The 72,089-nt window shown below is 39.0% G+C and overlaps 3 protein-coding genes across 11 annotated transcripts in view; 2 read left to right on the top strand and 1 right to left on the bottom strand.

The window, feature by feature from the left end:
- ppp2r5ca (protein phosphatase 2, regulatory subunit B', gamma a) overlaps positions 1-1,893 on the top strand; it is a 17,311-nt gene extending 15,418 nt beyond the window's left edge. For both annotated transcript variants that reach the window (XM_077559009.1, XM_077559019.1), the window contains one exon: positions 349-1,893. In XM_077559009.1, coding sequence (XP_077415135.1) covers positions 349-483 — 135 coding nt within the window. In that variant the 3' untranslated portion in view covers positions 484-1,893. The remainder of the gene's footprint in view (positions 1-348) is intronic.
- Positions 1,894-4,962: 3,069 nt separating this feature from the next.
- Positions 4,963-51,090, top strand: dio3a (iodothyronine deiodinase 3a). Of its 7 annotated transcripts, none has more exons than XR_013291300.1 (6): positions 4,963-5,110; positions 5,318-5,464; positions 37,061-37,178; positions 49,698-49,795; positions 50,185-50,319; positions 50,528-51,090. XR_013291300.1 is itself a non-coding variant. In XM_077559060.1 (3 exons), the coding sequence occupies exon 3, from the start codon at positions 35,005-35,007 to the stop codon at positions 35,791-35,793; it is 789 nt and encodes a 262-aa protein (XP_077415186.1). In that variant the 5' UTR covers positions 4,963-5,110; positions 5,318-5,464; positions 34,678-35,004; the 3' UTR covers positions 35,794-36,223. The 7 variants fall into 7 exon arrangements, 2 of the variants coding, with proteins under 2 accessions (XP_077415186.1, XP_077415193.1); XR_013291301.1 differs by lacking the exon at positions 37,061-37,178 and adding an exon at positions 45,604-45,731; XR_013291302.1 differs by lacking the exon at positions 37,061-37,178.
- dlk1 (delta like non-canonical Notch ligand 1) lies at positions 44,701-55,269 on the bottom strand. 2 transcript variants are annotated; one of them, XM_077559046.1, is made up of 7 exons: positions 51,199-55,269; positions 50,973-51,086; positions 50,639-50,716; positions 50,483-50,540; positions 50,172-50,302; positions 49,662-49,803; positions 44,701-46,277 (listed from the first exon to the last, which is right to left on the bottom strand). In XM_077559046.1, the coding sequence occupies exons 3-7, from the start codon at positions 50,712-50,714 to the stop codon at positions 45,512-45,514; spliced, it is 1,173 nt and encodes a 390-aa protein (XP_077415172.1). In that variant the 5' UTR covers positions 50,715-50,716; positions 50,973-51,086; positions 51,199-55,269; the 3' UTR covers positions 44,701-45,511. The 2 variants fall into 2 exon arrangements, with proteins under 2 accessions (XP_077415172.1, XP_077415164.1); XM_077559038.1 differs by lacking the exons at positions 50,973-51,086; positions 51,199-55,269 and having other exon boundaries at positions 50,639-50,892.
- Between the last annotated feature and the right edge of the window lie 16,820 nt (positions 55,270-72,089).

The raw sequence follows: 72,089 nt of genomic DNA on the forward strand, positions 1-72,089 counted from the left end.
GAATTATTTGCTAAAAACAAAGTGTATAAGTTTGAACATTAAATATCTTGTCTCTGTAGTGTATTTAATTAAATATAGGTTTAACATAATATTATTTACTGTAAGACTTTGGAGCTCCATCAGAGTAGGTTAGTGACAGACTACAGCACAAATATTGGACGAGCAGGTTGTGTAGCAAGGGTCCAAAGTCTGTGTTGTTGTTTTTTCAGGGCTCTAGAAGATTTTCCTCACTGTTAAATGAATGAAAGCTTTTCCAAGACTACACCTGCTTTAGTGTTCTAGTTTGACTGATTGCTCAGCAGGAAGACAAGAGGAGACTCTCAAATCAAACGTGTTTCTTTGTGACAGCTGCAGCACGGCCAGTGGAAGGATCGACCCATGGTGCGGCGCAAATCTGAGTTGCCTCAGGACATCTACACCACAAAAGCCTTGGAGACCCACCGCAGAGCTGAAGACATGTTGACCACCCGCGACGGACTCTAGATCCCGCCGCCCTACTGCCCCTCCACGGCCATGGACACCCCCCCCCCCACCACCCTCCGTTATTTTTAACCCCGTGTTCTTAGTTCTCGTCCATTCCGGCTGCCGTTTGAGTGCAGCACACCGGACCTGTGACCAGTACAGAAGTCCCGTATTCACGTTCCTCAGATTTCTGCTTTCTCAGGTTCTTTTGGTTTTGTTTGGAGAAGGACGTCCATGTATGTCTTTTATCCCACGGCGTTGTCCCCGTGTCATCTACCCTGTTCCTCCCCACACATCATCGACACACTCTAAAGCAGAAAAAACAATGACGACACGGCACCGGTTCCCATATTCTTTCTGGGGATGTGGAGGTGCAGGAACGGAGAGTTAAATGTTTTTTTTTGTTCTCCACCGCACCGAAGGCAAGAGAGATCAAAGGAAAGACGATGCTTTCCTGTCGTCAATTTTTCTTTTTCTGTCTTTTAACGGACATCTTGTCAGTGCCAAGACTGTTGTGTGTTTTTGTTTATCTCCGATTCAAACAGGGGCACTTGCCTTTGGTTTTGGTCATTAGTGTTTTTTTGTTTCTTTTTAGTGTAGCACACTTAACGACCAAACTCAGGCCTGTCAGTCGCCTTGCAATGTCCAGGTAGGCAGCAAGTAAAGATGACGTTGTCCTGTGGACACCCGTCACTTTCCTTTTTTTTCTTTTTTTCCCCATGTGCCATTTGCCGCTGTTATGTATGCTTGCTTCCTTATGTTCACAGGCAAAGTTTGGAAACCAGACGGCCGTTGTGCCCAGTTCAAACAATGGTACTGCTGAATGTGACTTCAGATCCCTATAAGCTTGGACAAAAGAGTTTCTCTATAATTGACTGACAAAGCTTCTAATTTATTATTAAAATCAAGCTCTAGTAACCTAGGTAGGTATAGATGCACTTAATACTAAAATGGAAATACCAAAAATCCCCTTCGTCAAGCTCGCATGTTTGCTTTGCCATCATTGGTCCATCAGAGAATCAGTACTGTTGTTTCGACTAACGCGTCAAGCGTGTTCTGATTTCTTTATATTTGATGTGCTAGTTGTCTCGTCCCTGGAGGTGAAGTAGTTTGGCCGTCCCGGCCCAAAAACCGGCCGATGTCACACAGATGCGGAAAAGTGAACTGACATTGTGACTTGGCTCGTTTAACTGTATTAATACTGTATTTGCTTGAATGCAAAAAGTTGTAAATTCAAAAGTACCATGTTAAACATGTACCCTTTTACTCCGGAGGAATGCCATTCAACCAAACTTTAGTTCTTGTTTTTAAAAAAAGAAAAAAAATACCATGCTTGCTGGGAAAGATGATCTTTTATGGGTTTTATGAGTTATTTTTAGTGCATACAAAAAGGTATTTTCAAGAAAAAGACAAATAAAAATTTATTTGGTGGCTTGTCTTTTTGCAGATCTTTTCATTTTAACATTTTATTTCCAAAACATAACTTAAGTGTCCTTTTGTATGTGACCTGTACTATATGATTCATTTAATATTGTATATATGATTTACCTTGTTTCATGTAGTGTTATATATCTAGATGACTTTTGTACAAATTGTCCTTCTGTACAGAATAAAACCTCCATAGCAAGTGAAAATGTCAATCTGGCACATACATTTTATCCCCACACCACCCTCATCTGCTCAGCAATGCGATGGTTTTGAGAAGTGCGCATATTTTTACTGTTAAATCCATGTTAATGTGTTCCAATCACTGTCTAGTGGTGTACAACAATATAGAATGAATAAAGAGCTTATTTGATTATATAATATTTTCAACCATGCATCTGTTGGCTTTACTTGACTGGATCATACTGTATGCTAATGAATACAGTACTGAAATTGACTTATTTAAACGGTTCTCTTGTAATGACTAGTTCCGAACACTAGGGGGAGCCATAGGTCTTTGAACGAAATTGGTCTAAAATGCGGTCAGTAAATTGTTTTACATGGGTTAAAAAAACAACTCTAAACCACTGAAGTAGTATTTAAAATGAATAAAATGCAAGTGGTAATGCCCACACGGGTGGGTGAGCGTGGCTGTCAACTGCATGCTTGTAAACTAGCAGACACCCGAGTTTATGTTGGCTACTTTCTGTTTGTAATTTCATAATTATGTTTGGTTCCTCCTAGTACTTTGACTTCCAGCTACCAGGGTTTACTTCACTTCTTGCACTTCTTTCTGGGATAGGCTCAGTCTCTCCCATGGTGACCCTAATGAGGACGATAGTAAAATGAATGGTAGGTTCAGGTTGTAATAGGATATTCAAATGTGATTCAAATGATTCAGAATGGTATTGGAGGACAAACAGAACCTGAATAATGTTCAAATTTTGAGTGAGTTTATTTTTGTGGAGGAAAAAAAGGGTTGTTTTCTTGTTGAGCAGTTTTGAGCCATGTTTTATGCAAGAGAGCCCTTTGCACTAAAAAAAAACAATACAGGCTGTGGTTATGTTGTTTGCTTCAAGCTGTTGAGTTAGGATAGTGGATCTTTTATACTTGAATTGAAAAATATGTTGTCAAAAACGAAATATAGTAAGAGGACATATTTTTGCACGTATGCATTTTGTCCATATTTAAAATAGCATTTTTGTCATACATCTGGTTAGGAAGTGTATGGACTCCTATGTGATTAATATTGTGTTGGCGAAAGAAGAATGAACCAGAATAAGACACCTGTTTTGAGCCATCAAAGGAGGCTGACATTTTATGCAGCACTGCCCCCTGCTGTCAACTGAAATCGACGTCAAAGTGCCCACGGGCTCTCATTGCGAAAATCACGGCTCACCTGTGTTCTGGGTTTGGTCACGTGATGTTCCCACTGTAACACAAATGAGGGTAAGCGCTCTTGAAAATAAATGAATTAATATCTTAAGCATTGCTATCTTTTACCATTGTCCAATTTTGAGGCTTATTGTTCTTGCAAATGTCCAATTACAAATTTTGACAACAGTTGAGGCCTTTGAATTTCTAGTCACAATTCTAAGTACTTGGAGAGAGAGTTCATGACAGCAAATTGAAATCACATTGACGTTCAGTGATATTGCCTGCTGGAAGTAAACAATGATTTAATTCGGAATTTCATTCTCGCACATTTGCATGCTAACGTAACTCTTTTAATTTAATAGACTCCACTTCATGCATGTTTTTATTTGATTTCATTTTTGCTTCAGTGTTGTTGAAGCACTTGTGTAACAGTTGGCTGCACTAGCTTATCTCCCACTGCTGTGCCAGTATTAAAATCTTCACAGGGGGAACGTCGAAGCCGATTGCGGATCGGATGGCGGGGGCGTGATTGAAGAGAAAACGGACATTTGGTGTTTCCCCAAAGAAGTTTTTGTCCTGAGCTGACACGGATGTGACAGACGGAAGACGAGACGTAGCTTTAAAGTGACGCGTTTCACCTAAAAAAAACTCGGCTTTGTAAGAGGGAACATATCCTCAGATCACCTTTAGTGATCTGATTGGTGGACCAGCTAGGAAACCGGTTATCAATGATAACGTTACAGTGTGAAGTTTTGTACAATGCTTGTGAAATAAATCAATGGCAATATTTGTTCATTTTTTTAATGCAAAATATTGTTTTGCTTGGATTCCGAGGTGTGCAAAGTCTGGCTTGGGGGCTATTTGGGGCCCGTAGCTCATTCTTTTAAGGCCTGCATAATTTTTTGAACCTCAAAAGGATGGATCGATGCCCTTTAAAGAATTACCACATGCAGTGTACCATGACGGTCTCACGTCTTTCCTCAAGATTAGAAATACACGGTTGATTTTAAAAAGCAGGTTCTTGGAAGACGTCTGCTTTAATGAGATTGCAAAGCATCTCCTTGGCTCGCGTACCAAGTGATGTGTCAGTGCCAAGCCAGTCTCACCTGGCAGCGCAGACGTTGGCACGGATCCAAGAGCGACAGACCGCCTGTTGGTGCAGCTTGCCTCCTTTGGTTACGTTCCTGGCTGGAGACCAAACTGTAATGTCATGTAAATGCATTCCTCCTCCCACCGTTTTAAACACTCCCATCTGAGGACAAAATGGGCCTCTAGTTTACTTGGGTGCATTCAAGAACTCCATAGATCGATTGACCAGAAATGTCTGCATCTATACTGAGTCAAAAATGTAATCAAATGGCTTGGTTAAATCAGGTTTTGTTATTGTAATATTATTGTATTTGTATTGTATTTACTAAAGACTACTTAGATAAGTTGATATCCATATTTACGGATGGTGTTATGTTAGTTTATCTGCAAGTAATGAGTAGTGGCGGCCATTTTAAGTAATCTTTATTCAATCAATACAAGGCTCATTAAAAATAAAACAAAGAGCGATTCTCCCAAGTTCCAAATACAAACACCGTCAATTAGAGCATTTATGTGTAGAAAATGAAAAATGGTTGTTTGTTTTTGGTCTACTACCTTTTCCTCATTGCTGTGGTGAGGCGTGTGCCTCACCTCAGATGCCCTCGGTTGAGGCAGACGGCCAATGCAGTCCCGCCACCACTCGACAGGGGGTAGTGTCACTCCGCTTGGAGACGTACAGAGGGCACCTGAGGTGAGGAGGAGAGAAGCAGTGTTGGTAGCAGTGACAAGCCCAAAATCTCCCCGCAGCCGCAGCAGGGTAATCTAATCAGCACTTTTCATGAGCTCTCGCCTCTGTTCCTACTAGCTTTATTTCAATTCAATTTGTTTAGGGATCTTTTCACATCTGTCTGTCTGTCTCTATAATCGGTAGCCAACCTCTATCTCAAATATATGCTACCAAATCGTGTAAATTAGCTTGTAATTTAATAAAATGAAAGGGAATAATTTGTCTTTTTTTTTTAAGGCACAGGTAAAGGTGGACATTGCTGTCCAGTGTCCACAATACAGAAGAATGTCAGCAGAGAACTAAGCACTGACACAGCTGTCCTCGCTTTACGCGACAGAGCTAATTTCCTACGGCAATGAGTCATGACGTAACCGGAATGTGAACGTAAGTACGTGCCTTTAACTACCACAGTAGCTCATAGTGAAGTCATACTTTCAGTAAAGTTTTGTTGTCAAATACAGGTTATTATACATATGACTCACCCAATATTTAAGAGGATAGGGAGTAAATCTGATGGGAAATTTGAGCAAATAATTGATGCCAGGTGCACATATGATATTTGGGAAATGGGACCCACATATTATACCTATTGTAGAATTCTTGTTTGAAATAATGGCTAAACAATAATTATTGTCAAAAATAATGCCTACCATTCAACATTAGTTGTACTTCATGAAACCGTTATTTGTCTGGAATGTCTATCACCCACCAAAACTTATTTTAACATTTGTGTATGAACTCAAGTATAAAACACATTCACCTAAAATAATTATATAAAATGTAAATAACATTAGTAGTAGCAATGGGATTAGGGATGTTCAATACCACTTTTTTTTTTCAGACTGATACCAGTAGTAGTACTGATATCTAGTGATATCGATACGAAGTACCAATTCCACTAGTACCTTTGATTCATAGAATGGCATTTTTCTATTCTTCTAATATCTAGTTTCTAGTTCCTGATTGTAAAACAGCCACCAGCTGCTGAGTACCAATACCTTGAAATAAGGTCAGGTTCGGGTATCGATCGGCTATTGTTTTTTGGTATTTTGGACTGTGTAGAATATTTTATTATTGTGCCTGCTACCCAACATTATAGACGAATTAACTGCCACATCTAGGTTTACAGGAATTGGATATGATATTCAAAAGTTTACATCAGATAGTAAGATAGAATGGTGTTGTGGTTGTTGCGCCACCATTTTTTTTTTCCATCTAAGAAAAGACCACTGTTCTAGACTTACTGATCTGGACATTTGTTGTTTGTACAGATTTGTATTTAATACCTAACACTTGCTTGTTGCACTAGCTTAGAATTGTTAGTATTGTACAAAATGTCCAGCATGCCGCGCTAATGACTATACGGCATGCTCGCCTCCCACATGCAAGCTGTTTTTCTGACTGGTCCCATTGGGTGCACGTCCCCGAATTGCCTTGCCCTCGGCGTATGGTTTCCATGCTACCGCACATGCTCTGTACTTGACCCCTCGTATGTTTTACACATCCACCCCCCGCCCCCCATCACATCGCTAACATTCGAGAGAGCACAGTGTTGTACAACAAGGGCGCTTTTGCTTAAGAGTTGCTAATCCCGTGAAACCCCGGGTTGGTTGAGATGTTGCATCATGCATGTTTAAGGTTTGAATGAACCTTGGGCTCAAACATCAGGTACAATTGCACATTCTAATGTGATCCATTTTGTGCTTTTACATAATAAATTATTTGCAGACGTCATGGGCTCAAACCATAATGTGAGGAGTTTGCGCGTTCTACTTCGGTTTCCTTCCATATTTCAAAAACATGCACGGCAGGGATGTTCAATACCACTTTTTTTTAGACCGAGACCAGTATGAGGACTCAACAAGTGCCGATACCCCTAGTATCTTTGATACATTAAAAAAAAAAAAAAACATAATTTAAAAGAAAGTCCTATATAATGCAATATACATTTTGTTCTTAAAGTAGCATTCAGGAACTTTTCAACCTTAATAAAATATTTTCATATCTCTTCTGATGAAACATCGACTTAAAACTAGTTGAATGGTACTTTTGCCATGGCCTGAGTCTGTATCATTTTTACTAGCACTAAGCAACTTTGAGGAGGATGGTAGGAACACTGCCACACAAAAAACTACAAATGTGCTGAATGCTTTATGGCATACGTCACTTCCTCCCTTTCACCATTCGTTACAAAGACGCACGATTACTGCATTCCTGGCAGAAGTTGCAAAACAACTAAAAAGTTTTGTCTAAGGAGACCAAAAAGAAAGAGGGAAGCTACCCAGATATAAGGACAGTCAAGGATCAACATTGGCCAGGCTTTCAGCCGCTGGCGTGAGCTAATAAAACAACACAATGCGCTTGTCCTCATGGGAAATGTGGTCTTCCTTCAGGCATAACAATACCGCTTTTGCCCATCTGGCGCCGCCATAATCAACGTAAACTGAAAGTTCCTTAGTGTTGCTTTTAAATGGCATGAAATTAATAATTATTTTCTAGTCTTCTAATTCCTAGTTCCTGTTAGTAAAATGGCCACTGTATCGACCACCGTCGTGAGTACCAATATCATGAAATAAGGCAGTGTATCGACCTGATACTGATATCGGATATCATATATTAGATACCTTGACTGTATTGGTACTCGTCTATCCCAATTGAAGACTCTTAATTGCCAATATGTGCCCTGTGATTGGCTAGCAACCAGTTCAGCGTGTACGCCGTGTTTTGCCCAAAGTCAGCTCAGATAGACTCCAGCACACCCGAAACCCTAGAAAAGATAGCGATACAGAGAGTGCACCTGATTTAGTGGTTGAGTGTACATGGTTACAGCCGTATTTTTTCCAAATTAATGAGAAGGAAAGATGCCTAGACTGACACTATCAAATATTAGGTGTAATAAGTTTAATGATGCGATGCAATATCTCACATAAAGACAATTTAACACGAGCTTGGTTCAGCTGCTTACCAGCCATAAGCGTCACTCCCTCGTGAGCAGTGAGGTTTGATGATTTTCTCTTTTTGTTATGGGCTATGGAGTGCCATTTTCTTTTTAATGTCGGCGTGAGATTTGAGGCCAGCGATGGGAAGAATGGAACGTCGTTTTGTAGTCTCATGCGTTCTTTTAAAAACATTTGACTTATAACCACATTCTTAACTGCAATTGCTGGAGCGCAGGCAATGGGACAGAAATGTGAGCTATTTTCTATGTTGCGGACTGAAACGTAACTTTTGTTTTGAAAGGCAAACTCATTAATGCATCTGTTGAGTGTAAAATAGTTGTGGTTCTATCAATCACTGGTGGTCTGAATTGAGTTCAATTAAGTGGATGCCGTCTGTAATTTATTGTTTATTGTGTTTGCCTGGATATCAGCCACAGCATTTCCATCATGATGTTTTCGTGTTGATTGTAGAAGAATCACTGTCATCCATAAGGTCGTTTTCATGTCACAGTTCTGTCTGTATATGGAGGAAGGCCCACAAAAAAAAGAGCATAACTTGAATACCTCACACCAAGTCAACTTTTTTTTTCAATATATTAGTCATCTTGTCTGTGTGTCTTGACTTGACTACAAAACAGAGGTTAGATGACATCATAAAAAACAAGACAGAAACACAGATTAGTAGCATCATGGTAGAATTTTGGTTCTCACCACAGCACACATTATTTCTTGGAGCAGACAAAGGGGGTGCCTGTTGATTTTTGACAGATTCGACCGACTGTGTCTGTCTGAGCCTGCATTTATCTGGGTTACTTATATTTGAAAATAAAGAAAAAAAACTTTTTGAAGAAATGTGTCACTTGTGCAGATGGAAAACTGCAATGTATAAACATAATTACAATTTAAAAGAGACCAGTTACCTAGTGTTGCATTTTAGGCTGAATTAAGTGACTAAAGCGTGAGAGCCATGACAAACGTGCAGGCTCGTCGCCTACAAGGGTCGTCATTTGGTGTAACTTGTTAATTGGCTGCCACCAGATGACATCATTCCTCGGCGCCCGACTCTCGGGTGACTGTTCGACTTTTTGTCTTGCATGGCTGAGCAGTAAACCGAAATAAATGCGTTAAAAATTGAGCCCAAAAGCTTATGTATTATAATTAACAGGCAGAGGGAAAAAAACGGGACATTTTCGCTATAAGAGTTAGTTTTTGTTAAAAATAAAATGTAAAATAAATGTGAAATTTATTTTTCTGTTTAAAAAAATAACAATCAATTTTTTTTATTTGATTTCGTTAACAATATTAGTTTTACGTACTTTGTTTTTGCGAATTATAATAACTTTTGTTCACAAAATGCTTTATCCAACAATATCTTCATTATCTCACTATGCTGAAATTTCATTCCCATGAAGACTAAAACCTTAAAAAGAACAACATTCTAATAATCTGAATCATTTAATGACCATCAAACCTCTGCTTGACTTGGAAATGAAAATCCCAATCGTGCGATGATGTAATTCTGCCCAAAAAGCATCACATCAATTTCTCTGCAGTATGATCACTGTTAGAATGACAATGATAAAGCATTTTTTTTCTTCCTTTATTTCATTTTTTCTTTTTGTTAGGGGCGCTCATCAAAATTAGACACATTCTCCCTTCTGGCTGGAAGTTTGCATGCTGCAGTGCACCATCTTTCATCAACTTGCAACTGCAGTCGATATATATATTTTTAAAAAAAAAAAGCCATAAATGAATCTGTATTAAAACCAAATGTCTCATTTTATACTTTATCACTTGATCAATATGCTCTTGACCAGAACTATCTTCGTTCTGTGTTCCCGCATTGCCTCCAAACACTACTTTGCATATTTCCATTACATTTGAATCTGATATTCAATTGGATTAAGGGTTACCAAATCGCGTCCGAAATTTAAAGAACGGTGCTCAAGTCTTCATCATATGCGACATCTAAGGCCGTGTGTACACTGTGAAAGAAAGATGTGTTGTCGTGCTGCAGAATTCAAATTAAGATCACAGAGGAAAAGCTACGTCTCGGTGCAATGGAGCCATCAGCAGAACAGCAGGGGTATTGGACCGACATTCACTCTAATTATAAATCAGCCTCTTGCTTCTCAGCCTGCTTAGTGTTGCTCTCTCTCTCTCTCTCTGTCTCTCTGTCTCTGTCTCTGTCTCTCTCTCACCCACATCTACCCACAGCCAAATACTTTAGTTCATCCAAGGTAAATCTGCACTGGGCAAATAATCACCACCACGGGGGATCCCAGATTCCGAAAAGTTCCTTGGAACGTACAAGAGTTCTATTGAACGAAAAGACACATTATCTACCATTTAATTACAACATTCAGAAAACTCTTATTGCTATTTAATAGTCACTTTGGCCATCGTAAATCTAATGCTATCAGGGTCCTAACACAGCAAACTAGAAGAGAAAGAATGTCAAAGTTTTTCGAGCGTGTGAGATTCTGGTTCGGATTGTTAAATCTGTTTCTTCCACATGGTGTATAGACAGGAGCTAATTCATATAAAAAAAAGAGTGACATCATAACATAGGGACAGTGTGTAACTTGCCAAGGAATTAAAGATAAAGATACACTGCCAACGATGCATTCAGGATGTTTACAAAGCTGCTTCTGTTTCGATACAATTCATTCCAAGGAGACGGACCACACAGTACGTTGTGTTGCTGGTGTACTTTGCGCCGAGTCTTGTCAACATCGCCTTTCTTGATGAATGCAAAAAATGTCTTGGAGATGTGGAGGTCTTCTTCTGCCATGATGGGATCAGTGCACAATAGAAGAAAGATTTGGCCAAGTCTTGGGATTTGTCTCATCCATCGCGTTACTCCAAAATGTGCGCATTTTCATTTTTAACTAACCTAATGCCTTACTATTTCCAGTCAAGTAACCAGACAATAGTTATTCTTCTGATATCATTGTAAGCTACTTTTATAATACATATATTTGCCTCTGTTAGCAACACAATTCCATAGTTTAATAGGTTTTAGGTGAACTAATGAATAAACACAGGCACGCACGCACACATGCAAATTCACATACAAAATTAAAAATAAATAAATAAATAAATATAATAAAAAAAAAATTAAAAAAGAGAGAGCAATGATGATGACATGTCAAATCGGTAAAATTACCGAATGAACAATACTGAGCTCTCCAGAAAAAAGAAAAGGAAAAAAAAGCAACACAATTCCAATTAGGTTGCAAAACTGTATGTCATTTGTATGTTAAGCATGGTTAACGCTATAGACTGTGTAGGTGTATTTGAAAAAAGTCAACACAGCGGACTGAATGAATGAGGACATGAAATGTCATGTGTGGACATGACAGGAGGCGGGTACAAAAAAAACACCCCGATTCAGATCCATTGTGAAAAACCTGCTACCGTCCAGGTTAGATTCATGGACACTGTTACTACGGTAACTGACCGAGAGCTTAAATGACCTCTTTTTAGGAAAAAGGCTAGAATTACCTCTTATCCTCTGGTTTCAGGTACCTCCCTTTCTAAAACGTAAGACGCAGAGTTTCCCACATTTCAGGGTTTCTTGACCTAGGGTTCTCACTAAACCTGCTTTGTGAAATAGACCCCAGGTTACAGCCATATTATCCTGGCGTCCACTATAACAACTAAAAACACGAGATAACCCCAAAATTGTTTTTCCATGTTGTTGTTTTGTGGGAAAAGAGTCAAAATCAGCAAAAAAAATTTTTTAAATGGCCCAGCGGAAAAAATGCGGGTCTGAATGGGTTAACATAAGTGATATGCTTTCATAATCTGTAAGTGTTCAAAGCAGACATTTGTGCCCTAAATAAGTCGGTTTCTGGACCCTGTGACCTACGACCTGCTCATCTCATGATGCGTGTCTGTCTTTGCATGTGGATATATATATTAATCAGGGGTTCCTTACAGTCTTTACATATAGAGCTTTACCATTGATTAATTTTCCCATCTCATCCCGTGCAATTGTGGTGGTATTAACAGGGGGCCCTGCGTCATGTTCTTAACCGATGCATTAGGACACATTGACCTTTGAGAGCACTGAAAGCAGGTCATAGTACCTCAGCGATGTAATGCTGGACACCTATGTCTGAAGAAGTCTGTTTTTTGACGTAGAGGTGTCAAAATGAATCGATTATTCATCAACTAATTGATTATTATTATTATTATTAAAACATGGAATAATAATTTAGCGCTGTTACTGCTAACTTAAAATTGTCCAAATCCTCTGATTTCAGCCTCTCAGCAGTATTTTCTCTCTGATTTCTGCAGTCCTGTATGAAAACAGACTGATTATCTTTTGTGTTTAATCAAAAATAAGACATTTGCGATTTTACAAAACAGTGACCAAACCAGTATAATTGAATCGGTGTTACAAGAAATGTTGCTAAGTAAAACATCAAACCCTCTTGTGTGATATTGCTTAATTGTAAAAAAATATATTTTAAATCACTAAACGGTACTACTTGGTTAATTAAACAGTAATCGGGGAAAGAAAAAAGGTTTGTTATACACTTAAATGCAAAAATTATTGATTAATATAAGAAATAATGGCTAAAATAATCGAGAAAATTATTCAGAAGTAAGAGTCTTATTTAGAAGCTGAGACAATTTGCGTGGTTAATTACAACAAATTGCTGGAAAAATACAAAAATAGAGAACAATTCGTGGACTAATAGTTAAACTGTTTCTCACCATTTCAGTAATCCTTGTTTTTTTCTCGGGGGGCGGGCAGCAGTGCCCGATGACACACTTTGGCATCAGCTTGAGTCACCCTTCCCCAACTTTATAAGAACTGAGCGCCTTTGTTTCACGTATTTCACTTTACAGGAACCTTAAAAGGAAATTGGACAGTTAATTGCTGCACATCTGGTTGGGAATCTCTGGCGTAATGTACAAACCCTAATCGACAACCTTCTTTGAAACTTTTGAGGTGTAATTTAACATAGCCAAAATTCTCCAGGAAAAGTCGCTTTGTGTAAATCTTCCTGCTCCACCTTCCGGATTGTCCACACCACACCCTAAGGTGAAATGAGTCCAGAGGAGTGTGGGGGCCCTGCATTGTGGTGGTTTGGCTTAGGACGGATTTAAACACTACTACTTAACAGCTCTTAACCTCGATGACCCCCTCTGGAACTAACACAAATCCTGTTGTGCTTGAGAATTACATTAAGCCCTTGATTTGAAACCCAGCCCCGGGAAGCACAAGGACCGCACTGGTTTCGAAGGATTTTTTTTCTTCTTTCTTTTAATCTGTGAGTCCATCAAGTTATGTATTTGATTAGCGTCAGATGCTAATAGCTTTGGGTTGAAATTCACAATAAACTACAAGATCCTGTTGATTACTTGTAAAGTACTACATGACCTATCATCCACCTCACGACTTCCCCGACACACAAATCTTGGTACAAACCGCAATAAAGAGGTGACGGCGAATTTTCATTCCTTGCCCCCAACACATGTGGAATAATCTTTCCCAATCTGTTACATCTGCTAATTCCTTGGACTGTTTTAAACGACACCTAAAAACGTCCTGTTCCCATGCTCTGTTTTATTCTGGTTGACTTGTGCCTGTATTTACTACCTTGTCTACTTTGTCCACATGTTCATCTTCTTTATTAAGCTTTCTTTCTCAAATTTGCATGTGCATTTGTTTACTCTGTTTTTTTTAAAACGTGCTGTATAAATAAAACCTTACTACACGCCAAAAAAAAAGTTGGGTCAAAAATAACCCAATTTGGGTCAAAAGGGGGCTGACCCAACTTTTTGGGGTTATTCACTTCCAACTTGTCCATTTTTTTGGGTTATTCAATTCACACAAAAATTTGGGTCAAATGAATAAACCATAAAACAACTCTTTTGATTATGTACAAAAATCCCCCCCAAAATGCATACAAATTGGGTTGCTTTGATGTTTATTCATTTGACCTTACTTTTTGGGATGAATAAAAAACTCAAAAGGTTGGTCAAATGAATTAGGCACAAAACAAACCCCTAACTGCCAAAATGCAAAACAAACAAACAAACAAAAACAACAACCTAAAAATTTGTTTTGTTATTGTTGTTGTTTTTTTTTATTTACCTTTTTGGGTTAAATAAATAATTCAAAAGTTTGGGTCTGTTTTGACCCACTTAGTCGTTTTTTTTTTTTTTGACCCAACAGTTTTTAGAGTGTAACTTACAGAACTTAATTGTCCTCCTTCATACCATCATGTTGTTTAACTCAAATTCTTAAACTATGACTAGGAGGCAACATCTTTTACATCAGAATATTTGAAGAACTTTCAAAATGGACAATTTTATCCAAGCAAGAAACAAATAAAATGCAATCAGCGTGTAATTGTTTTCCATGAATGTCTTGCTGATTTTGTTTTGTCTGGAAAAGAAGAAGGCCGTCATTCTTAATGCCAATCAGACTTCAAGGGTGCACACGAGATCAGCTCCCATTTGCTGGCACAGCAGGAGAATGCATGTAATTGCGAGACAAAATAAATAGATAACTCAAAAAATGAGCCAGAAAGCAGCAGCCTCGTGCATTAAAAAAAAACACACAAAAAATCAGAACCACTTCAGCCAAACTGAAGTGAGTCATCATGCTGTCTAGTGTTCTTCCAGTAAAAGTCCCAAGTTTCTAGGAAATACTTCCTGTCTTACTGTTGTCAGCTGCCGCAAATCACAAAAACATGCCCCTATCCCTTTTTCAACAAAACCGCTCTGTCGCTGGGCAGTTTTAACCTCACAGTAAAAGTGATTGGTCATCAATTATCCTTTCATGTTTAATTTACTGTGAGGCATTCAAGGAGCGCAGCAATGCGACCTTCTGTGTGAATGAAGGATGTCCACAAAAAGCAAATGACAACAAATGCCTCCTTAAACTCTCCTGTCAACTAGGTCAGCTGTTGCAAATGAATTAGCTTACTTCTTTATTTCTTCTTCCTCTCATTTGATGTTTGATTTTGTGTGAGAGGCTACCGTGGTTTCTCGCTCACAAAACAGCTCTTCAGTTGATTAGACCAAGGGCAAGCACTCGGGCTGATATTCAAAACAGAGGGGGGCGGGGGGGCTTTTTTAGGTTAGCAACCCCCCCCCCCCAATTTCCATAAGCAGCCTGATACTGTAGGTTATATAAAGTTTAGGGAAACCTCAGGGATTAGTTAATGCAACACATATGGGGGGGCTACTTAGAAGTGCAATTTTCATAGTCAACCGCATTAAATGCCTTTTAATTATAATGCTCATATGTTTTGAGTATTATTGGGGTAAAATGAATGTTTTCAAATAGTAATAAAAAAACTAAGAAAAGGAGCTAACAATTAAGGATGTCCACTCCCATGCAGAGCACGTCCAAGCCCCCTACATACGTCCCGCTTCTCATGACATGCCTCCCATTATGTTCGGGGCCACCTCTCCCCCGGGCCTGTAGCCTTTTCGCCATTTAAGTGTCAAGACAATTACCACGGACGAGCTGCCATGTCTCTGATGAACTCCTTCTCTTAGCGATTTTCTTTGCCTCTGATGTGTTACTCCATACGGGATTCACCACCAACCCAAAAATCTTTCCCTTATGGTTCCTACATATCCATGGTAAACTGTGAGAACACCCAACCAATGATGTAGTATTCAAGATTGGTCTTTGTGTCAGTACCAGTCTCGGGGCACTTTTGGGTGGGTCTTGATGCTGGAATTGTTTGTATTTTAACTACGGTAGGTCTTGGCAGGGATTTTAGTTAACGTGTTCTTCTGGCGGCCCATAACGAAGTATCGAAGGAGAAACGGAGCAATATTGTGAAGTTTGATAAATATCTGGCAATCCAATTTTGGGGTCTAGTCTCGCATTTGGCAAAATAATCCCCATGACCAATTTTAAGGCATGGTGCCATGTTAGGACGAATATGACGTCACAACGTCGACCCACCAGTTGCTATTGAGTGATACGCCAAATTGCTTGCCTATGGATGTAGGTTCGGGGATAAGGTTCTGCTTAAAGTAGATGAAAGAAAGAAAGAGTGGCATATCGACACGTCGATTGGCACCGCGCATGCAGTGATGCAGACTCAGCGTTGGTCTGTTGCGCTGAGGATAAAGCTGAACCAAAAGACGAAGCTCTTGATTTACTGGTCAGTTTACGTTTCCACTTTCACCTTTAGTCACAAAATGTTGGTTGTGACTGAAAGAACAAGGTGGCCCAAATGAGGTTCCTCTGCTGGTTGTCCCTGAGAGATGAGAGTGAGAATCTCGGGTCATCTGGAAGGGGCTCAGTAGAGCTTCTGCTCCTCCTCATCAAGAAGACCTGGACGAAGTGGTTTGGGTTTCTGATTAGGATGGCTCCTGGGAACCTCTCTAGTGAGGTGTTTGGGCATGTCGCATTGGGAGAATCTCGGGTCATCTGGAAGGGACTCAGAGTAGAGCCTCTGCTCCTCCTCATCAAGAAGACCTGGATGAAGTGGTTTGGGTATCTGATTAGGATGGCTCCTGGGAACCTCTTTAGTGAGGTGTTTGGGCATGTCGCATTGGGAGAATCTCGGGTCATCTGGAAGGGGCTTAGAGTAGAACTTCTGCTCCTCCTCCTCAAGAAGACCTGGAGGAAGTGGTTTGGGTATCTGATTAGGACGGCTCCTGGGAACCTCTCTAGTGAGGTGTTTGGGCATGTCGCATTGGGAGAATCTCGGGTCATCTGGAAGGGGCTCAGAATAGAGCTTCTGCTCCTCCTCATCAAGAAGACCTGGATGAAGTGGTTTGGGTATCTGATTAGGATGGCTCCTGGGAACCTCTCTAGTGAGGTGTTTGGGCATGTCACATTGGGAGAATCTCGGGTCATCTGGAAGGGGCTTAGAGTAGAACTTCTGCTCCTCCTCCTCAAGAAGACCTGGAGGAAGTGGTTTGGGTATCTGATTAGGACGGCTCCTGGGAACCTCTCTAGTGAGGTGTTTGGGCATGTCGCATTGGGAGAATCTCGGGTCATCTGGAAGGGGCTCAGAATAGAGCTTCTGCTCCTCCTCATCAAGAAGACCTGGATGAAGTGGTTTGGGTATCTGATTAGGATGGCTCCTGGGAACCTCTCTAGTGAGGTGTTTGGGCATGTCACATTGGGAGAATCTCGGGTCATCTGGAAGGGGCTCAGAGTAGAACTTCTGCTCCTCCTCATCAAGAAGACCTGGTTGAAGTGGTTTGGGTATCTGATTAGGATGGCTCCTAGGAACCTCTTTAGTGAGGTGTTTGGGCATGTCACATTGGGAGAATCTCGGGTCATCTGGAAGGGGCTCAGAGTAGAACTTCTGCTCCTCCTCATCAAGAAGACCTGGATGAAGTGGTTTGGGTTTCTGATTAGGATGGCTCCTGGGAACCTCTCTAGTGAGGTGTTTGGGCATGTCGCATTGGGAGAATCTCGGGTCATCTGGAAGGGGCTCAGAATAGAGCTTCTGCTCCTCCTCATCAAGAAGACCTGGATGAAGTGGTTTGGGTATCTGATTAGGATGGCTCCTGGGAACCTCTCTAGTGAGGTGTTTGGGCATGTCGCATTGGGAGAAGGCCCCAGGGAGTCTCTAGGTCAAGATGGAGAGACTATATCTCTCGACTGGCAAGTTAACACCTTGGGATCCCCTCAGAAATGCTGGACGAAGTGGCTAGGGGGAGAGGGATGCATGGGCGTCGCTGCATAAGCTGCTGCCCCTGTGACACAAACTCAGGTAAGTGGAAGAAATTGATGGATGGATGGAATGGATCTTTTTGTCACAAGCACTGGTGCAGTTCAGTCCCAACACTGGAAGAATTAAAGACGGCGGACCAGCGTTAGGTGAAAATAAATAAAAATAAACACTGGGAAATCCAGAACGTAAGCGATATAATCAGGCTGTGACTTTAGTTGTGTTCACACTTGTCAAGATAAAGTGAACTTCAGTGCAATTGCGGTGAGGTCTTGTTCCGCTTGCAAATAACGTCTGGTGCAGTTCATCTCAAGCGAGACCACCACATAGACAAAAGATGCAGACTAGGTTTAGAACGGAAATTCCAAGTATATAATCAATCAGTTTGTGACTTTGGTTTACTTTAAGTGAACTATGGTGTGATTGCACTTATTAAATGTCAGTACAATCAACTTCATTGTATACCAAACGAGCAAATTACGGCTGCTGGCAGAGGTGGCCTCAAATGTCAACACTTGCATGGACCAAAAACACAGACCAGTGTTAAAATAGCAAAAGAAAGCATCATGAAAACCTTTATGTAGATGTAGTCAAGTCAGGTCATGACTATGTGTTCACACTTTGGTTTGGTTAAAACAAACTTTGGTGTGATCTCTCTTTAAGTACTGTTCATTTGGACAAGTGTGAAAAAAAACTACCTGAGACCGCTGGGGTAGAGGGTGACTCTGGTGCAGTGCGGTTCATCTCACTTGAATGGACAGAACCAACTACGTTCATGTTGCAAATTTGAACAATGCCTGCACACAAGTGTACTTATTGCCTCAGTCTTTACTTCGTTTATGTGGTCTTAACTACAACACTGCAGCCTGGCTTGGACGGTTTATCCTCACTGTGATATTGCAGAACTTGTTTCTTATGCGGTGCCGTTTTTTTTTTTATGACTGAAATACACCCTTCTTTCCTGTCTGCTGCCTTCCAAAATAAGTGTGGCTCATCCCGAGGCAGTGAGTGTGAGAGCGTGTCCTCGCCTGAACTTCGGCTCGAGATGAAACGGCGAATACGCAGCTGCCTCCCCTCTGTATCGTTCTGCTCAGCATTAGCCCGCTTTGCTCCATCGTCGCTGCCCCCCCCCACCCCCCGCCCCCCCCCCTCGCCAGCCCCCTGCTTGCTCACAGAATGTCAACAAGTTAGGACCGGTGACATCGACGAGTTGAGCTTGAAATGTGTGAGTGGAATTCCATTTGGAATCCACAGCAGAGACACACAAATATGCAGATTCATACAAGCGAGTAATTTCCTTGTTAATGAAAGCCACAGCGATGATAGCAATGTTAAAAAAAAATAAAAAAATATGAGGCTTTAGCTCGGAGAGCATCCGGAGCAAGGAACCCAAAATACTGCATTGCGTCACAGCGATAAATCCCATTGATGCTGCAAGGACGTGGCTACATCACATCTTGACACTACAGTACTACTGAATTCAATCCAAAACAAGGATATGGCTGATGACACCGATGATCATCCCCCATAAGCCACAAGCAAAACAAAAAATAATCGCTTCCTCACAGGATGTTGACACAATCATTTGCTGATTTTTGCCTCATAATTCTGCAAGGAAAAAAACTGATTTTGAACCCGATTTTTCTCATGAGTGACATCCAAGGGCACGGATAATGTGTCTTCACCATCTGCTTAATTTAACTCCTAAAGATACATCTCAAGTTAAGCAAATAGTAATAGAACGACCACAGGATCTTCCAATGTGTTTGCATTTCGATGTCTGCTTCAGGTACTTTGTGGCTCGTTCCATTTTTCTCCTGGCGCCATTGTGATGTCGTGGTTACCACGTACGCCTCCAAATTCTGAGTTTGACGGTTGTCTTTCTGTGTGGAGTTTGCCTGTTCTCCCCATCTGGGTCTTCTGCTTTCTTCCCACATTCCACCAACAAGCATGTTAGGCTCATTGAAGACTCTAAATTGTCCTTAGTTGTGAATGGCTGTTTGTCTATATGTGCCCTGGCGACCAATCAGGGGGGTACACTGCCTCCCCCTCAAAGTCTGCTAGGATAAGCACATCTGCGATACTTGTTAGGATCAGTTTATAGAAGATAAATAGATCAAAGTTGCTCTTTCTTTTAGAATAAGTTTTGCAGAAAACCCAAACAAAAAGCAAAATGTCATTGACATTTTATCCCCCCTCCCAAATGTACTGTTAATAGAATGAGGTCCAAAAAACATTAAAATACACAAGTTCAGTCAATTGCATACAAAATAAATACTCTGCTGGCTAACTGCCTCACCATGCAACAAACGTTCATATGAGTTATTGTCTTTTTGTATCATCACAAACCAGTGTAGAATTCCACTTTTTTATGAATGACATAAAAATGAACTATAAGAATTGTATAAATTAGTGGACACAATAGCCTCCTGTTGTACGTTTCTTAACAATGTTCATGGGTCAGTGTGACCCGCTTGACAGTTTCATCATCAAAGATGATCACACATCGCAATGCAATGTTTTTAAATATGAAACAACAAAAATACATTTTTTTCAAAATCAAATTTTTTTTTTATTTTCTAAATTGGTCAATTTGACCTCCATCATAACGTTGAACTTAAATTTTCCTCATACAACAAAAACGTAAAAAAAATTTTTTTTTTTTAAAACTGTTGCAAATGCGAGAAACTGGTTGTTTGGGTTGCATTAGGTTACACCTGGTGGTATGCCAGACCACCCAAACCTGCTCAGGATGTTTGGCAGGCCTGAGTACATTCACACTCTTTTTCTAATAGCTTATAAAATGTGGTCTCACCAAACATTTCCAGCCGATGGCCTCAAAATATTGGTTGTGTTTAAACCTTTACAAGTAGGTTTATCTCCTAGTGACATCAATAATAATATATGAAATCAAAACTTAATTTAGAAGACACACATGGGCCACAAGACAAGAAATAAAGTAAAGTGTCAATATGTATTTTTGAGAATTACAGTTTTGCCAGTGTCAAATTATTTCTTTCTTATCTAAATCCTTTAGAATGTCTATGCAAGCAGCTGGAACAGTTAACAGTTGATAGTTACAAAAAATTGTTTGAAACATTTGTCAAAAGGTTTATATTATATTGTTTTTAAAATAATTCTGCTGAACCAAAAACAATTGCATAATGCGCCAACACCTAAAAAAAATAAAATAAAATCTGCAACTATTGCCAGCAATTTCGTCACGTGTGACCGATGGCCATGCAGTGTCGCAATTCTCCATCAATACTGAGAAAAGTTTGACTGAAAACCAAAGTAGTACTTCCTCTGTCCTATGACTTTCATTTTGAGTATGCCAAATTGACTTTTGCTCCACCTCCTATAGTTTATCCGTCAAACCCCAAAGTTTGTTTGCAGTTTAAAACTTCTACTCTTCATGGTTACTTGAAGCTGTCCCTTTAAATTGTCCTCGCATAGCTCCAACGCATAGGCTGCTATGTAGGTAGGCGCTAACCCCATTAAAAAAAAAAAAAAGAAGAAAACTCTCACCACCTCCACAATCCCGGAAATATAGACTAGCAAATTGAAAGTAGACTTGTGTGCACTTGTTATGTAACCAGACCGTCAGGATGCTGTGATTTGCACTAAAAGTTTCTCGGTGCTGTGTAGGAGGCTGAGGAGGTCGACAACACCTTTTAGCAGACTGAAACTCAAGCTCGCAAGCATTATCTTTTTTTTTTTTTTTTGAAAGACACATTGTGCGATTCCCTTAAGTGAGTTTATTGTTGGTCGATAGGTCGTTGTAGGTCTTCTTGCTCCTTCTTCCAAAGGAGATCACATTGTTATCTCGCCAAAGCGCAAGTGAAGGCAAGATATGTTGCTTTGTCTGTTTGTTGGTTGTTTATCTGCCACGCTTGCTTCTCGCCTTCTCATGGTCACAAATCAGTGACTATTCACAATAGGGTAAGTTGCTATGGCGATTAATAAATGTCTATCCCACCCCCAGAAGAAAAATGTAAACATCCAAGTTCATAGACGTTATTGTTTACGCATTGACATTAAATGAATCCTGTTTTGCTAACCAAAATAGCAGCACTTACAAAGCTCTTAAGAGTCATTGTAAATTTGATGTGCCTGTGGTGTCATCATCATAATCACTATCATCATGAAAATGTAGAACATTTTTACGCTTGTGTTTTGTCATTTTCATACAATTATTATATATTTAATAAACAGTATACCGGCAGATTTCTGACTGAATCACGTTACTAAGTGAAGGTCCATTATGTGCTCATTAATTGCTAGCATTAGCTGAAAATGTCCACCACCCTGTTAGTAAGCTCACATATTTTTGCTTTGTGTGTGCGTGTGTACATTGTCTGCTTGCAGTTTATAAGCATATCCATATTTTACATCAAGCATATTAAATATATTCTTGTGTTTTGTGGAGATGGAGATTTTCTTTTTTTTTTGTCATGTAATGTTCATTGTGCGTCGTGCTACCTGTTCTGGACTGTTTTCCACATTTTTTGCCATGACATTTCCTGACAGAGACTTTCAGGGTTTTGTTTGAGTGCACATCCATTCACCTGCCGCCTATTTACAACAACTTCGTTATTTTCTTTCGTATTTGACAATTTCCACCTATCTTGAATCATGCGGGGTCATTTTGCATTATTACAGCCTGTAGGCCGTCATGTTTTATTGAGTGGAATTTTTGTAATAATTTAAATTCTTGTTTTTGAGACTTTATGAACAGCACTTTTTTTTTGCATGTTGGGCACAGCTGCGTGATTTGTTTGCTCCGCTCATTGGTTAGTTTCTTGAGATGTTACTTTAAAAAAAAAAAAAAATCATCTTGTTTGCCGTATAAATTCTTCGTCTATCAAGTTTTTAATTCAGCATTGTTGGCTTCTTTCGTGTCTACAAGCATCTGAGCATCAACTCATTTGTTTCCGAGTTGTCTCTGCTATGTGAAAGCGTCCACTAAAATATTGTTCTTGGTCTGTTTATTGCTCTAAAACCTTTATCCAAAACACCTCACTCATAGCCTATTAGCAGCGGACTTTCACTCAAGTGTTGCCAAGCCTCTCGAACCATATTGTTCTCATTTGTTTTGTTTTGGAGGAATTATTCCCAGTTTGTAACATGCCGCACTCGGAATTATGTTTATGGTTAACAGAAATGATGATGCCAGTGGACTGAATTACACAAATATGGATTCGACATAAGGTACATTTGGTTAAAAAAAAAAAAGGTTAAGAAATAAAATAAAAATAGTGGCATTAATTGTCCACTGGTTAGGGGCTGCATTTTTCTTAAAAAAAATGCTTCCTTAGCCCCTTTTCTAGCCACACCTTCCCCTCACACACTAGAGGCCACTTTTCCGGGGAGGTTGATTTTTAGAACTTTTCAGCCCGATTTTGTAAATTTAGGTTTATTTTTCCTGCGACTTTTCCACACACACACTTAGAACGCTGGCCAGTTAATGTGAAAACATCATCAAAGAGCTCTTTAGATTTGACTCCCAAATAATGTACTGTAGTCATATTGTTCCCTACAGGGGATAAATGTTTATTGTAAAAACACATATTTGCTCAAAACATAGCTTGCATTGAAGTTCAATTAATCACTTCATAGTATGCGGTGATATAGTCTGCTGTTTTTGGCATCTAAAGTCAGGATACAAACAGTATCATGACTGATGATTGATGTTGCCCAGTAGACCCAGCATGAAAGGAATTTATTATGGGGATAATTAACCAAGTCCGAAACAGTCAGGAATGCAGTAGATGAAATTCACCAGCTGCCAAAAGTATTCACAGGCTAACACAGAACAACACTGTCCCAAATTCTGCAAAACATCAACAGAGTGCTGAAAAGGTGTGCTGACATGGAATGTACCTATCTGAAATCTAACATCAAATACCGATACCTCACTTTGCTGTTCAAATTTATAAGCTTTGTACTGTCTCTTGCTTCCAATTTATACGGGGGAGATGTTTACTAAATGACCTCCGTTCATGGATTCGGCATTTCACACATGGTAACTGCACAGCACATTAGAACACTATTGGTAACCAAAACAGCAGCATGGAAACATGGAAACTCTCAGATAAATTAAATTGTGGATTCTTACCACAGGATGTAAACAGGTTCCGTATACAGGTATTCACATTGTCTTTAATTAGCGTTCTGGCTAATAGTACCTGTTTACTCTCTTTAAACTCATGTTATCCTAACATTAATTGTAATACTTTTTTTATTTTTTATTTTTTTTTAAATGTTCCAAAAGTTTAGGACTTCCCTACTTATAGACACGTTCAAGCCACTATTTGTCAGAAATACGGTACAGGCTTTTTACAGGCAAGGCCAATGTGCTTTACAAAAGGAAAGACAACACTAACAAGCATAAACAAACACAGCAGTTAACAATATTAAGAGCAAAGCATATAAACAAAAGTAGTTAACAAAATTTAAGAAAAGAACATACATTGACCATGTAAAATTTATAAGACAGCAAAAATAAAGACAGTTTCTAAAATTAAAGAAAAAAATGGGGCTAAGAAGTAGCTCTCACTTTCAAGAAATTTGGCGACTGCTGCCTAGACAATGTCATGAGAATTTCTGTTGACATTTCAAGAATGTTTGCAATTGTGAAAAAGTTCTACAAGTCGCCTCTCATTTTTCAAAAAAGTTCACATTTGGAATCGCATCGACCAGAAACGCAATTTAGCACATTGAAATTGTGCTTGCGACCAGTTAGTTGATCAGCTTCCACAACTATTTGCATGCACAATCAATTTTACACCCATTTTTTGCACGTGCAATCTTTTATTCAATCGGGCCGTGAGTGAACCAGAACTCTGTAACTGAATATAAAACGTATCATTCAGCCATTCGTCGGCGACCATTCCAATTCAATAAAGCGTTGGAAATTTGTCCTCGCATGTTTGACGACGATCTTTTGTTTACCCCACAAGAATACAAAAAGGAACAAGACCCCATTGATAACATAAGCACACGTTTCCCGTTGCATCTGCATGAACCTCCTCGGCCTTTCTCTTTGCTTGACTGACTCAGTCGTTTTGGGTTTTGCCTCACCCTCCCGTCCCGTCTCGCTTCCCAAACGCTGCCAGTTGACGTTTGGAGCAGCGCTTCAGCGGTACCCCGCAGAGACAACTCAAGGCAGTAAAACACATCCTATTAAACACTGTTGAGTGCACAATGACCTCATGAGGACAGCAGAGCTTTGATTCCCCCTCTTGGGGGGATTTAGTTTTTGGTAAACAAGTAAACCTCACATTGATGAACCTTTTAGATTCCTTAAGACGGAACCCTTCCCAGCAATGCTCGCACCAAATCCTTTTCTGGTTCTTTACATGAACCCTGGCACGTGGTCAAGTAGTACGTAAATCAAGATGTCCGTCCATCCATTTTGTCAACCGCTTCTGACTGCAGTTGAAAATAAATTCGATACATATGACCTTAATAAGGTTACGTTGAGTTTAAACAAAACAAAGTTGATCATTTTCAGCATCAGACAAAAAAAGTTGATAGGTGAATTGAATTAAACTAGAAAGTGTCATGATTAATGTGAAACTTTACTTTTCTCCTAGGTAATGTAAAAAATAAAATGTCAAACTGTAGCTATTTAAAAAAATATATGTTTTTAACTAGAAATCTTTGTACTCACACTTCTTACTTATACTTCCATATATAACTTATTGAAAAATATTGTCGAGTTGAAAATGTGTGGATCACGTTGTTGAAAAACATGTTTAAAAGTAAAGTACAAACAAATATATAAATTATGTACAGAAGATATTATGAAAATGTTGGAACCTGCGGTTGTTAGCTTGACTGTTGTGATTAAATGATGCATTGATTTTGCAATACATTTTGCCCCCCTAGTATGTTTGAAATTTTGTTTGTGTTGGGGCATTAAAGATTGTTTTTTGCAAAATAAGGTAGTGATTCAACATTATTAATTTTTTTTGTTTTAAATTTGGTTATTAGTTTCTAAAAATGTGAATTTTTCGGTATTTTTTTATGTAATTGCATTTAAATATTCTTTACTTAATATTTTTATATCACACACCTATATTTTGATAGTTTGCACACAAAATTACAATAAACTACGTTTGACCAACAAAACATGCTGACATGAAAGTTAATCGATGATACTTGTTTTGAATGTATGACATTCAGAGCACCTCATAAAAGTGATCAAATCACCAGACTAAGGATGCGATTATGACCATTCTTCTACTTCAAAGTAAGACATATATTTATTTGTATCACTTTTTCACAGTTTCCAAAAAAATGTTTATTTACCCACAAAAAGAGCAGTTAGATGATCAACACTCATGTGCTGATGCAAATACAGTAAGTTTAGTTGAGTCGATAACCACATCGACATGACAGTCAACCATCAAAGTTATGGCATACAAAGTGACAGCATTACTCAATTGATCAATGAAAATTTTTCGGCAGAAGTGCAACAACAACAGACATTAAGGCAGAAAAGAAAAGGTGCGTCCGTGCATGTGTGTGTGCATGCGCTCACCCACCGTGTCTTGCCACCATCTGTCCCGAGGACTGGCATCAATGAGTGTACAGACGGGCACACACTAATAAGCTCAAACAGGCCTGAGTGGGAGAAGCCACATGAGGACACCCTCCGACAGGCGCGCCATCACCATGACTTGAGGAGTTCAAGTAAGGCCAAAGACTTCTCGAGACACTAACTTGTGTGAGCACTCACCAGTAACCCTTAGAGACCAGACAATAATGCGCAGGAACCGCATTTAGAAGAGGCCTGTCTTTTTAAGATATGTTCAGACTGCTTCATTGTAAAATCAGGTGAGAAATATGCTGACACATATTATTACCATATTGCTTTAAATAGCAACTGCCCCTGTAAAAGATTCCATAATGCAATTAGTCATCAATTTATAAAAATACCTCCCTCAAATACATGTCATATACATGAGATGACATCTTTTACAATGATTAGCATTTTCATAGGCATTGACGTGGTCTGGTTTGTTTCTTGCTACTTCACTGCATTAATCCAAAATAGTCTCTTTTTTTATCGTTTTATAAAATATTTTTCTATCTTCTTGGATAATGCCATGAATCTTGAATGGTTGTCTTTGTCGTACGATATATCATGAAATTGCTGTATCGTAATGCTTTTGGTCTTGTTGGCAAAATATTGCAATGATTTTGTATTGAGAGTTTGGGATGATAAGTAAAATACTCCTATGTAGGGTTGCTCAATTATGGAAAAAAAAATATTAATCGCAATTATTTTCGGAATAATTGAAATCACAATTAATCAAACATTTGTTTTTTGGTACAAAAAAGAAGAAGAAATTAAATGTAAAAAATATTAAGTCGAATAAAAATCTTTGAAACGCTATAATTATGTAAGTTCTTTTAAGCCAAACAAAATTTTGTAAATTATTTAATAACATAATTTTAAAAGGTGTGACTGTATAAATTCAAGTGTGTTTTCCTTCTATAAACAAACTAGCTAACTAGCTTTGACAAGTGGGCGTGTGCGCAGGCCTCAAAACAACTCAGAATTAGTATTAATAATTGTTTGTTCATTTTTTCCGTTATGCCAATTTTGTAATCGTGGGGTGGAATAATGAAATCGTAATTGAATTTTGAATACTTGCACAGCCTGACTTAAACATGTAATTGAAGGAACTAAAGCATTAATAGGGCGCTATTTTCATCCATAGCGCAAATCTGGCATGAAGCGCGGTCCAACTGTGCGCAAAGGCGGGCTACAGATGTACACAGCTTGGCGCCGTCGTGGGCGTGAACACAACCGACTTGATTCACAGCTCAAATTACAGATCACCACTTTCCTCTCCGATAGGTGGTACTAAAAAAATATATACTATATAGAGTAACGTCCACCATGAAATATTTGGGCCAAAAGGAAAAAACTGTTTATTTACTATTTTGGAGGTATGCTACTGTTTTTGTCGCTATTTCCTGAGCTTTTTGTTTTTTAAACCAAAGAAATATCCAAGACTACTTTGAGCGCGACATGAGTATCGAGATGAAACAGACTGTTATAACATGTTTGTACATCCCTCGTTGGCAGGCGAGTTGCGGAGATGCAAACAACCCACAGGCAAATAACAGTTCATTCAAGTTGAGCGTAAACACTCGTCCTCTTTGATTTAGACAGGGTGGCGAAAGGTGAAATCGAGGATTCTTATCCGCTATTATTTTCTGTTCAAGGTGGGAGACTTGAAAGGGACGGAGGCAGAATTGAAGCTAGTTATAAATCTGTTTTGCTGGGTAGTCGTTGAGATATTTCATTAGTTGTGGTTTCTGGAACCCCGCCACGTCAATAAGTAAGTAGCCGGGAAAAAAAAAACTATTTTCCCAGATCTGCATTGTCCTCGCATGAACCCACGAGCTGCTGCCAAGAACTCCAGCAAAGTTTATAGGAGGTAAAAGTACGAAGGTTAGCGAATACGCCTCTCGGTGTTCACAGCCGCGGCAACAAAAGCGTAATTCCTCAAAGCAAATTTGGTCACAGCAGGTGGGAACTTTTTTTTTTCTCTTGTTTTTTTTTGTGAGAAGGCAAAGACAGTTTTAGATGATGCAGATGTGTCGATGCAGGAAGGGGGGATGATGAAGAGGGAGGGAAAACGAACTTAAAGGGATTGAACAAATACAGTATGTTCAAATGTTCATAAATAAAAAAGAGCAACAAATGTGGAAGTCTAGGGAGGGGTGGCGGGTGGGGGGGGTTTTCCGGTTGGCTGTTGGATTCATTACAGTTGCCTTTCCCAGTCTCAAGGAGCTTTCTTCCGTCTGCCATCCTTTCCTCCTTTCTGGCTTGTTTTTACATAAAGTGAATAGTGGCTGGCTTGGGAGTGCAGTGTTGCTTGTTGAAAGCTTCAAGAAATTAGCAGTAGTAACGAACTGTTGCATTCATTTATCACAATCCGACACCTCTAAAGTGCCGTGAATTTGACGGCCAAAAGATCGTGATTGCCTTGCAATTAGAAGATTCATATTCTTCACATGTGAATTTTAATCAGCTACGGAATGAGGAAAACGTTGCGACGGTGATTTCAAGCCCCTGTTGAACTCCCACCGTCTGCCGTCTGAGTCATTTCATCTTTCCCGCATGTCTGCCTTCCACCCGGCAGTCAAATATGACATGGATTTACTGTAACTAACGATCATGGCTTAACCAATCTACCATGTGCTGGCTCAACTGGGAATGCTTTTGTTAAATACGCACAGTGATTGGCCGTGATCCAGTCATGACTCATGTGTGTGTCCAGATGTGAAGACGCAAACGCTGAACAGACTTCTCCTGCATGACCTCAACGCACGGGGTCATGGTACAGTGTACAGCATGTTCTCTGTATGTCATCGATCTGACAAATTGATTAGTTTGGTTTTATTCAGGAGCCCAAACACAACCAAGTTTATATTGGATATTTGGTAGACTAGGTTATATTTTAAGTTTGGGTTCGTTTTTGTCAACATAGTCGAAGCATATATGGTATATCATTAAAGTGGAAGTCAACCTTAAACATTTATTGACGTTAGTATTTTATATGTGACCTCATTAGTCTAAACATGACATTCTGATTAATATGGCATTTGTGGAATATGAGTTAAGCAGCAAAATCCAGCCGCTTTCATCCATTTTAGGGGGCGGCCATTTTGCCACTTGCTGTCGAATGAAGATGACATCAATGTTGCAGGCAACGACCAATCACAGCTCACCTGTTTTCTGAAGCTGCACTGTGATTGGTTGTTACCTGATCTCATCTTCAGTCGACAGCAAGTGGCAAAATGGCCGCCCCCTAAAATGAATGAAAACAACTGGATTTTGCTGCTTAACTCATATTCCACTAACGCAATATTAAACATATTTAGACTAGTGGGGCTGCATAGAACATATTATTGTCCCCCCCAAAAATTTGGGGTTGACTTCCTTTCTAAGTTGCACGATTTGGAGAAATTTCCTGAAAAATATACCCAAGACTTTTTGGAGTTTGAATTATCATCATACACGATGTCGTCATATCACATCAGGCGCTAGTACACTTCATTTCAGCCAGAATTAAAGGATTAACTCTGCACGTGTGTTTTGGGGGATTTTTTTTTCTATACTTCCTGTAAAGTAGACGATGAAAGGAGAAGAAGAAGTTATGGTTAAGTGAGCACACTTTCTTAATCTTTCATTCATCATGTGGATCACTGAGGACGAGCGTTGCTTCTGTTATATTTTGTGTTGTTTCTTGTTTAATTTTTGTACGCTTAAAACTCCCTCTTTTTGGAATTGGCTTGATTGAATTTTGGAATTTGGTGTGAGTCCATCCACGTGGTTGTTGTTTTTGATAGCAAGTAGCACTGGCTAAAGATGTAGATCTTTGATAGAGTGAGATTTTACCAAAAAGGAGTGTTTGTAAAAAAAAAAAAAATTGCCAGGAATGATGTTATCTGCTCACCTCAACCACCAAGTCTTGAGGGTTGCCATGGCAGATTGCAGCCAATCATACGCTGAAGTCTACTCTTGTCCTTGGCTGTGCGCACCATGTACCAGATGGTGAGCGCAGAAGATGGACTCATGCACCGTCATTGTTACAGGATGGTGCCCCAGGATGCACGTCGTCTGTTGTGCTTCTTCTTTTTTTTTTTTTTTTTTTCGGTGATGATTCCCAAGAGGTAGTATAGTGACTGGAACTGGGCTTCTCTAGAAAACCACATCAATTTAACCTGGGCGTATTCGTAGCAAGATTGTATTTGTATCCATTGGAGATGAGAAACAGACAACATAATAGATATGGATTTTTAACCATTTTCATTATTGAGGATTCTCACTCACATTGATTATCTACACTCTAAAAACAGTTGGGTCAAAAATAACCCAACTATGGGTCAAAAATGTACTGATCCTCTGCTTGGGTCAATTTGACCCAACCTTGAGTTAACTCATTCACTGCCATTGATGACTTTCGATGTCAAAAATTCATGTGAACTATTTTTATTAGTTTAACATTTTTTTTTCATTTCATTTCATTTTTTATGAAAACCTAGGGAAAAAATTATTGTAAATTTAGAACAGATCTAAAATTTGTGATTAATCGTGAGTCAACTATAGAAGTCATGTGATTAATTACAATTAAAAAAATTAATCATCTGACGCTCTTTTTTAAATTAGGGGCGTCAGGCAATTAACATTTTTAATTGTAACTAATCACATGACTTCACTAATTAACTAACGATTAATCACAAATTTTAGATCTGTTATAAATTTACAATGAAACAAGTATAGATTTTCATACTCTTGTTAGCAAAAGTGGAAAAAAATGTTAAACTAATAGAAATAGTTCAAATTCATTTTTGACGTCTTTAGCCGTCAATGGCAGTGAATGAGTTAAGAAACGGGTCTTTTACCAACTCATAAATATTTGTCAGATCCTTTCCTTGGGTCAAAAAATATAATATAATTGGGTTACTTTTGACCCAACAGTTTTTTTTAGAGTATATCAACCCAGGTTGAGGCGCACACACCAAACAAATGCAGGAAGCCATGTTGGCAAATATGGTGTCATCCAAGGCGCCCTCTTGAGGTTTAAAATAAAAATACAGGTAGTAATAGGATTTTTATAGTACCTACTAAGTCCAAACATCATGGTGCAGAAAAATCACTCATTTCTTTATATTTATTTTCCTTATATTTTAGAAAACTTGTAACATATAATACTATTTTTGGCTTAAAAAAAAACACACACACACCATTGTGTCCACTAAATGAAATAATTGTGTCAATAATTGCTTGTTTTATTGTTGTTGTCTCTGTGTTTAAAATTCAGGTGTGTTATGGAAATATATAATTATCTCCCTCCTCAATTCTACATTGATGCCATTTGTACTGTACCTTTTCCGGATTTTTTTTTTCTTCCTGATTTCTGTTTAGATGCCATCGTGCCACATGCTGCTGTGGCATGCGCTTCACAACTCACAAATAGGATTTGTCTTTACCTTGGAATGGAGGAAAAGTTTCAATTCTATATTGATATGCAGTGTATATATACACATCATGTGGGTTCGTAAACTTTAGGGGGAAAAAATGCGAGTGACTAAAGACATAAGAACGCATTTAAGACGAGAAAGTCATTCGTCATCATGAGTCAGGCTTGGACGGCACACGACTTAATCTTCTATCTTTACCGTCTTGTTTGGGTTAGTGAATCGTCTTATCAGACAATAACTCATGTCTAAAAGCTGAATGCTACCGTGTCATCTTTTGTTGACATTTCCCTGAGGCATAACAGTGTGGACCTCTGGCGTGCGTGTAAAAACACTCTTGTCTTGCCCTGTATTTGTTGATGTTGCAAAAGCAAACAAACATTAGTACTGGAACATTCATTTCCTTTTGGCTTGTGTTATCTTTTTCCCCCTTGTAGTCTTTATTTGTTAATGACATATTAGCCATCTGGCCATTATGAGTGCTCAGTCACCCATCATGTAACTTCAAGTGTGCTATGATACTCACTACGTCAAGACCGTTTTGTGATTTAACATTTAATGTCATAGAGGGTCATTACCCTTGCTTTGTTCGACCTTCACAGCGTAAAAACTGCCAAATAAATCGTGCGAGTGGCTCGCTATGGTAACAAGGGATGTAACAATATCCAAACATCACGATACGATAATTATCACGATATTGTGAGGTGGTTGGCGATACAAAAAAAGGGTCAGAATATTGTAAAAAATGAGCTCATACTAAAAATAAAAATAAAACACAATATTGTGCATTTGTACATTACAGCAATTAAAAATATTATAAATATATAAATATAATATATATATTGAGGGACTTAGTTGCTAATGCATGGATTTTAAACATAGAAGGGCCAAAACATGCCTTTGTGAAAATTAAACGGCACTAAAAAAAAAAAAAAAAAAAAAACTAGCCACCAGAGGGTGCTAGAACTGCACAAATGGAAATCAACCCAACTTTTTAAACAGATGTTCTCTTTTTAATATCATGACATGATAACGGGTATATATCCTAAAATCACAACATCTTGTGTTCTGATCTAATTGACAAAAGTCTTTCTCTTTTCTTCCTGCTCCTGCAGACTCTCTGTTCCTGTTCCTCAGCAGTGAAAAGGAACAGCAAAAGTTAAACTGGAAAATAACAGACCTTCAATAAACCTCTCATTACATTGTATAAAAATAGACCCTCTTTTTTTTTTTTATACTGAAATTTGTGTTATTTCCTGAGTGTGAGTCTTCCTGCAAGGCATCCCCTTAGTTTGTCATTCCAGCAATTTTGAATTGTCCACAAAACACGTGACCAGGAATAAGAAACAATTCTCTTGATCTACGTTCTTGCGTGTGCAAGATAGTTAAAATTCTATTTCAGTTGTGAAATTTTATATCATTAATTATTTTGGTTGTTCATCAACATCATTTGATTTACGAGCCGCTTTGTGTTTGGGTCTTATTATTAGTTTCATCTGGTCTCTTAAAACACGCCCTCGTACGCCATAACCAGCCAATCAGTGTCTCATCCGGATAATGAGTTGAGTATTTAGCTCTCAATGCCAGTTACGTGTGATTGTTAGTTGCGTAACAGCAAATTTAGAAAGAAAAAAAAAAACTTAATTTTTTACAGAAGTAGTTCTGTTTTTGTTCCTTTAATGTTGCACCACACAATATTTAATTAGTATTGCGTTATTTACTCGGACATGTTTTCTTTTTCGTGTTTCTTTTGGTCATACAAATATCAAATAACTCCTGGTGTTACTTTAAGCTCTTAAAACATGCACAAGACCATCAGTTATTTTATTTTATTTTTTTAAGGAAATGTTTGTGCCTTTCTGTGTGTGTGGTGTGTGTGGACTATTTCTTTGAAATGCTAATGTTCCTTTAGTTGACATTCACAAGAAACACACACGCTGAGAATATGAAAGAATTTGGAGTCCAAAATCGTGTATAGATGTGAAGGGGGTAAAAACAACAAAAAACAAACATGCTGCTTGAGATTTGTTTCAAACGTACATTTTCTAGTAACCAGTTGACATGAGCAAAGTCCAGTAGAAAGTTGAACTCTTCCGAAGTTTTATGTTCCGTGAAATATTTCAAACTTGTGTATTTTGCTTTTTCTTTGGCTTTTTTTTTTGCAACATATTCCAAAAAGGAAGGAGCGACCTCACTAAGGACTGTTCAGAGAAGTCAGACGTGAGATGAATATAAACGGGAGGTTATGTGAAGTCAGCAGTTAATCAAAGAAACAAGACTCAAGTGTCCCCCAAGTTAAATAGGCAGTTATTGTTTTGTGGCTTCCGGTGGTTCCTCGGTTTAGGACGGTCCTGACATGTGACAGGGTCTCTATACCCTGTGAATGGTGGAGGGTAATTTTAAATGGTAATATCACCGTTCACCACTAGATGGTAGACATTGCTTAGTTGTGCTTGGTCTTATTCTGCCCAATACTAATGTGAGTAGGCCTAGTCATTTTTTTTTTGTGGTAGTTTTGGAATGGCATGCAGTACGAAAATAATATGAACATTTTGAGTGAGTTGATTTTTGTGGATGAAGAAAATGAGCTCCTTGCACAATGATAGTTTGCTGTTCAGCAGTTTTGTGCCACCTTTGAATGGTAATTTTTGTGCTAAAAAAAACAACTATTTTTTTCTGATTGTTGAAACCCATTGATGTTGAGAATGGATCTTGCGTTGACCATGAAATGTTTTAATTTTAAAAAAAAAAAACAGACTAGATATGTGCATATTTTGTGAGTAATATTCAAATAGTAATGTGTCATGAATCTGTTTTGGAAATATGTGCGCTGATAAAAAAGAAAAGACAAAAAATACAGATGCTGCTGCTATATAGTTGTTCGTTCCATCTCTCCTGGGAGGGATCAATGATGTGCAAGTTCAACTAACTTCCCCCAACCTAACTGAAGCCATCGCGTTGATTCCCGCAGCCTGCAAGTAACTTGACATCACCGTCACAACAGATGAAAAGTCGCCTTTGAGCTCGATGTCACACATGATGCGCGACCGGCGCATTTGATTGACTTTCACTTTGATGGCTCTCATCATCGGACTGTTGTCTGGCATCAGCTCAAAGCAGCGGAGTTGACAGAAGGTAATCCCCGCCATGTGAGGCCTCGGCCCCGCTGTGCAGGAGGCGGGGTGTGCATCATTGAGACCTGTGGCTGCTATAAAAAGAGGGGAAGTTGCAAGTCACCCAACTTGAAGCCGGCACACATTTTTAGGGGGGTCGGTGGGTGGGGGTAGGTGGGCGCAAGATGAACACCATGAAGGCCGTCAAGAACGCGCTGGTGTGCCTGGTGCTTCTGCCCCGCTTCCTGCTGGCCGCGCTCACGTTCTGGCTCCTCGACTTTCTGTGCATCCGGAGGAGGTTTTTCCTCCGGATGAAGGAGCGGGAGGAGAGCGACGCCATGGACCCTCCTCTGTGCATCTCCGACTCCAACCGCTTCTTCACGCTGGACTCCCTGAAGGCGGTGTGGCACGGACACAAGCTGGACCTCCTCAAGGCGGCGCACCTCGGGCGCGGCGCGCCCAACACGGAGGTGGTGCGGCTGGAGGACGAGCGGCGCGGGCGCATCCTGGACTTCGCCCGCGAGAGGAGACCGCTCATCCTCAACTTCGGCAGCTGCACTTGACCCCCCTTCATGGCGCGCCTCAAGGCGTTCCAAGGGCTGGTGCTGGACCACGCCGACATCGCCGACTCCGTGCTGGTGTACATCGAGGAGGCGCACCCGTCGGACGGCTGGGTCAGCACCGACGCGCCTTATCAGATCCCCAAGCACCGCTGCCTGGAGGACCGGCTCCACGCGGCGCAGCTCATGCGCTCCGAGGCGCCCGGGTGCCCCGTGGTGGTGGATGGCATGGAGAACCCTTGCAACGTCGCCTACGGCGCCTACTTCGACAGACTTTACATCCTGCAGGAGGGCAAGATCGTTTACCAGGGGGGCAGGGGACCGGAGGGCTACCGGATCTCGGAGCTGAGGGACTGGCTGCAGCGCTACCGGGAGCGGCTGGTGCGAGGCGGCAGTCTGGTCATTCACGTGTAGACAGACAGACGCATGTAGAGCTGCTATAGAAAACAACTGAAATGCTGCACATTTTGGGTGTTCTAGAACTCCTCTTTAATCCTACTATAGTACTGTATTTCGTTTGTGATGAGCCTCCCCTCCCGCCACGGCATTTACCTGCAAAAAGCAAAGGTTAGTTTGCGACTAACTTGCGATGTGGACAAGTGCGCGTCACTGCTTGCGCTCCTCAGTATTGTTGTGAAGTTCGGTTCTGAAACGGCGTACGTCCGGAGAACCGGTACTGATATATGAGATCCTGAGGAGCTTCGACTGCTGCTCTCTTGTCCAGATCGCTTTTTTTTTGGTACTGTACATATAGACCGTGTGTGTGTGTGCGCGTGTGTATGTGCGTGTGTATGCTTTTATGCGTATATTTTTTCATACAATAAAATTTCTTCATCTACCTCTACACTGTTGCGAATTCTTGCTTCGAATAATTGTATTCTTTTTCTTGCTGACCAGCTGCTGTTACTAAACATTAGCTTTGCGCTTGGAAAACAATGTTTTGTTTGGAATTGTCTGGGTTTTTTTTTTTGTGTGGAAGAAAACAAAAGGAAGAAGCCTCAATTTCCTGCACTGTAAGACAAAACTGGCCTCTGCATGCATTCCTGTGGAAATTTTCTTTATGTGCAGCACTTATTGAAGCTATACAGACAAATTTCCCCCTAGCTCCCTTATTATTAATTTTTTGGGGGGTGCAAATATGTCTGTAATCTATGACGGACCTTTACAACTGATCAACATAATACTGAAAAAGAACTCAAATATTTAGATAAATGCACTATATTTAATTATATATAAATAGTTCAAATATTCAGAAATATATTTAATTAAAGGCATGTTTTATATATATATATATATAAAATGTTAGCAAATACTTTTTAATATTTGGTGCATGTGTTAAAATAAATTATAAAAAAAATTCTGAAATGTAAAACAAATACAAAGGTTTTTATAAATAATTAATTTTAATACATAAATATTCCAACAACAATTCTTGGTAAAGAAATACATTTTGAGTAAAGTTTTTTTTTTATTTTTTAAATACACATAATTTCAAAGTGAATTTTTCATCATGAGACATGTTCCTAATATTTTGTCCCTCTCTGAATAAGTTTAAAAAGCTGTCCAGATTACAATAAACACCATGAGACAGTGGCGTACTATACCCCTGCAAACCACAAACGCATGACCTCAAAACTGAGCATTGTCATCTTTGTAAAAGCTTCTCCTCTGTACCGTGCAGGGGCACCTAATGAAGATTCGTGCGAGTGTATATCTGCAGCATTCTCCAGCGCCACCTCCTCCTAAGCCTTTGTACCACTTACAACTAAATGAGGATAATCACGCATGATCCTATTAATGTGAGTAATATATCGACACAAATGTTTTGGAAGCTTAGTACACCGACCCAGCCCCCACCCTCTCCGCCAGCAGCAGCACCTCCTTGATCAGCATCAAGTAGCTGCAATGTTAATTTGCCTGCTGCACAAGGCGCCTGTCTTGTGTTTCACGCACAGTCTCAAGTCGCTTGAGGTTTGACCCGTATGAGGCCCCGAAGGTTTGTGAACATCCGCTTTGGCAATGTAGCCCCTATACATGTCAACATACATGTGCGAGGAGGCTAGACTAACTGTAATAAAAACTCGGGAGTTTTTGCCAGTCAATTCAATCATCAACCCCAATACAATCCTGTTTTATGACCCCAACCAGATAAATGAATACATAAACTAGAATCCAATCCAAGTCATTTAAAAAAAAGTGTCCAACTACCGTACATGAAATCCACATTGTACCTTTGCGCCAGTTTATGCAATCAGCGGTGTGCGCACTGGCAAGAGCAAGGCAGATTACAAAAGTTGGCCTTTATTGGAAAGTAGAGGTGGCAAGAGTACTCTTACGCTGTACTCGAATATAAGAGCAGATAATTTGTGCAAAGAAGGACCACATGTTTGTTTGTTTTTTTGTCTGAGAAAGTGTAATTGCTTTCATCATGAACCAAATGAAAAAACATTTGTAAACAGATGTATTTGTTTGTTCAACCACAATGGGGTCTGCGTCCGTTTGCAATCAGCGGTGTGTACTGTGTTGAGTATGACAAAGTAGATCAAGTTGTTTTATGTAATCCTGAACGATAACCAACTCAATAGATGGCTAAATACCCATAACTACTAAAACTATGTGTTACTTGTTACCTAATTTGCCAACTTTTACATTATTAATGGTAGTGTAAATCAAAATGAATAATGAGGAAAAAAACATAAACAAGACAACTAATAACTAGCTATCCAACCTGTTGACATCCTAACCCTAACACTAACTAACTGTCTGCCCCATTAGAAGATTACTAACTAGATAGACTGGGTTACATTTTGATAAATAATTTGCTGTGTAAATAAATAAATTACGTATATTTTTGCTAACCAACATACATACCAGCTACCTAACTTGTTAACTAATTTATTAGCAACAGTGATTAACATTACATCTGACCTTTGTGCTTTCATAACTAACTAACTAACTAACTAACTAACTAACCAACTAAACTTTTTGGTATGAATGGAAACTTTCTCAAACAACTTAACATATAGACCAGAAAATGGAAAACTAACTAGTAAGATGGCGACTTGGTTAATAGATAAAAACATTGTTTGGTAAATTACCACTTACTTGCTAACTAGACAATTAAATCATTTGCTAACTTACTACCAAGCTACTACTTTACTTGCTTGCTAAAGTAATAGTTATTTAACTTTAAAAACTAAACTAAACTTAATAGCAACCTAACTGTCAAACCAGAAATTACTCACTTTTTACGAACCTTTGCTAACATGACAACTGACCAATTTACCTGATAACGAGGTCATTTACTTTTCTTTGCTAACTAGAAATGTTGTTTGCTAACATAATGGCTAGTTACCTAACTTGCTAGTAACGTAACAACTTGATGTTTTGTAACAACAACTTTTTAGTAACTGTCAACATACTGTAACTTGCTGGCTACATGACTTAGTCGTTTGCTAAATAACAAACCACCGACCACCTGTCTGGTAACTAACTTTTTTCCCCTGTTATTTCCCCTATTTTTCCTAAATGAACAAAACTCAGTAGCTAGCAAACATTTTCATTAAAAATAACTATTACTTCAACTTTATTTTTGCTACCTAGTTGACTAAATGACTAAGATTTTATGTAGTGAAATTACTTACTCGATACCTAACTAACCGTTTGCTAGTTTGGCAACTATCTACCTAACTTGCCAACAATTTAACTAAATGATGAATGATGAAGTGAATGTCTTTTCTACCCGACATCTTAAGTAGATAACTAATCATAAAAACGGCTTGTGATTAGCTGCTTAATCTTTTATAATGAAGTAAATGTTGCTATCCAAGTGTTGATGGCGTGTCCTGATTTCACTGCTCATCTGGAAGTCATTTGAAGTGCTCGGAGCAGACCGCTGAGTTTGGGGTGCCAACCGAAGTCGAAGAATACAGTAACTGGATCTAATGTGTGCGCCCGCCCCTCAAAGGAAAGCACTCTAGATTCTTTCCATGCGCACGTTGCATGTTGCGCCTCATCCGTCACGCCAAAGGGTCAAGGGTTAACATGTGCTGCTCTGTTTTTCTTTTATAGCTCGGGGAGGAAACTGAGCCATTTTGGAGGAGAGGGCCCCTCTCCAGTCTCCGGGGGTCATAAGTAGACACATGAAAATGTGTGGCGGGGCCCCTGGACCCCAGCACACACAAAGCTGTCTATGTACATTTTAAGTGTTGAACACATTTCTAATGCTTCTCGCTTGCATGATATAGAAAACAGGCTCAATGAGACCCCCAAGAGATATCTTGTAACGTCACTTTCAGACTTTTTTAATAGCAACAGTTGCAATCAACAAAAGTTATTCACATATAGTAAATTCATGAATGGCTGACCGTCATCTGTAACAAATTTAGCTGCAATTGGAAATTTAAATCACAGGTGAATGGTGTTGCAATTTTAGAATTTAGAATTTTGTAGCGTAGAGAGTCTTTGTCACTGATATCGAGTGCAGTCAATGAATATAGCTCCATTGACCACAAAAATGTGCCATGTTGCATGTGGTCAAATAAAACGGTAATATATATATATAAATGTTTTTTCCCCAATGAGAGCACCAGGGGTCACAGTTTTTCCGGAGCAGCAAGTTAAATGTGCTAAGGTCAGTCCGCACTATATGTGAAAGAGCACGTGACCAAACCTGGAAAACAGGTTAGAGAGCTTTCTGTGTATGCCGCAATAACAAGCAGGACAACAGACTGATGAAATTATTGTTTGAAGCCCCCCACCCTCCAAAAAAAATGGTTGCATGTCATTGGACAAAAGTTAAAAATGCACTTGTATATCATTTTTGGTACAATTATTTGCTATGTGTAAGCATATGAATGAAGTCTAATCATTGTCTATTGTCAGAGGCGTGGTTTGCCATGAGGCAAGGCAGGAAATTGCAAAAAAAAAGTATAGTAAGGTGTTTTCTTTTTCAAAACGACCATAGTAAGGTGTTTTTTTGTTTTTTGTTTTTTTAAATGACCATGGGCGTAAGGCGTTTTTATTTTTTTAATTAATTTTTTTTAAATATAGTAAGGCGTTTTTTTTTTAAGCGACCATGTATAGTAACGCATTTAAAAAAAAGATGACCATGTATAATAAGGCGTCTTTAAAAAAAAAACTTAAAAAAAAACATATATAGTAAGGCGTTTTTTTTAAATGACCATGTATATAGTAAAGCATTTTTTAAAAAAAAGATGACCATGTATTGTAAGGTGTCTTTTTTCTTTTTTTCTTCTTTTTTTAAATGACCATGTTATAGTAAGGCAGATTTTTTTGTGTGCGTAAATGACCATGCATAGCAAGTTGTTAAAAAACAAAACCAAACTATGTTAGTAAGTTAAAACGGCCTATTATAGTAAAGCTTTTATTTCCATTTTTTTTAAGCAACCGAGCAATTAGTAATTTTATTTTCCTGTTTTCTGACTGACTTAGAATGATTCTTGCTAAAGTTAAACAAACTAAAACAAAACAAGCCACTTGAATGAAGTACAATTAATGGTGATTGTTTATTGACATTTTTAAATGACTATATACACTACAAATGGCCGCCAGGGGCACCCAATCTCTTCTCGCTTGGGGTCTCTGAGGAATGTTGCTACGCCACTGGATATTGTCATCTTTGGTGACTCTGTGGCGACATCTTGTGTTTAAAAAAAAAAAAAGTAAGAAAATATGTTTCCTTGACTACAGTGGACCAAGTGACCCCCACCAACTCATGGTCAGGCACCCACGAATTTTATATCTGTTATAAATGTACAATACTTTTTTTTTCTAGGTTTTCATACTTTTCTTAACAAAAGTGGGGAAAAAAATGTTAAACTAATAGAAATAGTTTAAATGATTTTTTTTTTTACGTCTATAGCTGTCAATGGCAGTGAATGAGTTAATCTTTAGCTAAGTTAACTTTAAAAAAAAAATAAAAATCTGATTAATATTGGTTTACAATTACGGCAGTTTTTTTATTTTTAGACCACTTGAAATTATTATTTTTATTTTATTATAATTAATAATTAATAAAAAAAAAATTATTAAGAAATGAATTTCCATGACAATACACATCTCAGGTTACATAAATTAATTATTCGCATCAGTCAAAACTAAAATATTAGGTCTGACAGATTATTATTATTATTATTATTATTATTTTTAAGTAAATTCCAATGTTTAATTTGAGGTAAACAGCTTATTTGAGGAAGTGACGTATTTTACCCACCAGCTTGATCAACATACCACTGTGGAGAAGAACAACTGGCACGGAGGGACTTTATTTTCTACGCACTGACTGTACACTACTATACATATTGTGTTGCCTTCGCCATGCTTTTGGTTATGAATGGATGACATCTTGCGGCCCTTTTAGAAATTACACCATAACGTTGACCCTCATTCAGAAAAAAATGCTTTCAATGCAACAGATCCATTAATTCTACACACACGTGTACAAATATTTTTTTTCCTCGCTATAGTGAGCCAACACTTCATAACCAAACCTAAAGCTTCCATGTTCGTTCCAACCAGTAAACCATTAAGATGAGGAGGATTTAAGTCTTGCATATCTATTTTCACTAGGGTGATTTTTTTTCCCCCATCACGTCTGCTGGGACAATTTTTGTCCACCAGAGGGAGACAGAGACTGGAAATCAACTTTACTATTTGCTCCATATCAAAGTGTTAGCCACTTATGGATGGGAGTGCTCAATTCTTAAAGAGTGTGTCACTGTTTTGTGCATCAGATGACTTGCATTTGGTTTGACGTCACATCTGATCTAGATGTTTAGCTAAATGTGGTTTGTAGACATTTTGTCTAAAAGCTTGAAAAGCTGCCAGATAAAGTGACAAGATAAGGCAACACGCTGATAGTAAGTGAGAGTAAAAGCATGAGGTCAAGATTGAAATCACATCACATGCTGATGCACACTTTTCTTCTTCTTTTTAAATACGTTTTATTAAAGACAACGTACAGCCAGTAAAAACATTGTCGGACAAAAAGCACAACAGCAAATATAGATTTTATAGATGGTTGCAGTATAAGCAGAACATTGACTCGACCCCACAGTATTAAAGTGGATATTTTTAATCATTTTAATCAATTTATGTTTCAATGCACGATGCTGAACACATGTGACTCTATCACAAAATGACACATAGCATCAACATATTTACAAGTCATACCTCCCCCCCCCTTCCCCTTGTCATCAGGAGGAGCAGGGTGGTTGCCTTGGAAAAGGACATTTCAGCTTTGATCCAACCTTCATTTTTAGAGCTGCCACTAAGCAGTAAGTAAAGTTGGACAGAAACTTTAAATGTGTTCCAGATCAATAACGGACGAGAAGTGTAACGAGGAGACAAATGTTGCAATTTTCATTATTTTTTAAAATTTTTATTTATTTATTTATTTTTTCTGGATCATTGCTCCCTTTTTTATTCATTTATTTATATATATATATATATATATATAATTTTTTTAAAATTAATTTTTATCTTGTATGTGTGTGTGCATGTGCGTGTGTGCGTGCGTGTGAGTGTGCAATTTTCATTCATATTTGAAGGGGACAAATAGAAAAAGTTACAATAAGAAATGCCCAGAGAGAGGAAATTGCAGTCTGCAGCATTAGACACCTCCAGGCACACTGAGTAAAAACTATTTTTACATGAAAATGATTATATTTATAATAAGCACTTGCTTTGTTTGAAATGGAATACATGCACAACAGGGGTCACCACTCTTTTTGAAACTGAGCTACTTGTTGGGTCTTGATTAATATGAACACTTTTGAAATATCACATCTTCTCAAATAATTATACATTATCAATCTGAGTAATTAACTCTATAAAGCTGGAACCATGAAATATATGAGAGAAAATTCTGATTATTTGTAAATGGTATTCATTGGTCCTTTTTGAAGAAGCAAAAAAAAAAAGAAAAATAATTCAAATGAAAGTCTACAAGACTTGATTTGTGTCATATTTGATACATCCGGTCACAATACTTTAAATCCGTACATTTATAACTGTCAAAACTATAATAATAAAAAGACAAATCAAACATATTATTTCCAAAAATAGAAAATAACAATATTAACTCATTCGCTGCCATTGACGGCTATAGACGTCAAAAATTAATTTGAACTATTTCTATTTAACATTTTTTTCCATTTTTGTTACCAAGAGTATGAAAACCTATAATTGTTTTTCTACATTTAGAACAGATGTAACATTTGTGATTAATTGTGAGTTAACAAGTGAAGTCATGCGATTAATTACAATTAAAAATTTTAATCGCCTAATGCCCCTAATTTACGAAAAAAAAAAAAAATTTTGTTTTTAAAGAAAATCTTATTTTTTAAAAATCATAAATTGTAATTAATCGCATGACTTCAATAGTTAATTCACAATTAATCCCAATTTTTATATCTGTTCTAATACAATAAAAAAAAAACGTTTTTCAAACTCTTGTTAACAAAAGTGGGGAAAAATGTTTTACTAATAAAAATAGTTCAAATGAATTTTTGACGTCTATAGTCGTCAATGGCAGTGAACGAGTTAATAAGTATAGGTGTCTCTCCTTTCTCAATTGGGGCGAACTTGCAAGGTCGCTGGAAAAGCCATCAGCTGGGTGATACTGCCCTCTAATGGATTATCCGTGCAATGCATGTGTCAGATCATATACGTCAGGGTTTTAATGGGGAGAAAAAAATTTCATACTCATGAAATAGAGGGCTCAAAATGTCCTGTATTTGATATGATGCGTTTGGCGTTAAAGGGTTAATGATTTTCATCTATGTGAAACACTGATCATGTTAATGAGTTCTTATAATTATCAAAAGTTATTAACAAGGTAGGAAAGATAATTATACAGTAGCCTATGTACTTAATGTTTGTAAATCTTTAAGTGTTTACATTTTTATATGAGTACTTCTACAACATTCCTTGGAAAGCACAATTTCACATTAAAACAGGAGGGTGTTGGTGACCCCTTATGTACAGTCACCATTAGGCATAACGTGTTTGCACAATCTAACGAGAGCCAATACAAGATGCAAAAACATCTTCCAAAATAATGTTAAGCCTCCTGTTATATTGTGGGTCAAATTGGCCTATTTTAAGGTAAATTTGAAAATATTTGAAATATGTAAAAGGATCCAACACAAATTCACAATATTTTTGTGTATGGCCAAAACCCCTGCTGTGGATATGGATTTTCATTTCTGGTTGTTCCAGTCCACTTGCACTGGGGCAAAGCAGAATTAGAGGATTGAACTGAAATTGAAAAGCATGAAATCCCCCCCCCCCCCCCCCCCCCGTACGACTCTTTTATTCGATCTTATTAAATTGTGCAAGTGTACCTAATATTTTGCCAACACTTTTTTTTTTTTTTTTGCATTAACGCTGAAAATGTTCCGTATGCTTCTAATATATTTGCATATATTGAACTAATGACAAAAAGAACTGGCACACAATACTTTGCTTGCTATTTGGTAAATAACATATCTCATAATGTCACACCTTACAGCAGTGGTTCTCAAACTGGGGTCCCCGGGCACCCAGGGCTCCATGAGCTGTAACTTGGGGGTCCAACAAAATACTTTATACTTCGTAGTTTTAGCTTAGCTTCGGGCCAATCAAAAGTTTACAACACATGGGTAAATCACTACTTTTGGTTTTAATATGAAACACAATGTGTCTGTTTCTTTGCGGGAATGAAACTGGCTTTTTCATGTCACTTTTTTTGGAAATAGTCACTCGAGTGATTGGAATGGAAAAGTTGCTAAATATAGCGACCGAATGGCTACGTTTGCAAATCGCTCCTCTCTGTTCTAATTGTTAGTGGAAGCAGTTCATGTCAGCTGATGATGGATAAATATTCCAATTAATACGATTCAATTTGGTTCCTTTCTTTCAAAAAGGTCATGTGGGTTGAAATGTTCAAAATATGAATAATTCCTGAGGCATTTCGGGGTGCACATTGTTGAAGGAGTTCTTAAAATGTCTCTCCCGTAAGGAGTCCTGGACCCAAAAAGTTTGAGAACCCCTGCAAGTATTTACAATCCGATGCCATGTTTGTGCTCGACTGTACATTCAAATATTCCACTGTGACACCTTCCGGAGGTCAGATGGAGGTGTAGTGCCTCCCGAAGCTGTTCAGTCTGATCTTCTCCGGCAGGATGATGTTGACCGAGTGTTCCGTCTCCTCCTGGCTAGCCCCGCCCACCTCCTTCAGCAGGTGTTCGCGCTGTTGCCGCACCAGCTTGCTGTACTTGGCGTTGGCCAGCCACGCCTGGCAGCGGCCGAACAGCACGATTCCCGTGGTGGCCAGGATGACCAGGCAGGTGAGCAGCGCCAGCATCCCGAAACACAGCAGCTGCCCGTGGCTGGACAGCACGCCGGGGGCGTGGCGCACCGTCTCTTTCAGCGTGATCTTGAGGAGATCCCGCTCGGGTGGTTGGAGGAGCTTGTGGAAGGCGTGGGCGGGGAGCGAGTAGTGCTGCGGCGTCAGCGAAAACACCCGGTGGTCCGCGGGCTTGGGTTTGGGCCGGTGGTGGGCGGAACACAGCCGGCCTGAAAACCATTTGGGGCAAAGGCAGCGGAAGGTTCCGTCGGGTTGGTTGACGCAGGTGGCGCCGTTGGCGCAGGGCGCGGCGCCGCACGGGGAGACGCCGGTGTCGTTGCAAGTCGAACCGACGAAGTCTGGTGGGCAGGAGCAGGCGAAGGTCGCCCCGTGGTTTGTGCAGTTGCCGCCGTGTAGACACGGGTTGGATTGACAGGCGTCGGGAGCGATCTCGCAGAAGTTTCCAGAAAATCCGGGGGGGCACAGACAGGAAGCTTCCGAGGTGTCCCTGGTTTCTGTACAAGTGCCTCCATTCTGGCAAGGAGAGCTGAAGGGCAGAAGAGAGACTCAGGAAGGTGCGAACTGACAGTTTAGCGGTTCACTCGTCTGAATGCCATGTAAGTTCTCTTGAGATCTGTCCTGGGTTCCCCTTTTTAAGCGCCATAGTGATGTTGATGATCGGACTCAAAGTAGTTAGCAGTGGCATCATCTATCTTGAGCTATCTCTGAAATGGCTTTTAAAGATCACAAGCAAGTTAATGATGATCCTCAGGGTAGTGTTCTGGGGCCTCTGTTGTTTTTTTGTATTTCACCCACAAAAAATCTACATCTAGATTCACGCCAACTACCAGCTAAAGGTTTCTTGTGGGTTTCAACATACTTGGTGAATAAATATTCAAGTGGACGGATGGCTGATTAAGACAGTATTATGGATGGTTGTCAGTTGGATGGATGGATAGATGGATGGATGGATAAGACACAACTAATGGATTGATGGATGATGGATAAGACAATAGTAATGGATGAATGGATAGATGAATGGATGGATCAGACAATACTAATGGATGGATGGATGGATGGATAAGACAATACTAATGGATGAATGGATAGATGAATGGATGGATAAGACAATACTAATGGATGGATGGATAAGACAATACTAATGGATGGATGGATATGACAATACTAATAAGTGGTTGGACAAGTCAGTACGATGGATGGATGGATAAGACAATACTAATGGATGGGTGGATGGATAAGACAATAATAATGGATAGATGATGGATGGATAAGACAATACTAATGGATGGATGGATAAGACAATACTAATGGATGGATGGATATGACAATACTAATAAGTGGTTGGACAAGTCAGTACGATGGGTGGATGGATAAGACAATAATAATGGATAGATGATGGATGGATAAGACAACACTAATGGATGGATGGATATGACAATACTAATAAGTGGTTGGACAAGTCAGTACGATGGATGGATGGATAAGACAATACTAATGGATAGATGATGGATGGATAAGACAGTACTAATGGATGGATGGATAAGACAATAAATACTAATGGGTGGATGGATAAGACAATACTAATGGATGGATGGATATGACAATACTAATAAGTGGTTGGACAAGTCAGTACGATGGATGGATGGATAAGACAATACTAATGGATAGATGGATGGATGATGGATGGATAAGATAATACTAATGGATGGATGGATGGATAAGACAATTCTGATGGGTGGATGAATAGATGGATGGATATGACAATACTAATGAGTGTTTGGACAAGTCAGTACGTTGGATGGATGGATAAGACAATAATGATGGATGGATAGATGGAAAGTTGACTGGAATAACTTGAATAATCTTTGTCCATTTCATATTGATGGATTGACTGCTGTCTTTTTTTTTTTTTTAATTTACTTGGGGGTAATCAAATCTTGCTTTGGTTATCAGCTACTTCTATAAACTGAATGTCAATTCATGAGGTCCTTCACGACCCTGTCCTGGGGCCTTTTCAATATTCCCAATGCAGATTATCTCACTTAAAACAATAAGTTGCCCATTATATATCTGTGCTGAAAACCCTCAGAGACTAGTTTAATTGCAACCTCGAGACATGATACATGATCTGAAATTCAAGCATAGGAAATGACATTTTCCCGACTCTGGAGGGATTCTAATGCAGCGACACTTGCAAGACATTTAATGTTGGAGCAGAATCAATGAGTCACTTTCCCCGAAGCGCATGCGAGGGCATTTCTGCGAGCGTGCGACCGCAACATCTTCCCAACACGCTGCACTTTGTATCTCCTGTATGTGTTGTGTTCAATGAGCGTGGAAAAAGCTCGTCTTATACCGTGCTGGCACTGTCAATTCTCTCACACAATTGAAAGACAATGGATTTATTTATTTATTTTTAAGATCTTCTCACGAGAAGGCAACCTGACGGACAAGCAGCATGTTGAAGAGGGCGCAGACTTGTCAGCTCATTTATTTATCAAGACTTATGGAGACGTTCCTCAGTATACTCTTGATATTTTCACTTCATTTGATTATTGTTCTAATCCTGTCTTTAAACTTTTAGATACAGAAAACAAATAATGCTCTTTCTTTAGGACCTTAAAGGATAAATAATATGCGATTTTAATGAAATGAAAACTGTTAGTTTTTTTGCCCTGTGTTGAAAGACTTTGGTCAAAATACCCCAAAGATCAATAATTACAGCATTTCAGGATGAAAGTCTCAACAAACATAACAATTAGTCTCGCTAATCATCCACGGTGAAAGCAGCTGGGGGGGGGGGGGGGGGGTTGTCTGCCCTGTCTCATAGTTCTGAGCTCCCTACTGTGTGGTGTCGCCAAAACAATTTTCTGATGTGGGCGGCTTGCAAAAAAATAATTGGTCGTGCCATTTCACACTTGATGGGCAAGCCGGAACTCAAGAGACGCAAGTATTTGTATACAAGCAACTTTCCATGATATGACCCCTTTAAATTGCCAGTTTTATGATGATTAGCCCATGAGGTCCGTTTGTGGATTTAAAGGGGAAGTCAACCTTGAATATTTCTTGACAGAATTATGTCATGTGTGCCCTCACTAGTCTAAACATGATTAATATCACATTTGTGGTATATGAGTTATGCAGCAAAATTCAACCATATTTATCCATTTTGGAAGGCGGCCATTTTGCCACTTGCTGTCGACTGAAGATGACATCACAGTTGCTCAGGTCTCAGGCAACGACCAATCACAGCTCACCTGTTTTCTGAAGCTGAGCTGTGATTGGTCGTTACCTGAGACCTGTGATGTCATTTTCACTCGACAGCAAGTAGCAAAATGGCCGCCTTCTGTTATTGATAAAACGCCTGGATTTTGCTGCTTAACTCATATTCCACTAACCAGAATACCGTATTTAGACTAGTGGGGCTGCATAGAACATATTATTGCCAAGAACTTTTTTTTTTTGGGGGGGGGGGGGGTGACTTCCCCTTTAATTATGGAGTACGGTTGCCTTCAAGGGACAAAAGTCATTTGGCAAAGTCCTCTATCTGTGTCATCTCGGATCACATGACATTCAAAATCGATGCAGTTCATGCTTGGATAATGATAATCCTCGATAATTGAAGAAAGTTCCGTCGGCCAAATCAAGTTGGAGTTTTACAGGAATGACAATAGCCCTTCATCAGGAACCATGTTTGGTTACTTTTTGGCTAGGTCGATTTGAGCGGTGTCCAAGTACTTTTGTTGTCATTATAATCAGAGCTGAGTTGTCATGTGGTTGACTGAGGAGTGATAGTTCTGTCAGAAAAGCACCATTTACCATAACATACCTTGTATTGGTACTCGCCCATCCTTAGTACCGATCACTGCTTAAAAATGACATTTGAAAAGACTGAAATGAATTCTAGTACCCGTCAATGAGACAGACGTTCTTCCTCATCTGACAGGTTGGTCCGGTGAAACCTTGAGGACAGACGCACAAGTACCCCCCCTCGCCGGTCTCTATGCAGGTGGCATTCCCAGCGCAAGGCCGTGACGAGCACAGGCGAGTATCTGTGGTGACACACAAAAAAAGCATTCTGTTTTTAGCGCTGACGTCTCTTTCCTTCTCTTTTCCTTTTCTTTCCTTCTCCCTCGCTCTCTTCCCACGTGCTTGGCGACGTCTCGCCTCGTGTCCTCCATTTACACTCCGCCACTGCAGCATTGCTATAACTCCCAAATCGTATTCTATATGACGGGGAAATGTGTTTTCAAGTAGCTTCCTTTAACCACTCGGGTCACCTTTTAGCAACCTTCATCAGGCCTAAAAATAAACCCCAGTATATTTCACATGTCCCCTGGGGCTCAGTGACTCACCCTGAGGCCCGATGATGTCTGCTGCTGCTGTGTGTGTGTGTGTGTGTTACTTAATGGGGTCTCACCTTGGTCACACAGGCTGCCCACCCAGCCCTGTTGACACACACACTGCCACGCTTTCTCGCACGAGCCGTGCAGGCAACCCGGGAAGCGGATGCAGCGCTCGCAGTGCTCTCCCTGCCAGCCTGGTTTGCACCTGCAAAAAAAAAAAAGGTAACAATCACAAACTATTAATACACACGCCTTGTTCCCGTAATGCCAGCGTGCTGAGATGAGACATTGATTATGGCCAGAAATCCATTGTTTGTACAAACAGCGCTCCATTGATGTATTCAAAACGCAGGATATGAGTTTTTCTTATCACAAGCATCACTACCTGCACTTTCCAGTCTTCTCACAAAATCCATTCTCCGCGTTACAGCTGCATCCCCAACCTCATGGGAGGACAAGAGAGACGCATTGTTTCAAAACACAATAAGAATCAAAAAAAGCTGCTGGAGTTGACAACGTGACGTTTTTCTAATCGCGTTACCTCCGGCGACGCTTGTGATGGCTGCAAACAAGAGCGCGGCCGTGAGATGCATTGTGATAGTCATTGTGGGGCACATACCTGCGAATAAGAAATACAAACACATGAATAGTTTCCAATTTCAAAATGCATCACTGTTGTTAAAAGTTGACAAACGGAGACATCCTAAAAGTTCCCCTAACAGAAAAGGCGCGCTTTTTTCCATCATAAATGCGTCTCGCATGCACACGCACACGCATGCAATGTAGACAAAGGGATAAGCCACTTCCTTCCTAAAGCTTCACTTCAACCCCCCCAAAAATTCACTCGAACCATACACACACACAAAAGATCTTACCTATGTCGCACCGGCGTGCAGTCTCCGGGTGATGTGACTCATATTTGAGGGATGCGTCGGCGCTGGGGGAGCCAAGAGCCGGGGCGCGCAGATGGAAGTGATAACAGGGCTGCTCTAGATGGAGAGGTAGGGTAGGGTAGGGGGGTTAGAGGGTGGGGGGAGGACCCGGAGGTTTTGACGGGACTGCTGCATCGAGCAGCATCCCGGTGCAACAAGCTCCTCCTACCTGATAAAAGGGCGCGTGTGCGTAAAGGCAGCGTGATTCCAACCCCCACCTACCCCACGCCACCTCTTCCGAAGGGCTCAGGGACATGACATGTGCAATCAAGTGCCACCACTGTGTAGCCTGTGACTGCCAGTGTAATGAGACTGCCCAGTGATGATTTTATACGAAAATAAATAAATAACACAATCAGGAAAACTACAAGATTACTGTACCTCTTACTGCCTGGTGTGCTGTTTCAATCAGATTTATAAATGGCTGACCTAGCAGAGCACAGAAACAAAATTCCTGATTTGTTGTTCACTTGTAGACTTGCAGACTTAATAGGGCTCAATTATTTCTGCCCCACATTCCAAAAAGCATATCCAGGACACACTTGGGATTGACGATGCTACACAGTAAAACGACAAAGAACCACAGGAATAGGAATGGAGAGTGAGCAGGAACAGGAACGTGGACGTTCTAGGGATATAACAGGAAAAGGAACATAGTTAACAAAAGAGAAACTCAGACCCTCTTGAGGATATTTCTATTAAAACAACACAGGAGCAGGAAGTTAGTGGGATCAGAAACTCAGGCATGCTACTCAAACGGGACATGAAGAAAGCAGGAACAGGAACTCGAATACAAAAGAACACAGGAAAAGGAACAGCATAAGCATACACAGAAACTTCAAGACAGTGTAAGGATATTTCTTTAAAAACGATACTGGAACTCAGACATGCTAACTGTGTTAGACACAGGTACAGGAACATTGAGCGAGCAGGAACAGGAACAGTCCAAGGATATTATTTTAGAAACAACAAAGGGTCAGGATCAGAGAGTCATATCGGAACAGCAAATCTGCCAATACGAATAAATACTTCAAAAAACATGCAGGAGCAGGAATCCAGACACACTGAGGATATTACATTGAAGACAACAAAAGAGCAGAGAGTAAACTAGAAGTTGGAATCCATACATTCTGTTATCTCAGTCAGAAACAATTCATAGAATGTCATCAGAAACAGGAAATTTGACAATATGGATAATGCTTCAAAAACAACACAGGAACAGGAAGTCAAATGGTACAAGACACAAGAGATATTACAACAGACCAACAGCAGAATAGAGTGTCAGCTGGAACAGGAACCTAGACATTATAGAGATATCACTTCTGACACAACAAAGAGCCAGAGAATGAGTAGTAACAGGAACTCTAACGCTCTCAGGTAATTAAGCCCCCCCAAACAAAAAGTATAATAACAGAAGCATGAAGTTCACACTTCAGGATGTCAACACCAAGCACAATACAGGAACAGGAACTCATACGTTGCAGGGATACTAATTACAGAGCTAGCTTGCCACCCTATCGGAAGGACTGGAGTGGAACAACAACATGTTATCTGGGGATTATCGCAGTGATTTGCTGACAGGACGTATACAGTACACAAAGAAAAGGTAAAAAATAATAATAATAATAATTTGTAAATACTTTTTAAACTCCCTTGCATAACTCAGGCTATAAGGCAAATTCATTCTTTGACTTTGACCCAAATCGCCAAAAAGAGACAGGCGATCATTTTTTTTCTTATTGTATGGAGAAGTAAGGCGAAGTAGTGATAGATATTATAACATTTTTAATACTCCATTTCATATATCAACCATTGTTACACACTATTAACATTTTAATTCTTTATATTAACCTTGTCGAAATGTTTTGTGTCCTGTGCAGAGCAGATGGTGTTGATCTCGGTATAATCTGACCTTAAACTGGGACATACTATTTAGTCTAAAAAAGTTCCTTCTCAGCGTTTTGTGCGAAAACACATTTGGTCCTTGAGAACAGAATCTGTTTTGAACACCCACACCTGACTCTGTTTTCGCCATAGCTCATGGAAAAATACCCAGAGAGTATGTTTTGTCTACAAATGAAAGAGAGGAGGTCTTTTTAACTATAAGAAACCATTGTACATGCGGAAGAACTACATTTGACGCTCTGAATCCCACCTGTTTAAGTGATGAATTAGAGGCTGTTATCTGTCCAGAGATCTCTGACTGATTAAAAAACATTTTTGCAAAGGGGTATTTTTCTTACATTAAGTCTATCTTCATTTTTGGAACACGCAAAGAGGACAAAATAATTTTATTCCTCTTACAGTAGCTTGCATGCACAGCGCCCATCTGCCATCCATAATAATGTCCGTCTCTATTTTTAGTCCACTTATTGCTGTCCACAGTCTTCCCCTTAGGACGGTCAAGGACAGCGGTATTTTCCTCTCATGAATGTTATACTAATTACGATGACGGAGATCATTCAGTCATCCTTGGGAGATGAATCATCATCAAGACTAGAGCAGGTTTTACGTTTTTTTTTTTTTTGTCTTCCGTGTTGTTTACATATGGAGAGGGAGTGTTTTCTAAATGAATCATCCTGCATTGAGCTTCCACCGATTGTGTGGTCCGGGCTGTCTAGACTGAAACAATGCAAGCAGGGACTCTCATATGAATGCAAATAGCAGCGAATCAATATTTTTTTCCTAATCAAATTGCTTGTGAAGGGAAGAAGAGAAAATCCCTGCGATCAATCTGCTCTTCTCTTTCTAGAAGCCACAAAGGCTGCCTTACGTGAATGCAGGAGAAAGCTGAGATTTGATGCATTCCCTCACTTGTTTTGTGCCTTTATTGTCCGTCCTCGTGGGACATTGAGACTTACATTACAGCCTGCAGGAGATGCCTGGCAGATTATAGTCTCCCCTTTCTCAGGCTCCTACGTGTGCTTTATTAGCGTGAAGGAGTCGTCCATCCATCTATTTTTTTTCACCAGCCGGGCTCTAATCTGCCGTTGATCTCATTTTATCTATCGTTCTATCTGCTCCATGCTGCGGTGATTCTGATGTTATGGATAGGGCTGTTCCAGAGACATAATATATGATTATTTATTTATTTGTACATGTTTTTTGAGGACCTTTGGCACCAGCTATTCGTAGTTATAAATTCAAAATCGCAAGAAAGCCGCAATTTAAATACAGAGGTCAAATATCGAGTGGTGATCCTTGAATATAATAGACAAAAGTAAAAGAAATAGGGCCCAATTACACTACCCTGAGGGACACCACACGTCTCGTTCTTAGTCAGATCTTGCGCTCATCCATCTTGCTAGAAAATAGACAGGGAATTAAGACAAATTCCTCTGCTGTTGTTATGTTGTAATTGCCATTTTTTTCCCTCACGTTACTAAATTTTGCTCTCATTCAGACTGAGAACTAAGACAGGCAAAGGCCTCCGCTAAATTAATAGTGTTCTTATTCAGCAAAAGAACAATAATAGATGAAATTATTTGAAAAAACGCCAACAGTAGCAAATAAAAGTCATTATAAATTAACAAAAGTAGAAAGACAAAAAGTAAAGGGGTGTCAGAACACTGCCCTGAAGGACCTCAAAAATGATTGATGTTTTACGCAAGCAAGTTCAGCTCTAAAAAAAGACTGGGAGCCTCTGACATTTTTTTGTGTCAGATCATTCAAATCAATCGGGATAATGTCAAACTGCGATGGAAATTCTTGTACGCTCTCCGTTGTTTCTTTTAGCACAACACGCCTCCTGTTTTGTGTGACAGGAGCTGCCATGTCAGTCGTCAAAATCTTGTCTACACGTTCTGTGCTGTGTTCTGTACAACACATTCTCGCCCGGATTAAATCATAAAGGCAAGTCGATTTTCGAGCAATGTAGAAACAATTTCCAAAACACTATCTATTTGTTACATCTCTTAGTAGTTGGAAAGTTCACGAGCTGGGGAAGCGGGTGTTTCTACTTTGCCGGGATGAAACGATTCCCTGAGAAGACATCCAATAAAACTAATTGCATGCACGCAGATGTGATGGCCAGCATCGATGAGTTATTTAAAGCATGGTAAAAAAAAAAAATAGGAGTGAGTCAGAAATGTCATTGAAATTCTCAGCACGAGGATGGGAAAGGAGAGCAGCTCTATCAGCTTGCTGAGATATGATTAAACAAATCCCTCGCCTGTCAACAAATACGGCCAGGGCAGCCACGCTGCACATCATTTCATTCCAACGTGGGCACACGCGCCGTTTGCAAAATCAACATTAAACACTAGCTTGCACTGCAGGGAATTGCTACATTGAATACATAGATGGAAATTATTATTATTGCAATATATGAATAATGGGAAACTAATTAATCACACAATATTCTGTGTTTAATCGTGATTAATCTCACTTTTTTACTTTCTACAAAGCTTGTAACTATATACAGTATATATATATATATATATATATATTACTAATAATATATATATATATTACTAATAAAATATATATATATATTACTAATAAAATATATATATATATATATATATATATATATATATATATATATATATTACTAATAAAAGAAACACAACTGATGAACAAAGCTATTAAAACTATTTGAATTTGGCTTTGCTAAGTGTGCAAAATGTGATGATTTGAACTTGTGATGAAGTTATTTGAAGTGAAGAATACATTTTACTAAACAGTTCAAATGAGTGTAAAACGTTGAGTCAAAGATTTTGTGTTGAGGTTACTTTTCCGCTATTAGATGGCATTAGTGTTTCATGTTGGACATTGGTGACAGTGGCAGTACATTTTTCTTTTTCAAATTGGCCATATTATTTTTTGAAAATGACAGTTAGACCCCAGTCACAACAAATATTATCATTATTATTATTATTATGACCCAAAAATGTGTTATATTAACTCCTTTACACATTGTATGCTTTTTTTTTTTTTGTTACATTTTACACTGATGTCATTAATGACACAGTTTTCCGGCAAACGAGCCAGAAATAAAGCCGATAATTTTACAAAAGCTATCTTCTGGAGTTGGTGAATTAATATGTTGATCAAGTAGAAATGATGATGTAAAATAATCAACATATTGTTAAATGAACACCACAAGTTTGTAGCACTTTAGCATTAGGTCTCGTTTAACCGGTGCCGACGTACTTTACCGAAGTGGTCCGTGAAGTGTAAACACATAAATTTGGCCTCTGCTGAGATTAGGTGTCTTATTTAATTGCCAGCCGGGTGAAAAGGTGAGAGATAAAAGTGCGCTGTCACTTGCTCATTTACACCGCGTGAGTCCCATTAGGACACTCGAACAACTGAAAACGAGGCCCAATACGGCCAGCACGTCTTTCTCAATGAGGCCGCGGGGCCGCCTGACAAACGGCATCATCATTCATGAGCATGCAGAACAACGTCACTTTTTGTTATTCGCGTCTTGTTAACAAAAGTGGGGAAAAAATGTTAAACTAATAGAAAGAGTTCAAATGAATATTTGACGTCTATAACCGTCAATGGCAGTGAATGAGTTAATATATTTTTTCATGCCACCTGAGTGATTCTGATGAGGACCCCAAAGGCACTTTTTACTAATATTGACCCACATGCAGCAAGGACTCGCTTCTTAACGCTAATCATTGAAGCCATAATAAGACATGATCATACTGTATAAATGTAATTGATTTTCAAATCCTCTACACACCCTAAAATTAATAAAATCTAAATGATGCCACTTCATCACCAACATATCACCAAAACAGCAAATCAGTGAGCTTTTCAGCCGATAGGTTAAAAATTCCGAAAAGTGACTATTAACTTTTTCAATATGAAAGCAAGACCCCTATTGATTGTTAGGGTTCAAGGGTCACACTGGTGTTGCTACCAGCGCTCCACTTCACTCCAATTCTCAATTCCTTTTCCTCACGGCCATTCATCAGTCGCTTTACAGGGACAGCACAATTGTCGTCTTTGAATGTTCCCAACTGTCGACTGTCCTTCACTGCAGCTTTTAAAAAAAGCTTCTGTGACCAAAAAAGGCCACAAAAAAGAAAAGATGACTTTTTTTTTTTTCCTCCCAGGCTTGCGGCACGTTGTGAGCGTGTCTTGCACTGCTCTTACATCAACGTTGTGAAAAGCAGAGAAATGTTGCAATTCATCAAAAAGATGCTTTTCTCCCGTTTCTTTTGAAGTGTCTGAGGGCGCAGACGCGTGCGGATTTGCACGCTTTCGATACAACAACGCATCATTCGTTATGTGCTGCGTTTGAGAACTTCTCAATTGCTCTCATTTTTTCCCGCGAGTCACGAATGAATTGTTTTGTTTACACGAGTCAAAACAAAGAGATCATGACATAAAAAGGAACATGATAATTGCATCATAGGTACAAAAATAATAATAATCGACGTGAAAATAAGCCCACAAGAATAAATAATTCAGCTTTGAGTCTTTTTGCAAAAATCATCGGTCATTGATGGCCACATGAAATCCACGGGAGCAGATGTTACAAGGCCCAAACTGCCCGACCGGCTTCACGCGGAGGAACCTGAATGAACCCTCGGAGCGCCGTTAACCATCTGCGCTGATGCCATCCGCTGTGTTGTGAAATGTTACCTCAATTGAATTAGCCAAAGTCGTGAGGCCGTCCTCGCCATGGCAACGGCGGTCTCGCGCTCATCAGGATGGAGATGCTGGAAAGCAGACGGACGAGACCGACGGGGCGAAAAAAAATGGGAGCAATTTCCGAGGGAGTTTTCAAAGTAGAAAAATGATTCCAGCCCGTGCCATCTTCACTTTAGCGTTGCCATGGGAACGCTGTACGGAAAATCACTTTCACATTATATTATCTGAACGGCACACTTAGTCATAAACGTATATAACGAGTTATTATTAGGCACAGCACAAAGCCACCGCCTGTCGCTGGCTTCACGTTAACCAGAAGCTCAGAACCCGGTTCAACTAGCCAACCTCTTATCTGTCTTTCTGTCTACATATCTATCAATCTCCATCCATCCCACATTCTGTCCGTCAGTCTGTTCTGATTATAAATAGGGAGGATAGATCAAGCTGTCATTAATTTAACTTGGTATCAAATAAATAACTACTGTACATGTAATTATTGTGACCGGTGAGAGTCCTCAGGGTAGAGTACTGTGGGCATCTGCTTTTGGTTTAAAAAATAACAGTGAAATAATTGCTGAGGTTCCTCAGGGCAGTGTACTGGGCCCCTTTCTTTCTTTCTTTTTTTTTTTTTTTTTTTTTTACATTATTCATATCCCTGATCTTATCGGGCAATGTTAGAAAAATACACTTAAAAAAAAAAAAGCTACCGTTCTCTCGTCCCTTTTGTCTGAGGACACACTTACACATACAACTTCTATGCTTTTTATACAACAATACAACACTATGTGCTGTAGGTTCTCAATTGGTCACACCTTTTCCAGTAGTCATGATTTAATGGTTACGTTTACAAGGCCATATAAAAATTGTATAAACTTTTCTAACTTATTCTTTAGCTACAGTATGCAGCTGTGGTGGAACTTTTGTTCAAAGGGATGAAAAAAAAAAACACTTTTATGGGCCAAATTCAAAACATGACAACAAAGTTTTTTTGTTTTTTTTTAACTTGCTGTTTACTTGGGATGTAACAATAACAGCAATACCGCAGTATTGAAATTGCCATGATATGGACATCGTCATGTCCATTTGTACGGTTGTAGCACCCTCTGGTGGTTAGTTAATTAGTGCAGTTTAATTTTAATTAGGAATGTTTTGGCTACTGCGGCAGTCATACAAGCAAATATTTATTATGGCAATGATATGACGTGACATGGCCAAGCCTATTTCTTAGTCACTACTTTATGTACAAAAACAAAATATTGTACTTTTTTTCCCAATATGAGATTTTTTTTTTTTAACAATACTGATAATTATTTTTCATGCGCATTCCTTTTTGAGTTGCGTCGTTGCTGTAGCAATTCATTTCCCGTACCTTCCACACGAACCGTTTTTTTTTTGTGATGACAGACGGCGAGGGAATAAAATATTTTAGATTCACAATTCATTTCTCACACTTGGTTGTACGAGCATGTGGTTGGCATGGCAACATCTCCCAAAAGAAACTGATCTGTTAACGCTTTGTGCAGAGCCGTCGAAGAACCCGAGACAGATTGCTGTCGAGGGGTGTTCTGTTGTTGACGCTTGTGATAGGTGGCTTGTGATTGCCAAACAGTGGAGAAAACAAACGCCACAGATGATGCCAGAAAGTGTGTGCGTGTGCGTGTGCGCGGGTGGATTCCTCCCATGTCATTTAGACACTGACATCTGTTTAGTATTGTTAACACTTCACAATATAGTTTACAATTCTTCAACATTTCCCCATAGATTCTCAGTAGAAAATGGGATTGTTTTTGCTATGCCGCTGTTTTCCTCAAGTGCCTTTTTTTGTTTTGAATTATTTTCGATGTGATGACACCTCAGAATTGAAAACCATTTTATCTCTGCAAAGCATCTTCTCTTCATTCAGTGCAAAACAAACACGCCTACAGGGACAGCAGGGCAAGAGAAAAATGGATATACAGTATATTGGCTGTACTGTACTATCCTCAGATGGCACATAATTAGCCTTTAGCATTCATAACATGCTAATACCAGTCTTTCTCTCTCTACCTACCTACCTAAAAAATCGATTCTTATAAGAATCGCGATTCTCATTTAGTACGATTCAGAATAGATTTTAAATGTCCCAAAATGGATTTTTTTAATTTTTTTATTTTATACTGTCTTGCCTTTGTCTGTGTGTGCATTTAGTCATGTTGTACCCAAATTGGTCACTTAGGGGCAGTGTGGTTCCACGCGGTTTAATACACTGCTAAGTTGTAGAAGGAAAATGTCACGATCAAGTTATTCCAATAAAAGTTTTTTTTTTTTTTTTTGCAGTGTGGAGCCGTTCTTTTGAGTGATAAAAGTGGCGCGAGTAGCACGCTAATTAGCATTAGCGAGTCAGACTGGATTCTTTGCACATCTATTAGCAGAAATCATTGTCAATCAAGTCATTTTGAATCAAAAATCGTTCCTAATCGAAAATTTATTCTGAATCGAATCGCAGACCCAAAATCGGAATCGAATCGTGAGACATTCAAAGATTCCCACCCCTACTACCTACCTACCTACCTACTGTATCTATATAGCTACATATATATAGATGATAGCAAAAGTATCATCCATCACATCCAAATTATAGCAAGCTAGCTTTCTATCTAGATGCTAGCTAGTTTGCTAGCAATTATATTCCATCCATCCATCCCTCCTTCCCCTCTCTCTCTCTCTCTCTCTCTCTCTCTCTCTCTCTCTCCGTTCAACCTTATTGGTTCTTCTTCGACATGGTTCTTCAACCTCTCTATTATTTTCCCCATCTGTCTGATTAAAAATAGGTAAATAGATAGTGTTAATTATTATAACTGGGTTAGTGGGTTCAAAATTAATAACTACATGTAACCATCCATCCTTCCAAAGTTCCTTGACACGAAGATGCCGCTAAAAGGGTTTGGGTTAGCTTCGGGCTTTTCAGCAGATACTGAAAAAAAAGAGTCTGTAAACGGGTGAATTTGCGAGAAAGTGTTGCAATGTCGCACTTCGCCAGCCTATCATTCAGCCGAGGTGATTAGCAGGAGCGCACCGTTACCCATAATAGCTTTACCAACCCTGCTCGGAATTTCTGCTTGGCAGATCAATAAGTGTTTTAAGTCTCAGCACGTTCATTTTTTATTATTTTTTTCAGAATACTTAGTCCTGACTTTGAAACAAATCAATCGATAACTAAAGAGAGGCGCAGGGAGGGGAGAGGACAACGTTAGCCACAATTGTGGAAGAAGCCTGATGCTGCAATCAGGCTTGTGCTGCCTCTTCACACAAATTGGCCACAATTTATCAAGTCGAGTGTTGCTCTATGCTTTTAGTGCCTAAACGTGAGGCTTTTCAACAATGCTGAGGATCCATTAATAAGACATTCTCATTTGTTTGCTTTTGCTTTTTATGTCTCCAAATGACGACGTAAACATCAATTAAAGCAGCGAGGAACAAGACCCGTGAATTTCTTCAAGGTGGGATCATCGTCGCATATAAAAAACGCTTGGTCAAGCTCTGACCTTGGGCAGCCGAGCGATTGGAATTTCATCATTTATGATGAGTCATTAAACTTTGCTGCCATGCTCAGCCCGCTAGCAAAATCACAAAGTCAAATATTCGGAGGTATTAGATTTTCATTTTATGGACAGTCATCTATTTATTAATTTTTTTAAATAAACAAGTTTACAAGGGATAGACGAGTACGAATACCATCCGTGCTTGGCTAATTCAAACCAAAATGTCGGACTTCCCGTGTGTTTTCGGGAATGGCTTCTTGCGATAGATGTGCGAACTAAATTTTGAAAAGGCCCTTTCAAATGGCTACAAAAATCCCAAAATGGCCGCATTGGACCAAAATGTGTGTAGTGTTAGGCACGGCTTCTTGAGACTTTTCTGTGCATCAACTATCAAATTTTATGTTGCTAAGTGAAAATAGCTTTGGGGGCTGATTTTTCTCTGGATTAAAATTTAGATTGGATTTGGATCTTCTCATACTATAATGACAAACTCATTCCAAAATGTGGTTCAAGTTCAGTAACAATCGGACAAAATATTGAGGATACATTTTCAAGTAGCTAAAATCAGCCCACTTTCACCCAAAACGGTGGATTTCTTGTGTCTTTTTTTTTTTTTGAGCTATGGGAGTTACTCAAAATGGCTCACCATAATCTGGGAGTCATTTTTAATTTGAATAAATCGACATTTTATTCAATCACGTCACAAACTCATCAACACGTCTACGTTAAATTTGCTCGAGCGCATTCGATAAGTGATGCTTTATTGACCGCCTCCTTACTATTATTCATGATCGATGATCTGCTGCTGACATGATGTGCGATGGAGGAGTGAAGTCTTCCTTTGCGCATCTAATTGAATTGCGCCTCAAACCCGTGTCGAAGTGACGGCACCCGTCTGTGCGCCGACACGCGCCGCAGTGCCTGCCTATGAATTATTCACGCCACGGGCGCCATAAAAAAAATACAAAAATAAGCTGGAGGAGATTCAACCTCTCATGTCTGGCAGCTGTGGAGTGTGGATAAAAAGACTTATTTATACTTTTCAGGGTCTCTCGTATTAAATGTGATTTTTATTGTGTAAAATGTAACGTTTTTTCTTTTGTTTTTTTTTCCTGCATCTGTCGTAGCACCGCGACTGTGTGAAATTGAAGCTTGTATTGGTGATGCTGTAAATGCAGGTTGTAGCTTCGTAGAGAAAAGAGTCATTGATCATTTATTAATGAATCTTAAAATTGCAATATATGCATATGCGCAGCCGTAAAAGGGATTATTTCTCATGTTGTTTTTTTTCTGTTACCAACCAAAATGACATAAGAAATAAAACCTACAGAAAATGCAATAGTAAAGTTAAGTCAAGTTATTTTATTTACATCACCCGAAATCTCAAAGGGCTTTACAGGCCCGTTGAAATCCATAACTGGGCAAAGAAAAATCCCATTTCAGGGAAAAAGAAGAAACCCTGAGAAGAGACTACTGATGAGGGTCTAAACATGCATGAGAACTCACGAACCTGCACACAGATCAGGCCTGACCCCAAAAAAATAAAAATAAAAATAAAAATCCATGTTAGAGGTCTATTGTGCCATTTTCTAAAAATTCTAATTCCAATGTGTCAAATTTAGCAATACCCCAAAGTGGCCCAAGCTATGAGGGCCATTCATAGCTATTTATTGTTTGTTTTGTTCTTCAGGCAATCAGAAAAATAACAAACGTTTGGGACATACTGTATCTGGCATACAAGAAACACTAAATATCGTATGGATGATGTGCCCCCCCCAAACAAAATATCCAATTATACCAGCAAATGTGTCCATTTAAAGGGGCCACAGTCCAATTTAAAGGATTTACACAACATTCGCCAGCCTCAAGGTCACCACCGGCGACCTCGGCAACAATTTCCGTCCTTTCCTTCCCTGACACGCCGGCAGCAGATAATGAAAGTGTCAGCGCTCCTCCGACTGTAACCGACATGATGAGCCCATTTTCCCGCCGTCGGATCCCATTTCCCATGATGCAACGGCGTGAACCCAGGGCTCTCGTTTCCGCGCAAATAGCTGAAGAATGAAGCTCCGGGTTTGATGTTGTTTAACCGCTGTTGAGGAAATGTCAGTTTGGGGAAGCAGGCGCTCATATGAAATGTGTAAAACAAAAGATCTGAACAATTAGATTCCGCTTTCTGCTTTGGGAGCAGATTTTCTTTTTTTTTCCGACTGTGATTAATACGTAATTTACCGAAGACAGAGCAAGGTAAAAGAAACTCGGTGATATAATATTCATGGTCACAGTCTAACCATGATGGTCTCCGGCTCCTTTTGTCAGCCTCCCTCTCGGTCGTTGCTCATTTAATTGGACTGAAAAATGTCTTTTAAGCGCACAAAGGGCCGTCATGGGGCGGAAGAAAATGGACTTAATGAATTGGGAGAGGATGAAAGCGGATGCACAAGAGGACGTAACCTCTTACAGAGGAGGGAGAGCGTGCAACAGATGAGGAAGAGGACACAAAGTGCTCGTGATAAAAGCAAAAATATTAACCGGCGATCGAACGAAAGCCAATATGGGAATTGCATCCAACTTTATACGTTCACCCGAAAAACTTGAAACGCGTGATGGTCGATGGCCGCTGTGGGTCTAACGAGTATTTCTCCATTTCTGATACTGTTTAAATCCAGCAGTCACAATATTAGGTACATCTGCACTAGCTAATAAGATCTAGTACAAGAGGTATATTATTGTGGTTTTAGTTTGTACAATATTATGCGGAAACATTTAAAAGTAACCAAAATGAGTCTTGCTTGGAAGGTTTTTCAATATTAATAATTTGGAAAAATATAAATAATATGATATTGACACAATTAAAATGGTAATAATAGTGAAGAAAGTAAACTCAGGAATGATTACATATTTGAAAGCTACCGGTACTTAGTTTTTCTCAGTCGTTTTGATACATTTCTCAGATCAGAATTGAAATGTGCAAAACAGCGAATGGTTTCCCTAAAGTAAACAATTTTAATGACTATTCTAAATTAAAAGCTACACATTCGTGAATGTGAAACATTGATTGCAAGACTGGGCAAGATTCACATTTCATCAAGCAGTTTGTCATTTCTTTGAACAACTTGCAAATGATGATGTCCGATTCTCCGCTGTTTCCGACATTATCAATTGCGTATGTCATGCTGATCGAAATGTACGACAATGGCTCTCTGCTGAATTGTATCACACCCCACAACATTCTGGCATTAGTATATGTTGAAGATAGATGGAAGAGAAAGGCCCCTAGAACACTACCCTGAGGAACCTCATCAGTCACAATCATTACATCTAGATATTATAAGATAGTATAAGATAGTATAAGAATGCTGTGAGTCCGCTGTAACTACACACTTGCGAGAGGAACTGCAGCCATTTGTCTGTAAACGTGCTTGTGTCCAGAATATTCTGTAAAATAAATCCTTCGAAGGACCTGTTCACCGATCTCCAGTCTGTATTCAGAAAATCAACATTCTCTCTACCCGAACAACAATGAACACGCAGAAGAAAAAGATAGTCTTCTAACAAAAACTAGCTAGTTGTCATCTACATAGATAGAAAACTAGCTAGCTGTCATCTACATAGATAGAAAACTAGCTAGCTGTCATCTACGATGATAGAAAACTAGCTAGCTGTTATCTACATAGAGAACTAGCTAGCTGTCATCTACATAGATAGTGAAGGCATTATTTGATTACTTTATTAAGTGTAATCTTTTGCGTGTTCAAATAAATCAGAATTGAGATCTCATGAAGAAGTTTTCCTTGCAAGGATTTATTAAGAGCTCTTAAGACACAGGAAAAAAGCTTACATTGAGAAAGTCATGTTAAGCTCCCAGTGTGAAGAATCTGGAAACACCCAATCGCTTTATACATGTAAAAAGAATACTCCCGCCCTTAGACTTGACAAAGAGTTAGTGATTATAATAAGAAGACACATGATATACTGATATGTTTATCTTCAGCTCCCCACCAGCCTTGGAGAAATGATGTAGACAGGCTTTGACCTTGGACCTTCAGTTTTTACGACCAAATGACTAATGACATGAGAACTTGACAACTTTTAAAACATACACATTCTTATCTCAAGAGCTGGAAGGGAGTGAGAGATTCCAATATATTTCACCAAATCATTATCACTGTGTTATTCATTTAACTACACTGTTATATGGCATCTATATACTTATACTTATACTAAGTAAATTCAAAAACAGAAAAAATATATAAATTGAAAATGTTAAATGTCAACAAAATATAGTAGGTCTCAGACCCGACGTCACCTAGCATAAGATAAGACTTACAAAGAAATCATATTAACACATTTGCTTCAACCCCAGACAAATGGCACACTGGTGTGAGAATAGAGGAAGCTCCCCCAAACATAATTTAAACACTCACCCAGCTCTACTGAGGAAATCAAAACAGTTATGACTAAATCCAAACAGTTATAACTAAATCTGGGCAGAAGACTCTCAACACTACATAGATAGAAAACTAGCTAGCTGTCATCTACATAGCTAGCTAGCTATCTAGATAGATAGATAGATAGATAGATAGATAGCTATCTAGATAGATAGATAGATAGATAGATAGATAGATAGAACATTGTCCAAAATGTTGACTTTAAAGCACAAACAAAAGTGCATACCTCTGTATTATACAAGTAGCAATTTGTGAAAACCTGATAAAAGACACAGTGATGATGCCATGTCACTTGTTTTTGACCTCCATATCTTTCCATATAAGTGAACTCCCTCCAGAGTCGCTCTCAATTGAGGCAGAGTGTCAGTGCCGTGCTGGTTCAAATAGATAGTTCACCTCTCTGCTGATAAAAGAACACGTTTCACACCCCCCCCCCCCCCCCCCCGCATCACGCTTTGCTCTCAGCGAGGGGTCGATATATTCTAAATACATAATTAGACCACACGCGCAGAAAGCACATGGAGGCTTTTGGTAAATGAACAACGCAAAGGTTAATAAAGACATCCATTCATGAATGACTCACTCGATGTGAGCTGCAAACAATCACAGCATGGAAGCGGGAAGCGAGCGAGGATCCCCCCCCCCACTAGCTTCTAATGAGATCGTCCGTCTCATAATTCCACATGACAGAACTGTCAGACAATTCCAGAGAGAGAGAGACGGAGTGAGACGGCTCTGAAAGATCAAGATCTTTCCTCTCATTTTCTTTCTCCAGGCGGGAATAAATGAGGTATTCAAAGCTATGCCCAAAAAAAACACAGGATTATATCAAGAAAATATTTTTCAATGAAAGAAAAATGTCAGGTCTAGAAAAGGCACAAAAACAACAGTGGTGCCACTTGTAAGTCAAAGCAGATAGTAGATGCTTTGCTAGGTCATGCTCAATACATTAGCGATGTTGAAGAACCGCTAAGGTTGAACGGACGGACAGATAGATATGATTAGGCAATGTTATGATTAAGCCGCTACGCAGATGCTAATGCAGTTAGCTAAACTGCTTAGCACTGAAACTACAACAGGGATCGTTACAGAGCGAGAAATCTTGAGGTTTGTTCTTTTATTTATGGAGCAACGTCAATGTGAGATGACTTGTTTTCTTCTTGTGAGTGGCTTTTGGCTACAGTAGGTGAGCAAAACAACACTCCAACTCCCTTGGGATTTACACGCCACCAAGAAATAAAGTGCAGTTAGCAGGAAGCCACTCTTTAGTCTGCCCTCCTAATAGCGCATGGCTTCACAGTCGCTGTCCCCCGAGTGACATCACAGGCCCCGCCTCCATGTTCCTCCTTTTTGGCTCAGCGACAACAGACGACTAGTTGATGTTTATCAATGGCTGCAGTATGTCAGCAAGGCTACAAAGGACAAAAGCATCAACAGGCCAGGCTCATTAACTCATTCGTTGCCATTGACGGTTATAGACGTCAAATATTCATTTGACCTATTTCTATTAGTTTAACTTTTTTTTTTTTTACACTTTTGTTAAGAGTATGAAAACCTAGATTTTTTTTATCGTACATTTAGAACAAATATTAAATTTGTGATTAATCGCAAGTTAACTCGTGAAGTCATACAATTAATTACAATTTTAAAAAATTATCGCCTGACGCTGTTAATTTTTTTATAATCTTTTTTCTTTTTTTTAAACCGTGTCAGGTGATTAAAATGTTTAATTGTAATTGCATAACTTCAATAGTTAACTCACGATTAACTCATTCACTGCCATTGACGTCAAAAATTCATTTGAACTATTTCTATTAGTTTAACATTTTTTTCTACTTTTGTTAACAAGAGTATTTTTTTTACTGTACATTTAGAACAGATATCAAATTTGTGATTAATTGTGAGTTAACTAGTAAAGTCATGCGATTAATTACGATGAAAAAATGTTATCGCCAGACGCCCCAAATTTTTTATTATTTTCAGGCGATTAAAATTTTTTATTGTAATTAATCGCATGACTTCAATAACTCACGATTAATCGCACATTTTATATCTGTTCTAAATGTACAATAATTTTTTTTTCTAGGTTTTAGTTAACAAAAGTGGAAAAAAATTGTTAAACTAATAGAAATAGTTCAAATAAATTTTGGACGTCTGTAGCCGTCAATGGCAGTGAATGAGTTAATCATAAATTTTATATCTGTTCTAAATGTACAATAAAAAAAATTCTAGATTTTCATACTCTTGTTATCAAAACCGTAAAAAAAAAAAAAAGTTTAACTAATAGAAATAGGGAAAATTAATATTTGACGTCTATAATGGCAGTGAATGAGCTAAAGAGAAATCTCACTGACATTAGGACATTATTGTTGTCAATTATAATGGAGCTGTAATCCTTATGTTGATGATTTTACGCTATAACAAATGCCATCTTTCAGCTTGTTTTGTTTTGTTTGGCTGCTGTGGGCAGACACAACCTTAGTGTCAGCAGACAATTCTCTGCCTTTAGTCTCGCACCGCTGACCCTCCCGGGTGACCGCTGGGGGGATTTTGCACTACATGAGTCCATCAATCTCATATTTTTTAAGCTGGAGTAAAAAAAAAAAGAAATCCGCGCATATACACTGTACAAACATCCATCATTTATGAAAGCACCTACAAGCAAATACAAAATGTGGCTCGTGTTTCTTCCCCTCTCGCTGTCAAAATGTGACATATCTATTTCATAAAAGGGCCGCTGTAATAATTACACCGGCGTTTCCTGCTCCATTTGCTTTGTAGCACTTTGCACTTGTTTAACGACAACAGATTAGATCCACTTTAGAACAATAGTGTTTTGTTGTGGGTAAATAGAATAATATGTGCAGCGCAAATAAAAATGACTTTCAATGAATGACTGAGATCATTTGCGTTAATTACACGCCCCATGTAATCGCTTTCCGCAACTCAATTTTAACACAGGACAGTGTTTGTTTTTTTTTGCCTTTCTTTGTCCAGTGGCAATTGATTCCACCAATTATTCACGGCTAATTGAAAGTGTTCATAATTACACCAGTGACGCTTTAATGAGCTTTAATTGTGCGCTGCCTGCAAGGTGAGGACAAAATAGAAACCAAGCATGCAGAACGTATTTTGGTTCGGCTCTTAAATTCCCCCATGGAAATAGGCACATTGGAGCAAAATAAAACCATTTTAATACTGAATAAACACATGGGGGGAAAGACGGTAATGACAATTTCGCAAACTGCAGTGACACTGAGGAGTAAATTTTTTTTATCAGGAAAAAAATCTTTCTCTTGTTTTTAAGAAACACTATTATAAGAATAGTTGTGATATTTTTTTTTAAAGGAAAAGAAAGAAAGAAAGAAAAATACATTTTTCATCCATCTCAGGGGGCGGCCATTTTGCCACTTGCTGTCGACCAATCACAGCTCAGCTTCAGAAAACAGGTGAGCTGTGATTGGTCGTTGCATGAGCCCTGACCAACATTTATGTCATCTTCAGTAAGTGGCAAAATGGCTGCCCCCCGAGATGGATAAAAACAGATGGATTTTGCTGCATAACTCATATTCCACAAATGTAATATTAATAAGAAGGTCATGTTTAGGCATGGCATATAACATATTATTGTCAATAAATGTTTAAGGTTCACTTACACTTTAACTCATTCACTGCCATTGACGGCTAAAAACGTCAAAAATACATTTGAACTATTTCTATTAGTTTAATTATTTTTCCCTCTTTTGGTAACAAGAGTATGACAAGCTAGATTTTTTTATTGTACATTTAGAACACATAAAATTAATTACAATTTTAAAAAAAATGATTGCCTTAAAAAATAAATAAAATCATGAATAAGAGAGAGAGAGAAGGAGAGAAATAAACCTACCAAGAAATTACCATAGAATTTTACAAGCAAAAGTTTCAAAATTTTCATTTAAAAAAAACTAAACACACAAACGTAAATAATATGGGAATAATCATTTGCACTGCTGGAAGAATTAATTTATTAAAATTACAGCTTTATCCATATACATCTTTCTCAAATCTCAAAGATTATGTTTTCATCTCTATATATTATTTTTGATATCTTGTATGTAGGCCTAAATATAGCTACGGTAGATTTGACACAATTCTTGTACTGGACGCCATTAGCAATTAGCATTAGCTTAAGCAAGCTGGCAAACGATGATCTTGTGCATTTGCCTAAACTCATTCCAGGGATGTTCTCATAATCGGAGCAATTACACGATGTGAACTTCCCTTCAAATAGACCGGCTATGTCTCCTTGTCCCGAGTAAATATAATTGGTCCCTCCGCGCTCACCCCTCAATATGCTGTCGCCATGGCAACAGAGGCTCGAACCTCCAATTTGACTTGAGCAAACACACATCAATTAAATGAGAACCTCCTGTCCACACTCGTCATCAAACAGGCGAGTCCACAACAGCAATCCTTCTCGGTCGCTTTCTTTAATCGTTTACAAATACATGGGGAATAAAAAACAACAAGGAAAAACATGAGGATGCGTTGCATCATGACATCAATGCTTCGGCGAACTCTTTGAAAGACTGTGAAGCCAAATGGGAAAAAGAAAAGAAATGGACTTTGGTTTCCATTGAAGAGAACAGACTCGCTTTCAAAGCTCCCTGAACATCATTGTTTGTTGTTAAAATGCAGAAAAATACAAATGATGCCTGATTTTCTTGAGCAATTAAAGAGGATGATAAAGTTTTACGTAGCACAGTTGATTTCACACAAGCGCCATCCAATCATCCGTTTTCTATCCTCATTTTTGGGCCCTTAAAAAATGTAAGCGACATAAAATGTTTTCATTCATACACCGGTCACCTGGTTTGGATGTAAATAAATACCTTCAAATTGTCATTTAAAATATATTGTAGTGGTTTCGAGCCAAAATGATGACAATTGTGTGCATGTCCCAATATTTCTGGAACCCTACAGTAAGGCATTCACAAATTCTCACCAACGGATGAACTAATGCTAGACAAACGCAGTTGTTTGTTGACATTCAGCCACCAGCTGCAGCAAACGCAAGCAACGCCATGCTTGTTGTGGTCAAATCACAATTTAGGCACGCAGACGTCCTCAAACTGGTCTTTAGTGTGCAATGAGAGAGAATGAAAGAACGTGTAGGGAGCAGCGGCTCTTCTTCTCTCCGTCCTCTGGGGAAAATGACCACAAAGTGACGCATCTTGATACCACCAACAGGCCGCTGGTGGAACAGCAGGTGGCCAACAAGGACTGCCCAAACTACTTTCTCGAGATTGAACAGTTCGGCGGCAACATCGCGAACCCACGCAACAATTTCTTGTTGTCATTCAATCACTAGACATTACATGATCTCTGGCTTTATGAAAATATACACTTACCGTGTAGTTAAAAAAAAATAATATTGCACATTAAAAATAAACCAAATTAAAAAATCAAATAAAGAAATAAATGAAGATAAAACTAATAAAAACTCATCTAAAACTGATTTAATTACAAATTATTTTGGGGAGAAAAACTAAACCTAATAAATATGAAAAAAAAAAACTGGTTCTGATAACAAATAAAAACGAATTCCGTTTAAAGAACAAAACTCAAAACTAATAAAACTGGATGTTTTCCCCTCATGTGGTCAGAGTTCAGTAATTATTGAGGAGAAGACCTGTGAACGTTCCGTTTTCATTAGCATTGCAAGTGAGCTGCAGCATCAAGTACAAGGTGCACTGGAATTAAAAAAACAAACTGTAATTTCTAGGGATGTAACGGCAATATCGTGATGTCGCCATTTTGGAATTGCCACAATATCATCGTTGGTTGTCGTTGTGAGATTAAAAAGCAGCACATCTGTTAAAAAGGTTGTATTCCATTTGTGAAGTTCCAGCACCCTCTGGTGGTTACTTTATTAGTGCGGTTTATTTTTTAATTCGGCATGTTTAGGCCACCTACGTTTAAGATGAACCTCAACAAATTGACTCGATTCACAATGTGTGTATGCATTCGCAAATATGTGCGATTTTTTTTTACAACCTCCCCACAATATCGGGATAATTATCGTTTGTTTATCATTAAGCTGATACGTTTTATTACAACCTTCAGTTGCTTTTGCAAAAGACGCCATATTTATTACTGTCGTTTGTAAGTTGTCAGAACTCGTCTGTAAGCAATTTCATGAAGGCTGATCCTTTATTGTGCAAATGAAATCCTTCTGTTTTTGAAATCTGTCAGCTAAACGAGCATCGGCGGACACGCTTTTGCGAGGACTATGAAAACATCCTTAATCTCGGCACTCCCACGAGCATTCGGGCCTGAACGCGGCGGCGGTGCGGAAAGGAACAATCTGCCTGCTTTTGATTCTGCTCGCAGCGTCATCTTCATCGCCATCGCTGACACTCTTTCTTCTCTCCTGTGTGATCTCCTAATTGATATTCATGAATCCTGCTCAGACTTATAAATCAAGCGTCGCC

The sequence above is a fragment of the Vanacampus margaritifer genome, chromosome 1 (genome assembly GCF_051991255.1).
Source record: "Vanacampus margaritifer isolate UIUO_Vmar chromosome 1, RoL_Vmar_1.0, whole genome shotgun sequence".
Taxonomy (NCBI): Eukaryota; Metazoa; Chordata; class Actinopteri; order Syngnathiformes; family Syngnathidae; genus Vanacampus; species Vanacampus margaritifer.

Excerpts from the sequence above, each read along its gene's own strand:
- dlk1 (XM_077559038.1), bottom strand. The coding sequence starts at position 50,741 with ATGTGTTTGTATTTCTTATTCGCAGGTATGTGCCCCACAATGACTATC. Across the intron at positions 50,541-50,638 it reads CATCACAAGCGTCGCCGGAG|GTTGGGGATGCAGCTGTAAC; the intron begins GTAACGCGATTA and ends TCCTCCCATGAG. Across the intron at positions 50,303-50,482 it reads GAGAAGACTGGAAAGTGCAG|GTGCAAACCAGGCTGGCAGG; the intron begins GTAGTGATGCTT and ends TTTTTTTTGCAG.